The sequence below is a fragment of the Nuphar pumila genome, chromosome 7, assembly GCF_984573655.1.
Source record: "Nuphar pumila chromosome 7, dmNupPumi1.hap1.1, whole genome shotgun sequence".
Lineage (NCBI taxonomy): Eukaryota > Viridiplantae > Streptophyta > Magnoliopsida > Nymphaeales > Nymphaeaceae > Nuphar > Nuphar pumila.
In genome coordinates, this window is record NC_143255.1 from 114803488 (window position 1) to 114875576 (window position 72089).

Here is a 72089-nt window from a genome sequence, read left to right on the forward strand (position 1 = left end):
ATGTGGGAATGTATCCACATCGTTGATAACCACCACGTCAAACGTGGTGGTTAATCCAACACGGCTCTATTGGGGTTGATCTACCAAGTAGAAAGGCAAGAAGAAGCTGGAGGAGTATTAGCGTCAGGATCCGATTTGATACCATATAGATCACTTTTAGTTTTGTATTTTATTTATATAGTGTTTGCTGATAGTCTGAGGGCCCAAAAGCAGATGGAGTGCGCAGCCAGCAGCAGAGGCACACTAAATTTGTGTCTTGTGATGGCACCTGATCCTGTCTCACAAGCGCCATATATAGTACAAAAAAAACATAGTCCTGAGATTAGAGATTAGGGATGTCAATTGATTGGATATCCATCCAAATCCTACCCCAGTTGGTAATCCAAAATCATATCCAATTATAATTGGATGTGGATATGAATTTGATTTTTTGCTACCAAATCCAACAGATCCATATTTTATAGATATATGTATCGGATTACATGTAAAAAAAAAAATGAGTTTGATATGAACTTTCCACCGTCTGAGTTCAAATCTGAATCGGAATAATCTATTTGATCAATATCCTATTAGCCAGATATAGTATTGACCACATCCAATCTGAATCCGAACCGTTTTCATCCCTACTTGCGATATTAGCCCCTCAAGGTACGTGGTTAATGTAGGTAAGAAGCCCCCAAGTAAAAAACTGTAATATTTTTCTTTTCTTACTTTTTGGAACATCTGACCCTATAGATATAATTTACTTGTGGATTAGCAGTATTCAGCTGTTGGATTATGGTATTCCAACATGTATGTAAGATTTTGCAAAGGGTTAAAAAATCAATGGCCTACAATACACTAAAATTTTAAAACTCAAAAAATCATATTTTTACGTCCAAACAATACAAACCAAGAGTCGATTTTTGCTAATTTGACCATGCTGAACACTTCCATGTGGTTAGATTTGGTGCAAACGTCTCACTATGAGGACATTATGGGGGCTTGTATTTCAATCACACTACTTTCTTTGCCCAAATCTGATATACTTTCGGGTAGTCCTCCAATTACCACCTCATTAAATTGTATTCTTGTCTTCACTTTATGATCTAATTGGTCCATAGTTTGCTCAAAGATATTTTCTTGTGAGAGAAAAATTTTAATGAAAAAGATAAAAGGAAGTTTGGTGAATATAGGAGGTTACCAATCACCTCAATAACATGACAACAGAAACCACAACTTTACAAGAGGGGTTTATGATACATGACTTGAGAAATGCCTGCAATCTCCATGCATACTACTACATAAAAGAAGAAAGACAGATGATGTGGGAATCTCATTAAGCATTTCAACTTCATTCATTCAGGTTCTACTATGCTTCTTGGCACTCTGATAACTTGAACCAATGGTGTCTCCTTGGACCATAGTTTGCTCAAAAGATAACTTGAACCAATTGCTCATAACTTTATTGTACTATAATATGAAAATTTATTCACCATCAAAGATGGAAATCCATACTGCAGACAGATGCGAATTCTCATAAGTTGGCATAAGAGTTTTGGCCATTATTAAAGGAAAATAGTAAAGAAAGTTTAGCCCTAGTTATGAATGCTAGTGTCCAGTAAACTTGGGTATGAGCACCAGTGGGTGATCCCTCTGGAGTGTAAGGCTAAAACTCTCCTCCAAGGGAAGCTGGCGAGGGTCCATTCCATTTGGTAGTGACCACTCGAAGTTGTGCACCAAGGCTGCCACAATTGATTCAACAAGCCGAGTCGCAAGCGGCAACCCGGGACACATTCGTCTTCCCGAGCCGAATGGAATGTATTCATAAAAAGCACCCATGTAATCCAAATTAGGGGAGTCAATGAAGCGTTCTGGCATGAAGGTGAAGGGCTCAACCCAGAATGCTGGGTCCCTTCCTATTGTCCATAGATTCACCAACACCTGGCAGCCTTTTGGGATCGTGTGGCCGAGAACTTCGCACGTTTCCACTGCACGATGAACTAGAAATGGCACAGGTGGGTGCAATCTAAATGTCTCCTTTAAGCAAGCTTGGAGGTAAGGAAGTTCTTTTAGTTTCAAATCCGTGATGGAATCCAGTGTATCAGTGTTGCTGAATGCATTAGAGAGTTCCTCGCGAAGCTTAGCCAATGCCTCTGGTTTTTTTATGAGCTCTCCTATTACCCATTCTATTGCACTGGTTGTAGTGTCCGAACCAGCAACAAACATGTCCTGCATTGTGCACAAAAGTTAAAGATCAAATTACCATATTTAGATAATAGAGTATGGCATTTTGCCATTCAAAATCTTATTTGAGTTCATGAACTCCAAACAGCGGGTAACTTTTTGTCTCTATAAATTTTCTTTTGTCTCTGTTATAGATCGTACTGCAAGTTTACCAGCCTAGGCTTTGCTCATGCTAAAATCGTAAGACTGTGTGCTTCATAAGAGCTGTTTTTTTTTTTTTTTGGGTAAGCAGGCTGGGGAATAACCACGCCAGATTTGAACCTAAGACCCCTTGATGATCTTACCATCCAACTATCCCATTCAACAACCAATACATTAACGAGTCCAACAAAATTTTAAGTCTGTTTTTTATAAAACCAAGCACCTTGTTCCGGACGGCCATTGAAAGTAGTAAGAAAAAAAATCTTATTAAAATCTTGATTCATATTAGTAAACATATTTTGTTGGTGAACACATTTCAGTTACCCTATTAAAATGTTTTGTGAGACTTACAGACTTGGATTGGAATTGGGTGCAATGTGAATGCACACTTGCACCAATCACCGGTACCATCATCATCTGCTGTTGTGTCTCACAGCTGAGGGATGGCACTGGATCAGGGCAGGGGACAAGGTCTCCACTTTCGCTCAGTCTCAAAATTCTACTCTTGATTTTAAGCCTCATCCCTGCCTTCATGTCCTTTATCCCCAGTCCAAACAGGGCGAGGTGGGGTGGGGCCCTATTTCCTTTCGGTCCACTTTCATCTTTAAAGAAGGATCAAGGACGGGGTGAGGTGGGGATTGAGGGAGGAAGTGTAAGTCCATCCCTATTTTTTTCATGTCCTCCATTCTCAGTCCAAAGGGGGTGGGGGAAGCTTAAGTCTATCCCCAATTTATGTCTTTCATTCTGGGTCCAAACTGGGTGAGGCGAGGCAGGGCTGGGCGGAGCCCGTTTCCCCCGGTCCACTGCCATTCCTACTTTTTTTTTTTCACGTAAAAGAATCTATTTTTCACGTTAGAATGGATCCATCATTTAAAATAGGATGGGTTTCATAGTACATTCAATTCTAACAATTCAACAGAACCGTTTAGTCATTGTTTGGATGTATGATGGAACCCTCTTTACCATATTTCTGGAATCCGTGTCCACCTTTTCCACTCATTTTTCCATTAGCGAGGCCCACGTCCTTTTGTTTTTTATGTCACTTGTTTCTATTTTAACTCTTTTATATGTTTGGTGAAACAAACAAACAACAACAAAAAAAAAAAAAAAAAACGGTGAAAATACTTTCTAAAACGCATTTTTTTTCAAAGGAAAAAAAAAAATCTCATGAGAAAACAGTGACGCCAGAAACAAACGTCCACCAAACTGAGAAAAGGATTGGGCACTTACCAGAAGCACCGCTTTGATTTGGAGATCACTGAATCCACCAGAAAGCAGGACCTCTAGAAAATCATCACGGTGCTTCACCGCTCCACCCTTCCTCTGCAGAATGATGCCTTCCCATACATCGTATACTTGCCTGATGCAAGCTTCAGACTCTCTGTACAATCCCTGAATATCAAGGCCAGAGATCGCCGGAAAGAAGTCGGACACGTTCGGCGCAGTTGCTATTTCAATCATCCTCCGAATCAATCGCTTCATCTTGCTGGTACTTCCAATTGCACCCTCTGCATCGTCTGAAAAGGTGGAAGCAGCCATCAAACTGAAGATGGTACCAAACACTGCTTCAGGGATGTTGGTTGCCTTTCCCTCGTTGGAGCGAAGGTGTCTCACCAACTCCTCCACCTTTAGGTGCCTGAGATGTGCACCGGCTCGAAGCATCTTGCCTGAGAACAGCTGATTGCGGCAGACGGTTCTCAGTCTCTTCCATGAATCGGTGCAATCAGACCAAACCAAGCTGTAGTTGATGTAGCCGGGGATTCGACCAGCTTGGGGTAAGGCACGACCGGAGAGAGAGGGGTCATGAGTCTTGAGGATGAGGGAAGCGACGGAGGGTGAGGAGGCGACGACGACGCGCTGAGTGCCGAGCCGGAGGGAGATGAGGGGGCCATAGGTGCGAGCTAGGTTCGCAAGGGTGACATGAGGCTTGGGACCTAGTTGGAAGAGGTTGCCCACAAGAGGCCAACCTCTTGGTCCGGGTGGGAGGTTCTGTTTTTGTTTTCCTATGGGCCTTGAAAAGAGAAGGAAAAGTAGAGCTAGGAAAAGTGAGAGAAGCAACCACAGCTCCATGGTTGAAGACAGGTGAGTAGAGCAGAGTTCCTCAGCCTCATTGGAATACGGCTCCCATCATTTTAAATAGGATAGGTTCCATCATACATTCAATCCTAACCATCCAGCAGAACAGCTAGCTGTTCATTGGATGGCTAGGATTGAATGTCCATGTTCGCCTAATTGAGTTGTTATCTCTTGAAAGTGGGAGCAGATCAGGTCATGTGGCATAAAACTGATTCCTCGGTCAAGGTTCACTTGATGGATATATATGTTTATGGGCCCCACTCTCATGCTTCTGAGATTCATGGTTCCCATAGAATGAATTGAGGTCATCGGTGTTTAGTCCTAGTTGCCAAATTGGTTGAAAGCTATGGGAGAAGGGAGAGGTGATTAGGAACCTAACATCAAAAACTACATAAAACTAGTGATGGCAGTGGACAGGAGAAAAATGGAACCCCAACGAGGATGAAGGTGAAGATGGTGGTTAAAATCAAAACCCGTGCAGGCAGGGGCGTAGTAGCTAGGATTCATGTGAGGGGGGGGGGGGGGGGCAAACAGGGGTGTAGAAAAAAAGGTGGTGTGATAGTCGGTGGTTCGTGGGCAGCGCCCCCCAATTTTTTTTTTGAGATAAAATAAAAAATGGCTATAATTATTAATAAAAATCTATTTCATATGGACAAATCAGTCATTTTCAATCTCAACATAAAGTTCTTAAACATTATCTAATGGCAATATATAACACTGGTGCGATAATTTGAAGTTCATAACAATGCATAAATTTTATTTATGACAAAATAAATCAAAATAAGAATGTACCAACATGTCCAGCTATTGATTACAGATTGGTAATGCACGTCTGAAGATATATGTGGAGTATAAGAACCTATTAGACATTGCCACCAAAAACAAATATTCAACAAAATTTCTAAGTGCTTCAATTGCAAAAGTGATATAATAATCAATGTAGTTCTAAAGATAGAAGAAAAAAGAGGCAATTATAAGCATAACAATGACATCCTGATTGACTCACTAAAGCATCCAGAAGCTTGAAACAAGTTAAGAAGAGCAATCTCCTAAAATTGGGGCTACATGTTTTAACTTTTCCAAGTGAATAACCAGAAGAACGAATTAATTTTGGATCAACACTGCCATGAAAAACATCAAATTATGTGGTGGTAGCAAAAACCATCATGTACTGATTCTTCAGTCAAGATTCACCAAGACACTGTACCTTGAATATAACCACCCAAAAAAAAGATAAAAATGTTAAAGAAACTAAACTTGTTAAGAGTGAACATTTTAGTGCTCTTTGTTCAAGGCTAGATCCGGATCACAGAATTCACTGGTCCAGCCATCAAAATGCAAAAGTAGTTCAAATGAACTAGATCACAGGTCCCTAGCGACCCAGTTCACCATAATCAGTCAATCCATTTTCTTATTGTTGATGCAAAAAAATGAATCTACATTCAACGTCTGAGATCACTAGGTACTTAGTGAGTGGCAACCAAATCCAAATAAGATACTGGGCAAATCGAAACAAAGACCCAACTGTTCTTTTCAATTTGTTCCTGTATTTCATATGACCCACATTAAAAGAACCTATTTTCCAAGATTACTTTTTGTTAAATGAATTGATGAAGACAGATTTTCGTTTTCAACTAATGAAGAAAGACGATGAGAATCAACCTAAAGAAGAGAGAGTTCGATTCGAAGATCACTGGCCGAGTTTTGCTGAGGAACTCTGCAACTCACCGAAAGACGACACTGAAGCCAACACCGAAAGGGAACAAAAGAAGCACTAGCGGCGGCGACCGTATCTGGATTCCGCCGGCGTCATCGGCTGTTGCAAGCAGGGAGAGAGAGATGAGTGAGAAAGAGAATACAATACGTAACAGGGGCCCTGTTTTAAAACCCTATCGGGTTTCGGATCTGGGTCAGGTCCGGCCCGGGTCCGACCCGGCTTCTGAGGCAGGACTGGGCTACAACCCAATCCTGCCCCCCCCGCCCCCCCCCCCTCCTAGCTCAGCCCCTGCGTGCAGGGATGGAGATGGTGATAGATTTATGCTTTTCTCTGCCCCACCCTGTCCTGGTCTTCAATCTGCCTACCTTGTCCCCGGTCCTTCTTTAGGAATGGTAGTGGACTGAGGGGAAACAAGGTCATGCCCCGCCTTGCTCCCGTTTGGACCAGGGATGGAGGTCATGATTTTGAGATGGGGTGGGGGTGGGGGTGGAAATCTCGTCCCCTACCCCGGTCCACTGCCATCTCTACATAAAACTTATGGTTTTACTTTGATACATGGCCTTCTGGCAGAAAAAACAAATTGAATCACATGAGAAAGTTTTATAATAAGAACATGATTGTTAAACGAAAATACGAAAAAAAGTGTACTTTCAACATCAAGAAGTTAGCCCAAAAATGGTTCCACGCGTAGTGGGATGGGGCTTAGGCCATTAGGCAGGTTCAAATCCTATGAGCATCACCCTTTCAAAAGCCAAAGTGTAGCGAGTTCTTGTGGGTAAGGGGTAAGCTCACAAAAGTTTTTGTTGTTAAGATAGTGATTGTAAATATGGCAGGTAGAGCTAGCACGACTAGGTCTCTGATCTTGAGAGTGGTTTCTCGGTGTAAATATAAAAAAAACTTCAAATAAGTTATATTTTATATTAAAAAAAGCAAAATCATTATAAAGTTTTAAAAGCATGAAAAAACTGACTGTAACCTCATAAATGAATTCAACATGATTGATTTAATAAGAATTGACCCTTGAATTATACTTTTTTGGTGGATAAATAAGAACTTTTTAAATCACAATGAATAATGAATGAATTGACGAAAAATACTATAAACAAGTCGAATACGACAACTCAAGCGTTGATCATGAACAATGTACATCACATCCATAAAGTCAATTTGATAAAAAAACAACTTTCGTCTAAAGAGGGGTACGAAATCGTGTCGGGTTGGCGGGTCAGCATACCTCAACCCGAACCCGACCCGTTTATTAAACTGGTCGGTTGTGGCAAACACGAACCCGACCCGTTTAATAAACGGGTAACCCGACACGACCCGCCAACCCATTTACTAAATGGGTTGGGTCGGGTAAACGGGTGCTCAAGTTTGTGGGTCGGGTTGGCGGGTTGACGGGTCGGGTTGGCGGGTCGGCGGGTTGGCAGACGGTTGGCGGGTTGACCCACCCGCCTAACCCGTTTATTAAACGGGTCAGCTGGGTTGGCATACCCCCAACCCGAACCCGGGATGAGAGGCAGTTCAAGAGGAAGGAAGAAGGAGGATGTTGTGGTGAAAACGGATGGTCTGAGGGTTTCCCTTTAGTCGATTTTGAAAGAGGAGGATGGAAGAATCGAGAAGAGGGAGAGCTTGTTAAGGATTTATGGCTAGCCATGAGCGGAAGAGGGGGATGGAGCGAGAGGGGAAGTCGGCAAAGGGGAGGAAGAGGTTTCCAGAGGGTCAAGGGTATGCGAGAGAGAGAGAGAGTGTTTTTATAACCCTAAAAAAAATTTTTTGTTAAAAGCTTTTTATCAAAGGGCGAGACTCTGTTTTTAAAGAATTTTTCAAAAGGGTGGTCCAAAAAGTTTTTCTAAAAAATGGTTTTAGTTAAAAGATGTTTTTTAAAAGGAGGTTTTCAAAAATATTTATTTTTATTTTATTTTTTTCTATTTTTTCTATTTTTTTGTTCTTTTTCTTCATTTTCTATATATTTTTTTGACATTTTTGCAAACAAAACTCTAAAATCATGGAGTTTCTAAACTATCTATAAGATTTTACAAATATTTACAAAAGAGGGCTTTTACTGAGAATTCAAGGTTATTCTTTTGAAAAATTTCTTCACAAAGTGAGTTTATATCCAGAATTTAAGGAAATATTCGAGGTTTAAAACCTCAAATCGAGAAATACAGAGTTGTGGATCCAACAGGATACCAGATGGGCTATCTGAGCCTTTCAAAATTTATTTTTGGTATTTTGAAATTTTAATTTGAAAATTTAGATAACGAGGCTCAGATTACTGGATTTAGATCCGAAATTGAGTCAGATATATAAAATGGATTCATTTGTTGCTCGTATGACTCCTACAAAGTAATAATTAGAATATGAATTAATAATTAAGAATTACAATGTTTATGATAACATAATTCAAAGTAATTTGTATATTACAATATTTATTAATATAATAAATATATATCGTTGTCGCTCTCATCTTCTCTGATACAAAATATCCGGTGCTCTTACGTTTATGTGTTTCAACAAACGCATCCTTGTAAGGCACAATGTTTCTTTTTTTTGCTTCCTGTAATGTGACATGATATAAAAAATTGATTAATAAGTATGCAGAAATACTCACAAATTTGACTATATATATATATATATTGATGACTTACCATTTTCTTCTGGTGGCACCTAAAAGTCCTAGATCTACCTGTGTGTAGATGCGCATCGGGCATCACTGCTCGGTTTTGTGCAGCTTTTGCTGAGCGATTTTGAAAATCATTGCCTGCCCATCTATCGCACATGCCCTCCCAGTAATCTCTCCTCATGGCCCTTCCACTGCAGTAGATCATCTATCCCACCAGCTGCTTTTTTTCTTATAGTTTTCATATTGTGCAGCATGTCAGCAAATCGATTGGCAGCCGCCTTCTGCCACACTATCCTCGTGTCTTTCTCCTCGTTTGCACTCACTAAGCGATGTGAGACCTACAAATACTTTCAGAATGTTAGCACACATTTCACTAAAATATTGCTTGTTATGATAAATAATTGCATACCATGAATGAGAAAATTAAGTTGTCTAACACCTCCTTCGAGTACTCTTTCCATTGCGCTACCGGTCCCGGAAGATGATGTAGTAATGACTTCGTAATTCCTCGTATTACTTCTTGTTGCTCAAACCTCGCACTGTATATGAAAAGATACACATTAACAATCGACCGTCAATATACATTTTTTATAAGTTAAATATTGAACAAGTGACAATGAAATACTTACGATCAACCATCGATATATACTATTTGAATTACTTGTCGTGGGTCGCACGAAGAAGACCTTGCATCCGGCGTATGTAGGTCATGTGTAGGCAAAATAGCACCTACAGAACAATGAGTTAGAAATTCATATAATGTAGATTTCAACTAATCAAATATACAATTATTTAAATGATATACCTATCGAAGGAGCCCGTAAAGATGAAGTCTCAGATTGGCTACCACTGGATGCTCGACGACTGTGTCTTCCACGAACCATATTGTGACAAATTAAAATATACTAACAATACATTCAAACATTACAACACATTTCAATATATTCAAATCATTCTAATGATTCAAATCAAATTGAAAAAGCCTTCATGCAAGACATTCAAACATTGCTACACATTTCAATATATTCAAATCAATACAATACATTCAAATCATTCTAATCATTCAGATCAAATTGAAAAAAACTTTATGCAAGACATTCAAACATTACAACACATTTCAAGACATTCAAATCATTTAGATCATTCATATCTAATTAAAAAAAACTTCATGCAAGACATTCAAACATTGTAACACATTTCAATATATTCAAATCAATACAATACATTTCAATACATTCAAATCATTCAGATCAAATTGAAAAAACCTTCATACAAGACATTCAAACATTGCAATATATTTCAATATATTCAAATCATTCAGATTATTCATATCAAATTGGAAAAAAATTCATGCAAGTCATTCAAACATTGCAACACATTTCAATATATTCAAATCAATACAATACATTTCAATACATTCAAATCATTCTAATCATTTAGATTATTCAGATCAAATTGAAAAAAACTTCATGCAAGACATTCAAACATTGTAACACATTTCAATATATTCAAATCATTCTAATCATTCAGATCATTCATATCAAATTGAAAAAAAACTTCATGCAAGACATTCAAACATTACAACACATTTGAATATATTCAAATCAATACAATACATTTCAATACATTCAAATCATTCTAATCATTTAGATCATTCAGATCAAATTGTATTACAAGTTGTATTTCACTAGCTCGTGAATGACTCATCATCAAATTGTATTACAAGTTGTATTGCATTGTTAGTCACATGTGATGCTTAGCACTAAGCATCACGCAATTAGCTCAGCTACGTACTTGCAACGAACAAATATACAAAACAATCTACTCCCTCACATCTTGTAAGACAAGGGGACAGGGAAGAGGCTCGACCCCTCCCTGACAAAAAAAAAAAACAAGGATGGGGATGAGCCTGCTAAGCTGCCTGTCTGACAGTAATCGTGGAGGCAAGGGGCGGAGCCCCCTTGCCTGTCGGAAAGACATGGTGGCAGGGGATTTGCCCCCTGTCCACCAGAAAAAATAAGGAGAGGCAGGGGGCTCCTTCCTGCCTGACGACAAGAAGAAGGGGCGACAGGGGCTTGGCCTCTTTCCTCTTGTCGGCCTCCCAGCAACCATAGAGAGAGAGCGGAGGGCACGACAGAGGTTGCCGACAACCCGAAAGAAAGTCAAAGGGGCGGGGGGGGGGGGCATCGACCTCTTATCGGCCTCTTGGCAACAACATAGAGAGAGAGAGAGAGAGAGAAAGGAGGGAACAATAGGTTGCCGGCCCTCCGGGAACCCGAAAGAGAGAGAGGGGGGCAAGAGACGCGGCAGTGGCTACCGGCCTCCCGACAACAACAGAGAGAGAGAGAGAGAGGAGGGCATGACAAGGGTTGTCGGTCCTCCGGCAACTCGAAAGAGAGAGAGAGGGGGAGGGCACAACAGGCGTTGTTGGCCCTCCGGCAACCCGAAAGAGAGAGAGGGGGAGGGCACGACAGGGGTTGTCGGCCCTCCGGCAACCTGAAAGAGAGTGAGGAGGGTGAGAGACGCGGTAGGGAGCCACCGGACTTCCGACAACAACAAAGAGAGAGGGGAGGGCATGACAGTGGTTGCCGACCCTCTGCTAACCCGAAAGAGAGAGAGAGAGAGAGGAGGGCACGGTAGGGGTTGTCGGCCCTCCGGCAACCCGAAAAAGAGTGAGGGGGGCGGGCCCAAGAAGAATAATAAGAAGAAGGGTGGGGGGTCACCTTCAGTTGTCGGACGAGAGGTCGGCGGCCAGCGGGCGGGCGACGAGAGCTCGATGACCGACAATAGAAAAAAGAAGGGGAAAAGGGGCTCGAATTAGGGATTTACGAGAAATTTAGTGACTGATTAGCGACAGCCAAATTCTGTTGCCTACGTCGTTGCAAATGTGCGACAGAGTAGCGACAAACATTTTTTGTTGTTATTCCATCGCTAATTTGTGATGGGGATTGAGACAGAATTTGTACGTCGCTAAGCCGTCGCTAGTTAGCGACGGATGCACGATGAAATAATTTTTGTCATTAATTCCATAAATAATTTGAATGTTTGCGACAAATATTTTTCTCTTGTTATTCCGTCGCTAATGGGTGACAGAAAAAATTCGTCGCAAATATTCATTGCTAGTTGAAGTTTTTCTTGTAGTGTGCACCAACCTAAAGCATCTTGCTAGTCAATGTATTCCATGTACTTGAGATGGGCACCAACTTGAGATGTTGTTGCATCTATGTATTGGATTATCATTGGGTTTCATAAAGGATCTAATAACCATGTAGACTTTTATTGTGCAGTTATAGTGGGGATGATTATTGAAGAGTGGGGTAAGTTATCCGCAATTTGTGCTAAATCTTCTATATGTTGATGTAATGAATTACTTTATGAAATTAGAGCATGACTTTAAATTTATGTGTCTAAAAAACATATAGTTTTAGGTTTCTCATTATATACATAAAAAATGAAAATAGAATTATGATTAAAATGCTTCGTGAAAGAATGCTTTGAACGCTTAATGCATGACTTTTGTTCATGCTTTTAAATAACAAAACATAATAATTAGATTTGGATACATTGATCTAAAGCTGATATGATCACATAGTGATTAGATTGTAATTGGCTTTGAGAAAGTAAGAGTAAATAACTCAAATTGCATGTTTAATAAAAATATATATGTATATATGCTTTTCACACAACACATGAAAAGTGAGAGCATTTGCCATATTTTAAAAATTCATTAAATAAGTTTGGTTTGAGATATTTGAAGCTTATGATGTAAATTGCATGCAATGTGACTAGATTTTAATTTGAGTCAAGATTAAGGTTTACTAATATTGATTTTAAACATGAAAATTCTATTAATATAAATGTCGACATAATTAACTTGCATCAATGGGTTGATGAACAATTTAACAATGAATTAAATCTTGAAGTTTAATTTATTAGAAGTATGGCAAACAACGTATTGTTGGTGAGTAATATGAGCAAGTTGGAAATGAACCAACTATTGGATAGTCATCCCATGAATAGTCATAAAAAAGATCATGCATTCTTCCTAAAAAAGAGATGTTGGGAGGGTTGGTGGTCATGATGGCCTTACCTAATGCTCATGTGGTTAGTGGAAGTTGGCCATCTCTACTAACCATGTGAGAAGATAATCGTGGTTAGTGAAGATTGGTCACCTCTACTAACATGTGACGAAATCTTTTTTTATTGTACAAGATTCAAAAAAAATGCAATAATGATGTTTTAACTTACATATGTATGTTGAAATTTATCATGATTGCTTGTTTGAATTCATGAATGTATGTTTTGTTTTACATGCTTTAGATGTTTTATGAATAATATACAACATAGTCATGTTAATTTTTGTAATAATGTTTATGATTATTTGGATCTGAATATATTAATAGAGTGTATAATCTATGGTGAATTCTTGTTAAAAAAAATTTCAATCTCATGTTAAAAAAAAAACAAAGAAAGAGCAAATCTTCTCTTTCGACACAGTTTGGGAAATGTAAAAGAAAAAAGTGCCTAAAGCAACTTTCAAGTTTCAAGGGTTTCTACTTTCAAAATTAAGCTTCCCATGTCTATGGATTAGATAAATTTGACTTGTATTACTCATGGTAGTTGTGACAGGTGACAAAAGCAAGTTGTGAAAAACAACTACTTGATGTGGCTCTACTCCGACCATATACTTCATGGAGATGTCCATGATGATATGACACGCAAGGGATATAGTGTGAACCCAACTCTAGTGGCAATGATAAGCCTCATATATGTCAAAAACAATACACCACGATTCCGAAAAACTTAGAACCACGTTTATAAATTAATAAGTTTTCTTTTTATGTCTTAATAGCAATGAAACCAAAGATGGTGGATGCTATGAAAACATCGAGTGGTGTTGCATGCCCATGCTTTGATGTGGGAAGAGTGCACCTCAGGGAAAGGTGCCCCTTTCTTTCAACAGGATACTGACAGGGAAGATGTACATTAATAGTGAGAGTATAATCTATGGTAAATTCTTGAAAAGTAAAAGCATTGGTCACGTTTGACAAATCAAATTTTTATGAATTTATACGATATTAATTTTTTATGAATTCGTGAGATGATACAAATTGATAGTTCTCTACTGGGGTACATGTGAATTTTATATAAAGTTATTAAGATATAATGATGTTTTATGACATGGTCATGAAAGAATAATATGAACCACATAACTATCTAAGAAAGTGAGATCTTCACTATGATATATGTGCAAAAAAATTCACCATGGTGATACATATTTATTTTCTCAAGAACATAAACTACATAGTTAAGGATGCAATGAAAGTAAAAATAAATAAATTTTGCACATTAAAAGTTATGATTGAAATTTTTGACATGATGTGAAATCCATATAGATATGTGAAATGAGTCTATGAAAGAATCATGATGGAAAGATAACCTAGTTTGTGAATATCTCCATAAAAAGGATATATCATGAAGAAAAAACTCAGCTAGTATATGTAAAACCTCGTGCTGTCATGATTAAACTCATATTATATATGAAAAAAATCATAATTCATATAATGATAAAAAAAATCAGATATATGAAAAAATAACTTGTAACATGTGAAAAAGATATCACAGTTAAATATCTATGTATTGAATCCAAAGTTGGCCATTGAATCTCACAAAGAATCCAATAATAACCTAGGTAACGGACTCTTAGTATGCAGTGATACTAAATCCTCTATATTTTTTGGGCTGAAGGTGTAATCTATAAGGGCTCAACAATAGTAGTAGAGAACCCTCCTCGAGGAAGTCATCAACGTCTCTTACTCTCTCCCTCTCTCGTTCAATCTCCATTTATATGTGTGTGCACTACGAATCCGCTGCAACTATATTGTATTGGGGCTAACCGATTATTCGGGTTCAGAGCCGAACCTGTAAAGAGGCCAATGAGGCTTGGGCCTCAGGGCCCCTGGGCCCAAAAAAAATTTAGGGGCCCATTTTTAAGGCCCGAGCTCCCCATAAAAATTTTAAGGGCCCATTTTATTGTTATTTTGATTGTTTAAAAAAAATTCAGAGGCGCTGCCCCGAACTCCTGCTATTAATAAGGGGTTCATTTTTTCGCTCTGCCTCAGGCCCCATAAAACACAGGTACAGTTTGTTGGGATATCGATTGTCCGGTGTCACCGACTCTTGAAAAGCGGTGACCCTACGTAAAGATAGAAAACACAGAGCAAAAATACAGGGGACGCATACCTGATCCGGCCAATTGGATGTTGTGGTTACCGAAAATGGAGGTCGTCGGATGTTCTCTGCTCAGCCGGGCTGCAGCCACCACAAGAGCAGGCTTCCTTAGGCAGCCGGTGAGTAGACCTGTATTCCTCTACATAGGGTCGCTCACGATACCCTGTATTTATAAAGCATAGGGTGGGAACGGTTTGCGTAACTGTTTCTCCTTATCGTATGGTGATTTATCGGATGAATCATCCCTGATGTGGGAATGTATCCACATCGTTGATAACCACCACGTCAAACGTGGTGGTTAATCCAACACGGCTCTATTGGGGTTGATCTACCAAGTAGAAAGGCAAGAAGAAGCTGGAGGAGTATTAGCGTCAGGATCCGATTTGATACCATATAGATCACTTTTAGTTTTGTATTTTATTTATATAGTGTTTGCTGATAGTCTGAGGGCCCAAAAGCAGATGGAGTGCGCAGCCAGCAGCAGAGGCACACTAAATTTGTGTCTTGTGATGGCACCTGATCCTGTCTCACAAGCGCCATAGTACAAAAAAAACATAGTCCTGAGATTAGAGATTAGGGATGTCAATTGATTGGATATCCATCCAAATCCTACCCCAGTTGGTAATCCAAAATCATATCCAATTATAATTGGATGTGGATATGAATTTGATTTTTTGCTACCAAATCCAACAGATCCATATTTTATAGATATATGTATCGGATTACATGTAAAAAAAAAAATGAGTTTGATATGAACTTTCCACCGTCTGAGTTCAAATCTGAATCGGAATAATCTATTTGATCAATATCCTATTAGCCAGATATAGTATTGACCACATCCAATCTGAATCCGAACCGTTTTCATCCCTACTTGCGATATTAGCCCCTCAAGGTACGTGGTTAATGTAGGTAAGAAGCCCCCAAGTAAAAAACTGTAATATTTTTCTTTTCTTACTTTTTGGAACATCTGACCCTATAGATATAATTTACTTGTGGATTAGCAGTATTCAGCTGTTGGATTATGGTATTCCAACATGTATGTAAGATTTTGCAAAGGGTTAAAAAATCAATGGCCTACAATACACTAAAATTTTAAAACTCAAAAAATCATATTTTTACGTCCAAACAATACAAACCAAGAGTCGATTTTTGCTAATTTGACCATGCTGAACACTTCCATGTGGTTAGATTTGGTGCAAACGTCTCACTATGAGGACATTATGGGGGCTTGTATTTCAATCACACTACTTTCTTTGCCCAAATCTGATATACTTTCGGGTAGTCCTCCAATTACCACCTCATTAAATTGTATTCTTGTCTTCACTTTATGATCTAATTGGTCCATAGTTTGCTCAAAGATATTTTCTTGTGAGAGAAAAATTTTAATGAAAAAGATAAAAGGAAGTTTGGTGAATATAGGAGGTTACCAATCACCTCAATAACATGACAACAGAAACCACAACTTTACAAGAGGGGTTTATGATACATGACTTGAGAAATGCCTGCAATCTCCATGCATACTACTACATAAAAGAAGAAAGACAGATGATGTGGGAATCTCATTAAGCATTTCAACTTCATTCATTCAGGTTCTACTATGCTTCTTGGCACTCTGATAACTTGAACCAATGGTGTCTCCTTGGACCATAGTTTGCTCAAAAGATAACTTGAACCAATTGCTCATAACTTTATTGTACTATAATATGAAAATTTATTCACCATCAAAGATGGAAATCCATACTGCAGACAGATGCGAATTCTCATAAGTTGGCATAAGAGTTTTGGCCATTATTAAAGGAAAATAGTAAAGAAAGTTTAGCCCTAGTTATGAATGCTAGTGTCCAGTAAACTTGGGTATGAGCACCAGTGGGTGATCCCTCTGGAGTGTAAGGCTAAAACTCTCCTCCAAGGGAAGCTGGCGAGGGTCCATTCCATTTGGTAGTGACCACTCGAAGTTGTGCACCAAGGCTGCCACAATTGATTCAACAAGCCGAGTCGCAAGCGGCAACCCGGGACACATTCGTCTTCCCGAGCCGAATGGAATGTATTCATAAAAAGCACCCATGTAATCCAAATTAGGGGAGTCAATGAAGCGTTCTGGCATGAAGGTGAAGGGCTCAACCCAGAATGCTGGGTCCCTTCCTATTGTCCATAGATTCACCAACACCTGGCAGCCTTTTGGGATCGTGTGGCCGAGAACTTCGCACGTTTCCACTGCACGATGAACTAGAAATGGCACAGGTGGGTGCAATCTAAATGTCTCCTTTAAGCAAGCTTGGAGGTAAGGAAGTTCTTTTAGTTTCAAATCCGTGATGGAATCCAGTGTATCAGTGTTGCTGAATGCATTAGAGAGTTCCTCGCGAAGCTTAGCCAATGCCTCTGGTTTTTTTATGAGCTCTCCTATTACCCATTCTATTGCACTGGTTGTAGTGTCCGAACCAGCAACAAACATGTCCTGCATTGTGCACAAAAGTTAAAGATCAAATTACCATATTTAGATAATAGAGTATGGCATTTTGCCATTCAAAATCTTATTTGAGTTCATGAACTCCAAACAGCGGGTAACTTTTTGTCTCTATAAATTTTCTTTTGTCTCTGTTATAGATCGTACTGCAAGTTTACCAGCCTAGGCTTTGCTCATGCTAAAATCGTAAGACTGTGTGCTTCATAAGAGCTGTTTTTTTTTTTTTTTGGGTAAGCAGGCTGGGGAATAACCACGCCAGATTTGAACCTAAGACCCCTTGATGATCTTACCATCCAACTATCCCATTCAACAACCAATACATTAACGAGTCCAACAAAATTTTAAGTCTGTTTTTTATAAAACCAAGCACCTTGTTCCGGACGGCCATTGAAAGTAGTAAGAAAAAAAATCTTATTAAAATCTTGATTCATATTAGTAAACATATTTTGTTGGTGAACACATTTCAGTTACCCTATTAAAATGTTTTGTGAGACTTACAGACTTGGATTGGAATTGGGTGCAATGTGAATGCACACTTGCACCAATCACCGGTACCATCATCATCTGCTGTTGTGTCTCACAGCTGAGGGATGGCACTGGATCAGGGCAGGGGACAAGGTCTCCACTTTCGCTCAGTCTCAAAATTCTACTCTTGATTTTAAGCCTCATCCCTGCCTTCATGTCCTTTATCCCCAGTCCAAACAGGGCGAGGTGGGGTGGGGCCCTATTTCCTTTCGGTCCACTTTCATCTTTAAAGAAGGATCAAGGACGGGGTGAGGTGGGGATTGAGGGAGGAAGTGTAAGTCCATCCCTATTTTTTTCATGTCCTCCATTCTCAGTCCAAAGGGGGTGGGGGAAGCTTAAGTCTATCCCCAATTTATGTCTTTCATTCTGGGTCCAAACTGGGTGAGGCGAGGCAGGGCTGGGCGGAGCCCGTTTCCCCCGGTCCACTGCCATTCCTACTTTTTTTTTTTCACGTAAAAGAATCTATTTTTCACGTTAGAATGGATCCATCATTTAAAATAGGATGGGTTTCATAGTACATTCAATTCTAACAATTCAACAGAACCGTTTAGTCATTGTTTGGATGTATGATGGAACCCTCTTTACCATATTTCTGGAATCCGTGTCCACCTTTTCCACTCATTTTTCCATTAGCGAGGCCCACGTCCTTTTGTTTTTTATGTCACTTGTTTCTATTTTAACTCTTTTATATGTTTGGTGAAACAAACAAACAACAACAAAAAAAAAAAAAAAAAACGGTGAAAATACTTTCTAAAACGCATTTTTTTTCAAAGGAAAAAAAAAAATCTCATGAGAAAACAGTGACGCCAGAAACAAACGTCCACCAAACTGAGAAAAGGATTGGGCACTTACCAGAAGCACCGCTTTGATTTGGAGATCACTGAATCCACCAGAAAGCAGGACCTCTAGAAAATCATCACGGTGCTTCACCGCTCCACCCTTCCTCTGCAGAATGATGCCTTCCCATACATCGTATACTTGCCTGATGCAAGCTTCAGACTCTCTGTACAATCCCTGAATATCAAGGCCAGAGATCGCCGGAAAGAAGTCGGACACGTTCGGCGCAGTTGCTATTTCAATCATCCTCCGAATCAATCGCTTCATCTTGCTGGTACTTCCAATTGCACCCTCTGCATCGTCTGAAAAGGTGGAAGCAGCCATCAAACTGAAGATGGTACCAAACACTGCTTCAGGGATGTTGGTTGCCTTTCCCTCGTTGGAGCGAAGGTGTCTCACCAACTCCTCCACCTTTAGGTGCCTGAGATGTGCACCGGCTCGAAGCATCTTGCCTGAGAACAGCTGATTGCGGCAGACGGTTCTCAGTCTCTTCCATGAATCGGTGCAATCAGACCAAACCAAGCTGTAGTTGATGTAGCCGGGGATTCGACCAGCTTGGGGTAAGGCACGACCGGAGAGAGAGGGGTCATGAGTCTTGAGGATGAGGGAAGCGACGGAGGGTGAGGAGGCGACGACGACGCGCTGAGTGCCGAGCCGGAGGGAGATGAGGGGGCCATAGGTGCGAGCTAGGTTCGCAAGGGTGACATGAGGCTTGGGACCTAGTTGGAAGAGGTTGCCCACAAGAGGCCAACCTCTTGGTCCGGGTGGGAGGTTCTGTTTTTGTTTTCCTATGGGCCTTGAAAAGAGAAGGAAAAGTAGAGCTAGGAAAAGTGAGAGAAGCAACCACAGCTCCATGGTTGAAGACAGGTGAGTAGAGCAGAGTTCCTCAGCCTCATTGGAATACGGCTCCCATCATTTTAAATAGGATAGGTTCCATCATACATTCAATCCTAACCATCCAGCAGAACAGCTAGCTGTTCATTGGATGGCTAGGATTGAATGTCCATGTTCGCCTAATTGAGTTGTTATCTCTTGAAAGTGGGAGCAGATCAGGTCATGTGGCATAAAACTGATTCCTCGGTCAAGGTTCACTTGATGGATATATATGTTTATGGGCCCCACTCTCATGCTTCTGAGATTCATGGTTCCCATAGAATGAATTGAGGTCATCGGTGTTTAGTCCTAGTTGCCAAATTGGTTGAAAGCTATGGGAGAAGGGAGAGGTGATTAGGAACCTAACATCAAAAACTACATAAAACTAGTGATGGCAGTGGACAGGAGAAAAATGGAACCCCAACGAGGATGAAGGTGAAGATGGTGGTTAAAATCAAAACCCGTGCAGGCAGGGGCGTAGTAGCTAGGATTCATGTGAGGGGGGGGGGGGGGGGGGGGCAAACAGGGGTGTAGAAAAAAAGGTGGTGTGATAGTCGGTGGTTCGTGGGCAGCGCCCCCAAAATTTTTTTTTTGAGATAAAATAAAAAATGGCTATAATTATTAATAAAAATCTATTTCATATGGACAAATCAGTCTTTTTCAATCTCAACATAAAGTTCTTAAATATTATCTAATGGCAATATATAACACTGGTGCGATAATTTGAAGTTCATAACAATGCATAAATTTTATTTATGACAAAATAAATCAAAATAAGAATGTACCAACATGTCCAGCTATTGATTACAGATTGGTAATGCACGTCTGAAGATATATGTGGAGTATAAGAACCTATTAGACATTGCCACCAAAAACAAATATTCAACAAAATTTCTAAGTGCTTCAATTGTAAAAAGTGATATAATAATCAATGTAGTTCTAAAGATAGAAGAAAAAAGAGGCAATTATAAGCATAACAATGACATCCTGATTGACTCACTAAAGCATCCAGAAGCTTGAAACAAGTTAAGAAGAGCAATCTCCTAAAATTGGGGCTACATGTTTTAACTTTTCCAAGTGAATAACCAGAAGAACGAATTAATTTTGGATCAACACTGCCATGAAAAACATCAAATTATGTGGTGGTAGCAAAAACCATCATGTACTGATTCTTCAGTCAAGATTCACCAAGACACTGTACCTTGAATATAACCACCCAAAAAAAAGATAAAAATGTTAAAGAAACTAAACTTGTTAAGAGTGAACATTTTAGTGCTCTTTGTTCAAGGCTAGATCCGGATCACAGAATTCACTGGTCCAGCCATCAAAATGCAAAAGTAGTTCAAATGAACTAGATCACAGGTCCCTAGCGACCCAGTTCACCATAATCAGTCAATCCATTTTCTTATTGTTGATGCAAAAAAATGAATCTACATTCAACGTCTGAGATCACTAGGTACTTAGTGAGTGGCAACCAAATCCAAATAAGATACTGGGCAAATCGAAACAAAGACCCAACTGTTCTTTTCAATTTGTTCCTCTATTTCATATGACCCACATTAAAAGAACCTATTTTCCAAGATTACTTTTTGTTAAATGAATTGATGAAGACAGATTTTCGTTTTCAACTAATGAAGAAAGACGATGAGAATCAACCTAAAGAAGAGAGAGTTCGATTCGAAGATCACTGGCCGAATTTTGCTGAGGAACTCTGCAACTCACCGAAAGCCGACACTGAAGCCAACACCGAAAGGGAACAAAAGAAGCACTAGCGGCGGCGACCGTATCTGGATTCTGCCGGCGTCATCGGCTGTTGCAAGCAGGGAGAGAGAGAGGAGTGAGAAAGAGAATACAATACGTAACAGGGGCCCTGTTTCAAAACCCTATCGGGTTTCAGATCTGGGTCAGGTCCGGCCCGGGTCTGACCCAGCTTCTGAGGCAGGACTGGGCTACAACCCAGTCCTGCCCCCCCCCCCCTCCTAGCTCAGCCCCTGCTTGCAGGGATGAAGATGGTGATAGATTTATGCTTTTCTCTGCCCCACTCTGTCCTGGTCTTCAATCTGCCTACCTTGTCCCCGGTCCTTCTTTAGGAATGGTAGTGGACTGAGGGGAAACAAGGTCATGCCCCGCCTTGCTCCCGTTTGGACCAGGGATGGAGGTCATGATTTTTAGATGGGGTGGGGGTGGGGGTGGAAATCTCGTCCCCTACCCCGGTCCACTGCCATCTCTACATAAAACTTATGGTTTTACTTTGATACATGGCCTTCTGGCAGAAAAAACAAATTGAATCACATGAGAAAGTTTTATAATAAGAACATGATTGTTAAACGAAAATACGAAAAAAAGTGTACTTTCAACATCAAGAAGTTAGCCCAAAAATGGTTCCACGCGTAGTGGGATGGGGCTTAGGCCATTAGGCAGGTTCAAATCCTATGAGCATCACCCTTTCAAAAGCCAAAGTGTAGCGAGTCCTTGTGGGTAAGGGGTAAGCTCACAAAAGTTTTTGTTGTTAAGATAGTGATTGTAAATATGGCAGGTAGAGCTAGCACGACTAGGTCTCTGATCTTGAGAGTGGTTTCTCGGTGTAAAACAACTTTCGTCTAAAGAGGGGTACGAAATCGTGTCGGGTTGGCGGGTCGACCAGACGGGTTGGCGGGTCAGCATACCTCAACCCGAACCCGACCCGTTTATTAAACTGGTCGGTTGTGGCAAACACGAACCCGACCCGTTTAATAAACGGGTAACCCGACACGACCCGCCAACCCATTTACTAAATGGGTTGGGTCGGGTAAACGGGTGCTCAAGTTTGTGGGTCGGGTTGGCGGGTTGACGGGTCGGGTTGGCGGGTCGGCGGGTTGGCAGACGGTTGGCGGGTTGACCCACCCGCCTAACCCGTTTATTAAACGGGTCAGCTGGGTTGGCATACCCCCAACCCGAACCCGGGATGAGAGGCAGTTCAAGAGGAAGGAAGAAGGAGGATGTTGTGGTGAAAACGGATGGTCTGAGGGTTTCCCTTTAGTCGATTTTGAAAGAGGAGGATGGAAGAATCGAGATAGGGGAGAGCTTGTTAAGGATTTATGGCTAGCCATGAGCGGAAGAGGGGGATGGAGCGAGAGGGGAAGTCGGCAAAGGGGAGGAAGAGGTTTCCAGAGGGTCGAGGGTATGCGAGAGAGAGAGAGATTGTTTTTGTAACCCTAAAAAAATTTTTTTGTTAAAAGCTTTTTATCAAAGGGCGAGACTCTGTTTTTAAAGAATTTTTCAAAAGGGTGGTCCAAAAAGTTTTTCTAAAAAATGGTTTTAGTTAAAAGATGTTTTTTAAAAGGAGGTTTTCAAAAATATTTATTTTTATTTTATTTTTTTCTATTTTTTCTATTTTTTTGTTCTTTTTCTTCATTTTCTATATATTTTTTTGACATTTTTGCAAACAAAACTCTAAAATCATGGAGTTTCTAAACTATCTATAAGATTTTACAAATATTTACAAAAGAGGGCTTTTACTGAGAATTCAAGGTTATTCTTTTGAGAAATTTCTTCACAAAGTGAGTTTATATCCAGAATTTAAGGAAATATTCGAGGTTTAAAACCTCAAATCGAGAAATACAGAGTTGTGGATCCAACAGGATACCAGATGGGCTATCTGAGCCTTTCAAAATTTATTTTTGGTATTTTGAAATTTTAATTTGAAAATTTAGATAACGAGGCTCAGATTACTGGATCCAGATCCGAAATTGAGTCAGATATATAAAATGGATTCATTTGTTGCTCGTATGACTCCTACAAAGTAATAATTAGAATATGAATTAATAATTAAGAATTACAATGTTTATGATAACATAATTCAAAGTAATTTGTATATTACAATATTTATTAATATAATAAATACATATCGTTGTCGCTCTCATCTTCTCTGATACAAAATATCCCGTGCTCTTACGTTTATGTGTTTCAACAAACGCATCCTTGTAAGGCACAATGTTTCTTTTTTTTGCTTCCTGTAATGTGACATGATATAAAAAATTGATTAATAAGTATGCAGAAATACTCACAAATTTGACTATATATATATATATATATTGATGACTTACCATTTTCTTCTGGTGGCACCTAAAAGTCCTAGATCTACCTGTGTGTAGATGCGCATCGGGCATCACTGCTCGGTTTTGTGCAGCTTTTGCTGAGCGATTTTGAAAATCATTGCCTGCCCATCTATCGCACATGCCCTCCCAGTAATCTCTCCTCATGGCCCTTCCACTGCAGTAGATCATCTATCCCACCAGCTACTTTTTTTCTTGTAGTTTTCATATTGTGCAGCATGTCGGCAAATCGATTGGCAGCCGCCTTCTGCCACACTATCCTCGTGTCTTTCTCCTCGTTTGCACTCACTAAGCGATGTGAGACCTACAAATACTTTCAGAATTGTTATCATCGCAAAATTTTTCCCCTCCCTTGCGAGAGAGAAAAGAATTTCGCGAGTCAAACTCGACCAAAGTTTTGAAAATTGTTTTGAAAATTTACTCGCCTCCGTTTTGAAAATTTGCGGGAAAATTCCATGGAATGGGATCCGCCTGTCGGTACGAGGTTCAACCGTTCCTGGCGCCTTTACCAGGGGTAATTGAACCAAGGACCAATTATGTGCTTTAACTTGACTCAAATATCTAAATTAAGCTCTATTTTTCCTAAAATGCACAAAGAATCAGGCTTGTGCTATGGAATTTTGAAAAATGCAAGTTTGAGAAAATATGATGTTTGCTTTGGAAAATTGAAATGTGCTTGAAAATTGATTGAAAAAGTACTTGAAATTGGGATTCCTGGGAAAATCATTGAAGTTCATTGAAAATCAGAAATTTGCATTGGAAAGTGATTTCTCAGGAAAACTTGAACTTTGGAAAATCGATTTTGAAATTTGGAATTGCTTTGCTGAGAAAATGGATTTGAGAATTCTAAGAAAATCTAAGAAATTCATTGGAAAATGACTTTTGAAATGGAAAATAAATTCTCAGGAAAACTGGAAAATATGAGAAAATCGATTTCTGAAAACTTAGGATTTTGAAATTTGAGAATTTGAAAACATAGGAAAATCTTGATTTGAACTTGGGAAATGCTTTGAAATGTCATTTGAAAACTTAGGATTTTGAGAAAATCAAATACTGAGAAAGACTTGGTAAATCCTTGAGAAAATTGATTTTTTCTGGAATTTAAATTGGAAAATGAATTTGAGAATAATGCAATTTGAATGATATGAATGAATGAATATGAATTTGAAAAGGGAATTTCAATTGAGAAATTGGGAAATCCTTTTAAGACTTTGAAAAATGCAGTGCATTTTGAAGTTAGCCTAAGTGTGTAGGCTGAATGTGGCTAATATGAAGATCATAAATCTTGGTTTTCTTCGTATTCTGACTATGGCCATAAATACAAATCCCACCGAGTTTATAAACTCCATAAGAGCTTGTGCACGTGCCATTCGTGTAAACCATAGTGAATTTGAAATAATGTGCATGAATCATACATCACATATTAAAATTTTGCAGAAATTAAACTATATGCAATGCAACCCTATTCTACGCAGAAATGTAACTCTTATTCCAAATTATTACATTTGATGTTACATTGAATTGAAATAAAAAGAAAAATAAAATCTAAGTCTTCTTTTTGAATGTTCCTGCAAAACTAGAAAACAAGGTTAGCACAAAAATGTAGGTTTTTCTGAATTTATCCGAAAATATGGGAAATTATCGGATATTATTCAGATATAAACCCCAAATCATACCCCATTTGATATAAACATGATAAATAATGAATAAATTTTGAAAATAAACTTGAAAATTCGAAATTGGGGTCAAAATGACCAAAATACCCCTGATGACCTTGAAATCAGGGTTTTCTGAAAGATTTTTTGTAAATTTTGGAAATTTGAAAATCAAATAAAATAAATCAAACATAATATGATGAAATATGATGATATGCATGAAATTTTGGGAGAATTAGAAATTGAAATTTCGAAATTTAGGTCAAAATGACCAAAATACCCCCAATAACAAGACTATGGCCTTGAAACCTGGGTTTTCTGAAATAAATTTTGCAAAATTGAAAAATATGAAATGCAAAGGAGATTAAAATTAACCCTAATATGATTCTACATGCTTATGTACATGATAAAAACCCTAAAATGGCGAAAATATCATAAAATATCGAATTTAACCTGATTTTCGCTTGATTTTCGCTTCTGAATTTAAAGATAAACTAACACATAGAGCAAATGAACTTGGAATTAAACCAAATTTGGCATGGACACCTAAAATAACCCTAAAAACAGAATGAAGCTCGAAAATCTAATTTTTTTGTATTTTTAAATATGGAAATTCAAATAAAAACCCTAAATTTCATGATTTTTGCCTAAAATATTGATTCTAAAGGGGATTTAGGATATCAAACTTCCATAAAAATTTCCCAAATTTTATGGGATGACAGATGACAGTAAGGCAAGGATTTTTGCCTTTTACACTTTCTAGTTTTGACCTATGGTCGGAGCTGTACCACTCCGGCAAGTCGGATCGGAATCCGGCGACTCTAGCAAATGAAGGAAACCGACGGGTTTCGGTAGAAAATATGGTAACAATGGCAGACAGATGGGAAAATGGCTGAAATTGTGAGAAAATGTCCCTGACAAACAGAGGAAGATTTGATATTTTGACACTATTAGGATTCGGGTTACGGTTTGGAAAAGGTCATACTGTTATCAGAGACCTAAATCTCTGAGATTTCTGGACATTGGAATCTGTTAGACAGAAATAGAAAATCCGGGAAAAATACTGGAACAGATTTAAAAATTCCCAAATTTTGGAAATTACAGGAAATTATGTTATGAACAACTTTCGTGTTGAAAGTTTTTGCAGAAGGGTTATAGATTGGATGGACTTGGTGCATTAAGGTCTGTCTATACCCTGACGAAAGAAAATCGATATTTTCCCAGGGGTCTGAGAAATCCGATTTTTTACAGAGGTCAAAACTGACTGGAAAAACCTCAAAATTTCCAGATCATTAGTAGATTCAATCATGAATCTACTGTGATTTTTGGAGGACGATTTGGATTTCCCATGAGGGTGGTGCCGGAGGTTCTTGTCTGCTAAAGAAGAAACTGGAAGTTCAAAAAGACAGAAAACCCGATGTAGGGTTTGATCAGTTTAGATAGGTTCCGAAACCCGAATTGAATCAAATTTTCGGCAGTAGACCAAAGACATATGACTAAGACTAATATGCATTTTTTTGATTTTTTTAATAGGAAATTACACATAAGATCATAATTGGACTCAATGCATAAATCAAACCTAAATTAAATATCAATAAAACTACATTAAATGCTTATGAAAGTGATTTTTTTTTTTTTAAATACAACATAAAAACTCTATGATAACGGAAATAAAATGATAAATGACAGGGGTATGATCAGTTTTGATGTTGGATATTGGTGAGTGGGATCCCGATCCATTCATTGAATGGGTCCCTTGACTCACATATCATGAACATGAATAATCTGTCTTACGTCTTCATAGATCCACAAATGAAATATTCAATCACCTAAGTCCAATTTTTTGAAATGTTTTCAGATTATATTCATGAAAATATCATACGAAAGACCTTATCATATCATGATCATCTTTTGAGTTTAACAAAACCAAGATTGAAGACAAGGGTTTTACCTTGGATGGTGTTGATTGCTAATGGAGAAGAAGGTTGAAGAGGTGGCAGCAGCTTCAAGATGGTGGCTGTTGGCTGGAGCAAGGACCTTGGAACCGATGGAGGAAATGGCAGCGCCTTCAAGGAGGGCTGTAGTTGATCTCTTGTGTGGCGGCTGCAGCTGCTACAAGGGGTTGAAGGTTGTTGTGGCTGTAGCAGCCAAGGGAGGTGCTGAGTGAGAGGAGTGGCTACTGGTTGGTTCTCCACTCCGGTGGCTGCTGCCTTGGCTGGAAGAAGTTGCTGTGATGGAGGTCCAGCTGATGCAAGTAGGTGAGGGAGAGCTATGTAATGGAAAACCAAGGGAAAGAGAGAGAGAGAGAGAGAGAGAGAGAGGTTAGGAGAGAGGCGTGAGATGGGAATAGGGCAGCCGTAACTCTCTTTTTCTTTTCTTTTTTTTTGGTTTTCTTAACTTAGGGAAGATTATGTCTTTCCCTAAGTTCTTAGCTTTAATTAGGGAAGGAAAGGGAAACAGCCTTTACGTGAATGGCTGGGCAAGAGGGAGGAAGGAAGGGAGAAAGGGAAGAAGGAAAGAAAGGGAAGAAAGAAGAAAAAGAAAAGGAAGAAAAAGAAAAAGAAAAGGAAAGAAAGAAAAGGAGGGAAAAAGGAAAAGGGAAAGAAAAACATGGGGAAAAAAATGGAAAGTGGGGCTGGAGGTTTGGGTGACCACCTTGTGGGTCCCACCTTAGGAAGAATAACATAATAAAATAAATAAATAAATAAAATAAAATAAAACAAACAACAAAAAAATAAAAAAAAAAGATAATTTTTTTTTTCTTTTCTTATAAATTAAAACAAGAGAATGCAAATGGATGGGCCATCTCAGAGCGGGTCCAAATTTTGATTTTGAAATTCATTTTGATGATTAGAGGGGTAAAATAGTCTTTTCAAAAAGTTTCCAAACGAAACGAGCTATTTTTGGCAGTTTTTGAAACGAGCTCGGATTTTGAAGTTCAATACCTCATTGCGAAGCAAATCCAGTGTAGAATTTGAAAATTTGATTTTGAAAGAAATCCAGATTGAAATATTTCCAAACAAAACGAGCTATTTTTGGCAGTTTTTGAAACGATCGCGAATTTTGAAGTTTAATAGCTCGTTGCGAAGCAAATTCAGTGTAGAACTTGAAAATTTGATTTTGAAAGAAATCCAGATTGTTTTTCTTGAGAAAATATTTCCAAACGAAACGAGCTATTTTTGGTAGTTTTTGAAACGATCGCGAATTTTGAAGTTTAATAGCTCGTTGCGAAGCAAATTCAGTGTAGAACTTGAAAATTTGATTTTGAAAGAAATCCAGATTATTTTTCTTGAGAAAATATTTCCAAATTTAGACTCTCGGGGTGAAAATGTCAATTTTGGAAACCTGAGGTTTGAAATTGATTTCTGAAAACTTTTAAAACTCAAACTGGATTGAAATTTATAAAGCTGGAGTTCTGGACTTCGAAAATGAAATGAAATGTGATGAAATGTTATGAAATGCTGAGAAATGATATGAAATGATGAGAAATGACATGAAATGTTATGCAAAATGCTAACCTTGAATAAAGAATTTTGGATGTCACACCCCGATTGACACTTGTACCAGTTTAAAAAGCATTAAAATTGATAAAATTTGCAAAATAGCTCAAGAAATGGTTTTCGGGACTCTACTGGGTCAGAGTGACACTAAAAATTGGGGTTCGAGCTGGATTGAACTGAGATGAGCTAGATTGAGCTGGGTTTTAGAGTTTCAGAACTCAAATGAACTGACCAGGCACTGACTCAACTGACCTTTCCGACTGAATTTTCAAGAAAAGTCGCCATTTTTAGAGAAATGGTACGGAATGATCACTAGAGTGAAGTGAATTACGAACCTGAACTGGGTTTGAGCTAGAACAAAGGTCAGTAATACTGATATGAACTAAAATCAAAGCTTGAACACTAGCTCAATTGACTGAACTCAGCTCAATTTCAGCTGAAAGAGCTAAAATGGACTAAAATGGGCTCCTAGACACTTGGAAATGGTTTTGAACTGAAACTGGAGCACTTGAACTCCTGGTGAGCTCAAGTTAGACTCTGGGGAACATGACTGACTGGGAATGACTGACTCAAAGACAATTTGTTTGGATTTGAGTGAGAAATGAGCTCATTTCTGAAGAAATGATCCCATTTTGGCAGGAATGGTCAGAAATGAAAATGGTCTGTTCATTGTGAGCTCAGATGAGCTTGAGATGACTGATATTCTAACTATCTTGAACTGACCAATGAGCTTGGTTGACTTCGACTGACTGGGGTCCGGGATGACCTAGGGGTAAAATGGTAATTTTCCTAGTGAAAATGGGTAAAATGGTGATTTTTTGAAACTGACTCGAGGTTTGACTCCTACATTGACCTAACAAGGTTGGCACTGCACGAGGGGGGTTGTTTGAGAATGGATGTGGAAAATTTGGGGTGTTTACAAGAATGTTAGCACACATTTCACTAAAATATTGCTTGTTATGATAAATAATTGCATACCATGAATGAGAAAATTAAGTTGTCTAACACCTCCTTCGAGTACTCTTTCCATTGCGCTACCGGTCCCGGAAGATGATGTAGTAATGACTTCGTAATTCCTCGTATTACTTCTTGTTGCTCAAACCTCGCACTGTATATGAAAAGATACACATTAACAATCGACCGTCAATATACATTTTTTATAAGTTAAATATTGAACAAGTGACAATGAAATACTTACGATCAACCATCGATATATACTATTTGAATTACTTGTCGTGGGTCGCACGAAGAAGACCTTGCATCCGGCGTATGTAGGTCATGTGTAGGCAAAATAGCACCTACAGAACAATGAGTTAGAAATTCATATAATGTAGATTTCAACTAATCAAATATACAATTATTTAAATGATATACCTATCGAAGGAGCCCGTAAAGATGAAGTCTCAGATTGGCTACCACTGGATGCTCGACGACTCTGTCTTCCACGAACCATATTGTGACAAATTAAAATATACTAACAATACATTCAAACATTACAACACATTTCAATATATTCAAATCATTCTAATCATTCAAATCAAATTGAAAAAGCCTTCATGCAAGACATTCAAACATTGCTACACATTTCAATATATTCAAATCAATACAATACATTCAAATCATTCTAATCATTCAGATCAAATTGAAAAAAACTTTATGCAAGACATTCAAACATTACAACACATTTCAAGACATTCAAATCATTTAGATCATTCATATCTAATTAAAAAAAACTTCATGCAAGACATTCAAACATTGTAACACATTTCAATATATTCAAATCAATACAATACATTTCAATACATTCAAATCATTCAAATCATTCAGATCAAATTGAAAAAACCTTCATACAAGACATTCAAACATTGCAATATATTTCAATATATTCAAATCATAAAGATTATTCATATCAAATTGGAAAAAAATTCATGCAAGTCATTCAAACATTGCAACACATTTCAATATATTCAAATCAATACAATACATTTCAATACATTCAAATCATTCTAATCATTTAGATTATTCAGATCAAATTGAAAAAAACTTCATGCAAGACATTCAAACATTGTAACACATTTCAATATATTCAAATCATTCTAATCATTCAGATCATTCATATCAAATTGAAAAAAAACTTCATGCAAGACATTCAAACATTACAACACATTTGAATATATTCAAATCAATACAATACATTTCAATACATTCAAATCATTCTAATCATTTAGATCATTCAGATCAAATTGTATTACAAGTTGTATTTCACTAGCTCGTGAATGACTCATCATCAAATTGTATTACAAGTTGTATTGCATTGTTAGTCACATGTGATGCTTAGCACTAAGCATCACGCAATTAGCTCAGCTACGTACTTGCAACGAACAAATATACAAAACAATCTACTCCCTCACATCTTGTAAGACAAGGGGACAGGGAAGAGGCTCGACCCCTCCCTGACAAAAAAAAAAAAACAAGGATGGGGATGAGCCTGCTAAGCTGCCTGTCTGACAGTAATCGTGGAGGCAAGGGGCGGAGCCCCCTTGCCTGTCGGAAAGACATGGTGGCAGGGGATTTGCCCCCTGTCCACCAGAAAAAATAAGGAGAGGCAGGGGGCTCCTTCCTGCCTGACGACAAGAAGAAGGGGCGACAGGGGCTTGGCCTCTTTCCTCTTGTCGGCCTCCCAGCAACCATAGAGAGAGAGCGGAGGGCACGACAGAGGTTGCCGACAACCCGAAAGAAAGTCAAAGGGGCGGGGGGGGGGGCATCGACCTCTTATCGGCCTCTTGGCAACAACATAGAGAGAGAGAGAGAGAGAGAAAGGAGGGAACAATAGGTTGCCGGCCCTCCGGGAACCCGAAAGAGAGAGAGGGGGGCAAGAGACGCGGCAGTGGCTACCGGCCTCCCGACAACAACAGAGAGAGAGAGAGGAGGGCACGACAAGGGTTGTCGGTCCTCTGGCAACTCGAAAGAGAGAGAGAGGGGGAGGGCACGACAGGCGTTGTTGGCCCTCCAGCAACCCGAAAGAGAGAGAGGGGGAGGGCACGACAGGGGTTGTCGGCCCTCCGGCAACCTGAAAGAGAGTGAGGAGGGTGAGAGACGCGGTAGGGAGCCACCGGACTTCCGACAACAACAAAGAGAGAGGGGAGGGCACGACAGTGGTTGCCGACCCTCTGCTAACCCGAAAGAGAGAGAGAGAGAGAGGAGGGCACGGTAGGGGTTGTCGGCCCTCCGGCAACCCGAAAAAGAGTGAGGGGGGCGGGCCCAAGAAGAATAAGAAGAAGAAGGGTGGGGGGTCACCTTCAGTTGTCGGACGAGAGGTCGACGGCCAGCGGGCGGGCGACGAGAGCTCGATGACCGACAATAGAAAAAAGAAGGGGAAAAGGGGCTCGAATTAGGGATTTACGAGAAATTTAGTGACTGATTAGCGACGGCCAAATTCTGTTGCCTACGTCGTTGCAAATGTGCGACAGAGTAGCGACAAACATTTTTTGTTGTTATTCCATCGCTAATTTGTGATGGGGATTGAGACAGAATTTGTACGTCGCTAAGCCGTCGCTAGTTAGCGACGGATGCACGATGAAATAATTTTTGTCATTAATTCCATAAATAATTTGAATGTTTGCGACAAATATTTTTCTCTTGTTATTCCGTCGCTAATGGGTGACAGAAAAAATTCGTCGCAAATATTCATTGCTAGTTGAAGTTTTTCTTGTAGTGTGCACCAACCTAAAGCATCTTGCTAGTCAATGTATTCCATGTACTTGAGATGGGCACCAACTTGAGATGTTGTTGCATCTATGTATTGGATTATCATTGGGTTTCATAAAGGATCTAATAACCATGTAGACTCTTATTGTGCAGTTATAGTGGGGATGATTATTGAAGAGTGGGGTAAGTTATCCGCAATTTGTGCTAAATCTTCTATATGTTGATGTAATGAATTACTTTATGAAATTAGAGCATGACTTTAAATTTATGTGTCTAAAAAACATGTAGTTTTAGGTTTCTCATTATATACATAAAAAATGAAAATAGAATTATGATTAAAATGCTTCGTGAAAGAATGCTTTGAACGCTTAATGCATGACTTTTGTTCATGCTTTTAAATAACAAAACATAATAATTAGATTTGGATACATTGATCTAAAGCTGATATGATCACATAGTGATTAGATTGTAATTGGCTTTGAGAAAGTAAGAGTAAATAACTCAAATTGCATGTTTAATAAAAATATATATGTATATATGCTTTTCACACAACACATGAAAAGTGAGAGCATTTGCCATATTTTAAAAATTCATTAAATAAGTTTGGTTTGAGATATTTGAAGCTTATGATGTAAATTGCATGCAATGTGACTAGATTTTAATTTGAGTCAAGATTAAGGTTTACTAATATTGATTTTAAACATGAAAATTCTATTAATATAAATGTCGACATAATTAACTTGCATCAATGGGTTGATGAACAATTTAACAATGAATTAAATCTTGAAGTTTAATTTATTAGAAGTATGGCAAACAACGTATTGTTGGTGAGTAATATGAGCAAGTTGGAAATGAACCAACTATTGGATAGTCATCCCATGAATAGTCATAAAAAAGATCATGCATTCTTCCTAAAAAAGAGATGTTGGGAGGGTTGGTGGTCATGATGGCCTTACCTAATGCTCATGTGGTTAGTGGAAGTTGGCCATCTCTACTAACCATGTGAGAAGATAATCGTGGTTAGTGAAGATTGGTCACCTCTACTAACATGTGACGAAATCTTTTTTTATTGTACAAGATTAAAAAAAAATGCGATAATGATGTTTTAACTTACATATGTATGTTGAAATTTATCATGATTGCTTGTTTGAATTCATGAATGTATGTTTTGTTTTACATGCTTTAGATGTTTTATGAATAATATACAACATAGTCATGTTAATTTTTGTAATAATGTTTATGATTATTTGGATCTGAATATATTAATAGAGTGTATAATCTATGGTGAATTCTTGTTAAAAAAAATTTCAATCTCATGTTAAAAAAAAAACAAAGAAAGAGCAAATCTTCTCTTTCGACACAGTTTGGGAAATGTAAAAGAAAAAAGTGCCTAAAGCAACTTTCAAGTTTCAAGGGTTTCTACTTTCAAAATTAAGCTTCCCATGTCTATGGATTGGATAAATTTGACTTGTATTACTCATGGTAGTTGTGACAGGTGACAAAAGCAAGTTGTGAAAAACAACTACTTGATGTGGCTCTACTCCGACCATATACTTCATGGAGATGTCCATGATGATATGACAGGCAAGGGATATAGTGTGAACCCAACTCTAGTGGCAATGATAAGCCTCATATATGTCAAAAACAATACACCACGATTCCGAAAAACTTAGAACCACGTTTATAAATTAATAAGTTTTCTTTTTATGTCTTAATAGCAATGAAACCAAAGATGGTGGATGCTATGAAAACATCGAGTGGTGTTGCATGCCCATGCTTTGACGTGGGAAGAGTGCACCTCAGGGAAAGGTGCCCCTTTCTTTCAACAGGATACTGACAGGGAAGATGTACATTAATAGTGAGAGTATAATCTATGGTAAATTCTTGAAAAGTAAAAGCATTGGTCACGTTTGACAAATCAAATTTTTATGAATTTATACGATATTAATTTTTTATGAATTCGTGAGATGATACAAATTGATAGTTCTCTACTGGGGTACATGTGAATTTTATATAAAGTTATTAAGATATAATGATGTTTTATGACATGGTCATGAAAGAATAATATGAACCACATAACTATCTAAGAAAGTGAGATCTTCACTATGATATATGTGCAAAAAAATTCACCATGGTGATACATATTTATTTTCTCAAGAACATAAACTACATAGTTAAGGATGCAATGAAAGTAAAAATAAATAAATTTTGCACATTAAAAGTTATGATTGAAATTTTTGACATGATGTGAAATCCATATAGATATGTGAAATGAGTATATGAAAGAATCATGATGGAAAGATAACCTAGTTTGTGAATATCTCCATAAAAAGGATATATCATGAAGAAAAAACTCAGCTAGTATATGTAAAACCTCGTGCTGTCATGATTAAACTCATATTATATATGAAAAAAATCATAATTCATATAATGATAAAAAAAATCAGATATATGAAAAAATAACTTGTAACATGTGAAAAAGATATCACAGTTAAATATCTATGTATTGAATCCAAAGTTGGCCATTGAATCTCACAAAGAATCCAATAATAACCTAGGTAACGGACTCTTAGTATGCAGTGATACTAAATCCTCTATATTTTTTGGGTTGAAGGTGTAATCTATAAGGGCTCAACAATAGTAGTAGAGAACCCTCCTCGAGGAAGTCATCAACGTCTCTTACTCTCTCCCTCTCTCGTTCAATCTCCATTTATATGTGTGTGCACTACGAATCCGCTGCAACTATATTGTATTGGGGCTAACCGATTATTCGGGTTCAGAGCCGAACCTGTAAAGAGGCCAATGAGGCTTGGGCCTCAGGGCCCCTGGGCCCCAAAAAAATTTAGGGGGCCATTTTTAAGGCCCGAGCTCCCCATAAAAATTTTAAGGGCCCATTTTATTGTTATTTTGATTGTTTAAAAAAAATTCAGAGGCGCTGCCCCGAACTCCTGCTATTAATAAGGGGTTCATTTTTTCGCTCTGCCTCAGGCCCCATAAAACACAGGTACAGTTTGTTGGGATATCGATTGTCCGGTGTCACCGACTCTTGAAAAGCGGTGACCCTACGTAAAGATAGAAAACACAGAGCAAAAATACAGGGGACGCATACCTGATCCGGCCAATTGGATGTTGTGGTTACCGAAAATGGAGGTCGTCGGATGTTCTCTGCTCAGCCGGGCTGCAGCCACCACAAGAGCAGGCTTCCTTAGGCAGCCGGTGAGTAGACCTGTATTCCTCTACATAGGGTCGCTCACGATACCCTGTATTTATAAAGCATAGGGTGGGAACGGTTTGCGTAACTGTTTCTCCTTATCGTATGGTGATTTATCGGATGAATCATCCCTGATGTGGGAATGTATCCACATCGTTGATAACCACCACGTCAAACGTGGTGGTTAATCCAACACGGCTCTATTGGGGTTGATCTACCAAGTAGAAAGGCAAGAAGAAGCTGGAGGAGTATTAGCGTCAGGATCCGATTTGATACCATATAGATCACTTTTAGTTTTGTATTTTATTTATATAGTGTTTGCTGATAGTCTGAGGGCCCAAAAGCAGATGGAGTGCGCAGCCAGCAGCAGAGGCACACTAAATTTGTGTCTTGTGATGGCACCTGATCCTGTCTCACAAGCGCCATATATAGTACAAAAAAAACATAGTCCTGAGATTAGAGATTAGGGATGTCAATTGATTGGATATCCATCCAAATCCTACCCCAGTTGGTAATCCAAAATCATATCCAATTATAATTGGATGTGGATATGAATTTGATTTTTTGCTACCAAATCCAACAGATCCATATTTTATAGATATATGTATCGGATTACATGTAAAAAAAAAAAATGAGTTTGATATGAACTTTCCACCGTCTGAGTTCAAATCTGAATCGGAATAATCTATTTGATCAATATCCTATTAGCCAGATATAGTATTGACCACATCCAATCTGAATCCGAACCGTTTTCATCCCTACTTGCGATATTAGCCCCTCAAGGTACGTGGTTAATGTAGGTAAGAAGCCCCCAAGTAAAAAACTGTAATATTTTTCTTTTCTTACTTTTTGGAACATCTGACCCTATAGATATAATTTACTTGTGGATTAGCAGTATTCAGCTGTTGGATTATGGTATTCCAACATGTATGTAAGATTTTGCAAAGGGTTAAAAAATCAATGGCCTACAATACACTAAAATTTTAAAACTCAAAAAATCATATTTTTACGTCCAAACAATACAAACCAAGAGTCGATTTTTGCTAATTTGACCATGCTGAACACTTCCATGTGGTTAGATTTGGTGCAAACGTCTCACTATGAGGACATTATGGGGGCTTGTATTTCAATCACACTACTTTCTTTGCCCAAATCTGATATACTTTCGGGTAGTCCTCCAATTACCACCTCATTAAATTGTATTCTTGTCTTCACTTTATGATCTAATTGGTCCATAGTTTGCTCAAAGATATTTTCTTGTGAGAGAAAAATTTTAATGAAAAAGATAAAAGGAAGTTTGGTGAATATAGGAGGTTACCAATCACCTCAATAACATGACAACAGAAACCACAACTTTACAAGAGGGGTTTATGATACATGACTTGAGAAATGCCTGCAATCTCCATGCATACTACTACATAAAAGAAGAAAGACAGATGATGTGGGAATCTCATTAAGCATTTCAACTTCATTCATTCAGGTTCTACTATGCTTCTTGGCACTCTGATAACTTGAACCAATGGTGTCTCCTTGGACCATAGTTTGCTCAAAAGATAACTTGAACCAATTGCTCATAACTTTATTGTACTATAATATGAAAATTTATTCACCATCAAAGATGGAAATCCATACTGCAGACAGATGCGAATTCTCATAAGTTGGCATAAGAGTTTTGGCCATTATTAAAGGAAAATAGTAAAGAAAGTTTAGCCCTAGTTATGAATGCTAGTGTCCAGTAAACTTGGGTATGAGCACCAGTGGGTGATCCCTCTGGAGTGTAAGGCTAAAACTCTCCTCCAAGGGAAGCTGGCGAGGGTCCATTCCATTTGGTAGTGACCACTCGAAGTTGTGCACCAAGGCTGCCACAATTGATTCAACAAGCCGAGTCGCAAGCGGCAACCCGGGACACATTCGTCTTCCCGAGCCGAATGGAATGTATTCATAAAAAGCACCCATGTAATCCAAATTAGGGGAGTCAATGAAGCGTTCTGGCATGAAGGTGAAGGGCTCAACCCAGAATGCTGGGTCCCTTCCTATTGTCCATAGATTCACCAACACCTGGCAGCCTTTTGGGATCGTGTGGCCGAGAACTTCGCACGTTTCCACTGCACGATGAACTAGAAATGGCACAGGTGGGTGCAATCTAAATGTCTCCTTTAAGCAAGCTTGGAGGTAAGGAAGTTCTTTTAGTTTCAAATCCGTGATGGAATCCAGTGTATCAGTGTTGCTGAATGCATTAGAGAGTTCCTCGCGAAGCTTAGCCAATGCCTCTGGTTTTTTTATGAGCTCTCCTATTACCCATTCTATTGCACTGGTTGTAGTGTCCGAACCAGCAACAAACATGTCCTGCATTGTGCACAAAAGTTAAAGATCAAATTACCATATTTAGATAATAGAGTATGGCATTTTGCCATTCAAAATCTTATTTGAGTTCATGAACTCCAAACAGCGGGTAACTTTTTGTCTCTATAAATTTTCTTTTGTCTCTGTTATAGATCGTACTGCAAGTTTACCAGCCTAGGCTTTGCTCATGCTAAAATCGTAAGACTGTGTGCTTCATAAGAGCTGTTTTTTTTTTTTTTTGGGTAAGCAGGCTGGGGAATAACCACGCCAGATTTGAACCTAAGACCCCTTGATGATCTTACCATCCAACTATCCCATTCAACAACCAATACATTAACGAGTCCAACAAAATTTTAAGTCTGTTTTTTATAAAACCAAGCACCTTGTTCCGGACGGCCATTGAAAGTAGTAAGAAAAAAAATCTTATTAAAATCTTGATTCATATTAGTAAACATATTTTGTTGGTGAACACATTTCAGTTACCCTATTAAAATGTTTTGTGAGACTTACAGACTTGGATTGGAATTGGGTGCAATGTGAATGCACACTTGCACCAATCACCGGTACCATCATCATCTGCTGTTGTGTCTCACAGCTGAGGGATGGCACTGGATCAGGGCAGGGGACAAGGTCTCCACTTTCGCTCAGTCTCAAAATTCTACTCTTGATTTTAAGCCTCATCCCTGCCTTCATGTCCTTTATCCCCAGTCCAAACAGGGCGAGGTGGGGTGGGGCCCTATTTCCTTTCGGTCCACTTTCATCTTTAAAGAAGGATCAAGGACGGGGTGAGGTGGGGATTGAGGGAGGAAGTGTAAGTCCATCCCTATTTTTTTCATGTCCTCCATTCTCAGTCCAAAGGGGGTGGGGGAAGCTTAAGTCTATCCCCAATTTATGTCTTTCATTCTGGGTCCAAACTGGGTGAGGCGAGGCAGGGCTGGGCGGAGCCCGTTTCCCCCGGTCCACTGCCATTCCTACTTTTTTTTTTTCACGTAAAAGAATCTATTTTTCACGTTAGAATGGATCCATCATTTAAAATAGGATGGGTTTCATAGTACATTCAATTCTAACAATTCAACAGAACCGTTTAGTCATTGTTTGGATGTATGATGGAACCCTCTTTACCATATTTCTGGAATCCGTGTCCACCTTTTCCACTCATTTTTCCATTAGCGAGGCCCACGTCCTTTTGTTTTTTATGTCACTTGTTTCTATTTTAACTCTTTTATATGTTTGGTGAAACAAACAAACAACAACAAAAAAAAAAAAAAAAAACGGTGAAAATACTTTCTAAAACGCATTTTTTTTCAAAGGAAAAAAAAAAATCTCATGAGAAAACAGTGACGCCAGAAACAAACGTCCACCAAACTGAGAAAAGGATTGGGCACTTACCAGAAGCACCGCTTTGATTTGGAGATCACTGAATCCACCAGAAAGCAGGACCTCTAGAAAATCATCACGGTGCTTCACCGCTCCACCCTTCCTCTGCAGAATGATGCCTTCCCATACATCGTATACTTGCCTGATGCAAGCTTCAGACTCTCTGTACAATCCCTGAATATCAAGGCCAGAGATCGCCGGAAAGAAGTCGGACACGTTCGGCGCAGTTGCTATTTCAATCATCCTCCGAATCAATCGCTTCATCTTGCTGGTACTTCCAATTGCACCCTCTGCATCGTCTGAAAAGGTGGAAGCAGCCATCAAACTGAAGATGGTACCAAACACTGCTTCAGGGATGTTGGTTGCCTTTCCCTCGTTGGAGCGAAGGTGTCTCACCAACTCCTCCACCTTTAGGTGCCTGAGATGTGCACCGGCTCGAAGCATCTTGCCTGAGAACAGCTGATTGCGGCAGACGGTTCTCAGTCTCTTCCATGAATCGGTGCAATCAGACCAAACCAAGCTGTAGTTGATGTAGCCGGGGATTCGACCAGCTTGGGGTAAGGCACGACCGGAGAGAGAGGGGTCATGAGTCTTGAGGATGAGGGAAGCGACGGAGGGTGAGGAGGCGACGACGACGCGCTGAGTGCCGAGCCGGAGGGAGATGAGGGGGCCATAGGTGCGAGCTAGGTTCGCAAGGGTGACATGAGGCTTGGGACCTAGTTGGAAGAGGTTGCCCACAAGAGGCCAACCTCTTGGTCCGGGTGGGAGGTTCTGTTTTTGTTTTCCTATGGGCCTTGAAAAGAGAAGGAAAAGTAGAGCTAGGAAAAGTGAGAGAAGCAACCACAGCTCCATGGTTGAAGACAGGTGAGTAGAGCAGAGTTCCTCAGCCTCATTGGAATACGGCTCCCATCATTTTAAATAGGATAGGTTCCATCATACATTCAATCCTAACCATCCAGCAGAACAGCTAGCTGTTCATTGGATGGCTAGGATTGAATGTCCATGTTCGCCTAATTGAGTTGTTATCTCTTGAAAGTGGGAGCAGATCAGGTCATGTGGCATAAAACTGATTCCTCGGTCAAGGTTCACTTGATGGATATATATGTTTATGGGCCCCACTCTCATGCTTCTGAGATTCATGGTTCCCATAGAATGAATTGAGGTCATCGGTGTTTAGTCCTAGTTGCCAAATTGGTTGAAAGCTATGGGAGAAGGGAGAGGTGATTAGGAACCTAACATCAAAAACTACATAAAACTAGTGATGGCAGTGGACAGGAGAAAAATGGAACCCCAACGAGGATGAAGGTGAAGATGGTGGTTAAAATCAAAACCCGTGCAGGCAGGGGCGTAGTAGCTAGGATTCATGTGAGGGGGGGGGGGGGGGGCAAACAGGGGTGTAGAAAAAAAGGTGGTGTGATAGTCGGTGGTTCGTGGGCAGCGCCCCCCAATTTTTTTTTTGAGATAAAATAAAAAATGGCTATAATTATTAATAAAAATCTATTTCATATGGACAAATCAGTCATTTTCAATCTCAACATAAAGTTCTTAAACATTATCTAATGGCAATATATAACACTGGTGCGATAATTTGAAGTTCATAACAATGCATAAATTTTATTTATGACAAAATAAATCAAAATAAGAATGTACCAACATGTCCAGCTATTGATTACAGATTGGTAATGCACGTCTGAAGATATATGTGGAGTATAAGAACCTATTAGACATTGCCACCAAAAACAAATATTCAACAAAATTTCTAAGTGCTTCAATTGCAAAAGTGATATAATAATCAATGTAGTTCTAAAGATAGAAGAAAAAAGAGGCAATTATAAGCATAACAATGACATCCTGATTGACTCACTAAAGCATCCAGAAGCTTGAAACAAGTTAAGAAGAGCAATCTCCTAAAATTGGGGCTACATGTTTTAACTTTTCCAAGTGAATAACCAGAAGAACGAATTAATTTTGGATCAACACTGCCATGAAAAACATCAAATTATGTGGTGGTAGCAAAAACCATCATGTACTGATTCTTCAGTCAAGATTCACCAAGACACTGTACCTTGAATATAACCACCCAAAAAAAAGATAAAAATGTTAAAGAAACTAAACTTGTTAAGAGTGAACATTTTAGTGCTCTTTGTTCAAGGCTAGATCCGGATCACAGAATTCACTGGTCCAGCCATCAAAATGCAAAAGTAGTTCAAATGAACTAGATCACAGGTCCCTAGCGACCCACTTCACCATAATCAGTCAATCCATTTTCTTATTGTTGATGCAAAAAAATGAATCTACATTCAACGTCTGAGATCACTAGGTACTTAGTGAGTGGCAACCAAATCCAAATAAGATACTGGGCAAATCGAAACAAAGACCCAACTGTTCTTTTCAATTTGTTCCTCTATTTCATATGACCCACATTAAAAGAACCTATTTTCCAAGATTACTTTTTGTTAAATGAATTGATGAAGACAGATTTTCGTTTTCAACTAATGAAGAAAGACGATGAGAATCAACCTAAAGAAGAGAGAGTTCGATTCGAAGATCACTGGCCGAGTTTTGCTGAGGAACTCTGCAACTCACCGAAAGCCGACACTGAAGCCAACACCGAAAGGGAACAAAAGAAGCACTAGCGGCGGCGACCGTATCTGGATTCCGCCGGCGTCATCGGCTGTTGCAAGCAGGGAGAGAGAGATGAGTGAGAAAGAGAATACAATACGTAACAGGGGCCCTGTTTTAAAACCCTATCGGGTTTCGGATCTGGGTCAGGTCCGGCCCGGGTCCGACCCGGCTTCTGAGGCAGGACTGGGCTACAACCCAATCCTGCCCCCCCCGCCCCCCCCCCCCCCTCCTAGCTCAGCCCCTGCGTGCAGGGATGGAGATGGTGATAGATTTATGCTTTTCTCTGCCCCACCCTGTCCTGGTCTTCAATCTGCCTACCTTGTCCCCGGTCCTTCTTTAGGAATGGTAGTGGACTGAGGGGAAACAAGGTCATGCCCCGCCTTGCTCCCGTTTGGACCAGGGATGGAGGTCATGATTTTGAGATGGGGTGGGGGTGGGGGTGGAAATCTCGTCCCCTACCCCGGTCCACTGCCATCTCTACATAAAACTTATGGTTTTACTTTGATACATGGCCTTCTGGCAGAAAAAACAAATTGAATCACATGAGAAAGTTTTATAATAAGAACATGATTGTTAAACGAAAATACGAAAAAAAGTGTACTTTCAACATCAAGAAGTTAGCCCAAAAATGGTTCCACGCGTAGTGGGATGGGGCTTAGGACATTAGGCAGGTTCAAATCCTATGAGCATCACCCTTGCAAAAGCCAAAGTGTAGCGAGTCCTTGTGGGTAAGGGGTAAGCTCACAAAAGTTTTTGTTGTTAAGATAGTGATTGTAAATATGGCAGGTAGAGCTAGCACGACTAGGTCTCTGATCTTGAGAGTGGTTTCTCGGTGTAAATATAAAAAAAACTTCAAATAAGTTATATTTTATATTAAAAAAAGCAAAATCATTATAAAGTTTTAAAAGCATGAAAAAACTGACTGTAACCTCATAAATGAATTCAACATGATTGATTTAATAAGAATTGACCCTTGAATTATACTTTTTTGGTGGATAAATAAGAACTTTTTAAATCACAATGAATAATGAATGAATTGACAAAAAATACTATAAACAAGTCGAATACGACAACTCAAGCGTTGATCATGAACAATGTACATCACATCCGTAAAGTCAATTTGATAAAAAAACAACTTTCGTCTAAAGAGGGGTACGAAATCGTGTCGGGTTGGCGGGTCGACCAGACGGGTTGGCGGGTCAGCATACCTCAACCCGAACCCGACCCGTTTATTAAACTGGTCGGTTGTGGCAAACACGAACCCGACCCGTTTAATAAACGGGTAACCCGACACGACCCGCCAACCCATTTACTAAATGGGTTGGGTCGGGTAAACGGGTGCTCAAGTTTGTGGGTCGGGTTGGCGGGTTGATGGGTCGGGTTGGCGGGTTGGCAGACGGTTGGCGGGTTGACCCACCCGCCTAACCCGTTTATTAAACGGGTCAGCTGGGTTGGCATACCCCCAACCCGAACCCGGGATGAGAGGCAGTTCAAGAGGAAGGAAGAAGGAGGATGTTGTGGTGAAAACGGATGGTCTGAGGGTTTCTCTTTAGTCGATTTTGAAAGAGGAGGATGGAAGAATCGAGATAGGGGAGAGCTTGTTAAGGATTTATGGCTAGCCATGAGCGGAAGAGGGGGATGGAGCGAGAGGGGAAGTCGGCAAAGGGGAGGAAGAGGTTTCCAGAGGGTCGAGGGTATGCGAGAGAGAGAGAGATTGTTTTTGTAACCCTAAAAAAATTTTTTTGTTAAAAGCTTTTTATCAAAGGGCGAGACTCTGTTTTTAAAGAATTTTTCAAAAGGGTGGTCCAAAAAGTTTTTCTAAAAAATGGTTTTAGTTAAAAGATGTTTTTTAAAAGGAGGTTTTCAAAAATATTTATTTTTATTTTATTTTTTTCTATTTTTTCTATTTTTTTGTTCTTTTTCTTCATTTTCTATATATTTTTTTGACATTTTTGCAAACAAAACTCTAAAATCATGGAGTTTCTAAACTATCTATAAGATTTTACAAATATTTACAAAAGAGGGCTTTTACTGAGAATTCAAGGTTATTCTTTTGAGAAATTTCTTCACAAAGTGAGTTTATATCCAGAATTTAAGGAAATATTCGAGGTTTAAAACCTCAAATCGAGAAATACAGAGTTGTGGATCCAACAGAATACCAGATGGGCTATCTGAGCCTTTCAAAATTTATTTTTGGTATTTTGAAATTTTAATTTGAAAATTTAGATAACGAGGCTCAGATTACTGGATCCAGATCCGAAATTGAGTCAGATATATAAAATGGATTCATTTGTTGCTCGTATGACTCCTACAAAGTAATAATTAGAATATGAATTAATAATTAAGAATTACAATGTTTATGATAACATAATTCAAAGTAATTTGTATATTACAATATTTATTAATATAATAAATACATATCGTTGTCGCTCTCATCTTTTCTGATACAAAATATCCCGTGCTCTTACGTTTATGTGTTTCAACAAACGCATCCTTGTAAGGCACAATGTTTCTTTTTTTTGCTTCCTGTAATGTGACATGATATAAAAAATTGATTAATAAGTATGCAGAAATACTCACAAATTTGACTATATATATATATATATATATATATATATATATATATTGATGACTTACCATTTTCTTTTGGTGGCACCTAAAAGTCCTAGATCTACCTGTGTGTAGATGCGCATCGGGCATCACTGCTCGGTTTTGTGCAGCTTTTGCTGAGCGATTTTGAAAATCATTGCCTGCCCATCTATCGCACATGCCCTCCCAGTAATCTCTCCTCATGGCCCTTCCACTGCAGTAGATCATCTATCCCACCAGCTGCTTTTTTTCTTGTAGTTTTCATATTGTGCAGCATGTCGGCAAATCGATTGGCAGCCGCCTTCTGCCACACTATCCTCGTGTCTTTCTCCTCGTTTGCACTCACTAAGCGATGTGAGACCTACAAATACTTTCAGAATGTTAGCACATATTTCACTAAAATATTGCTTGTTATGATAAATAATTGCATACGATGAATGAGAAAATTAAGTTGTCTAACACCTCCTTCGAGTACTCTTTCCATTGCGCTACCGGTCCCGGAAGATGATGTAGTAATGACTTCGTAATTCCTCGTATTACTTCTTGTTGCTCAAACCTCGCACTGTATATGAAAAGATACACATTAACAATCGACCGTCAATATACATTTTTTATAAGTTAAATATTGAACAAGTGACAATGAAATACTTACGATCAACCATCGATATATACTATTTGAATTACTTGTCGTGGGTCGCACGAAGAAGACCTTGCATCCGGCGTATGTAGGTCATGTGTAGGCAAAATAGCACCTACAGAACAATGAGTTAGAAATTCATATAATGTAGATTTCAACTAATCAAATATACAATTATTTAAATGATATACCTATCGAAGGAGCCCGTAAAGATGAAGTCTCAGATTGGCTACCACTGGATGCTCGACGACTGTGTCTTCCACGAACCATATTGTGACAAATTAAAATATACTAACAATACATTCAAACATTACAACACATTTCAATATATTCAAATCATTCTAATCATTCAAATCAAATTGAAAAAGCCTTCATGCAAGACATTCAAACATTGCTACACATTTCAATATATTCAAATCAATACAATACATTCAAATCATTCTAATCATTCAGATCAAATTGAAAAAAACTTTATGCAAGACATTCAAACATTACAACACATTTCAAGACATTCAAATCATTTAGATCATTCATATCTAATTAAAAAAAACTTCATGCAAGACATTCAAACATTGTAACACATTTCAATATATTCAAATCAATACAATACATTTCAATACATTCAAATCATTCAAATCATTCAAATCAAATTGAAAAAACCTTCATACAAGACATTCAAACATTGCAATATATTTCAATATATTCAAATCATTCAGATTATTCATATCAAATTGGAAAAAAATTCATGCAAGTCATTCAAACATTGCAACACATTTCAATATATTCAAATCAATACAATACATTTCAATACATTCAAATCATTCTAATCATTTAGATTATTCAGATCAAATTGAAAAAAACTTCATGCAAGACATTCAAACATTGTAACACATTTCAATATATTCAAATCATTCTAATCATTCAGATCATTCATATCAAATTGAAAAAAAACTTTATGCAAGACATTCAAACATTACAACACATTTGAATATATTCAAATCAATACAATACATTTCAATACATTCAAATCATTCTAATCATTTAGATCATTCAGATCAAATTGTATTACAAGTTGTATTTCACTAGCTCGTGAATGACTCATCATCAAATTGTATTACAAGTTGTATTGCATTGTTAGTCACATGTGATGCTTAGCACTAAGCATCACGCAATTAGCTCAGCTACGTACTTGCAACGAACAAATATACAAAACAATCTACTCCCTCACATCTTGTAAGACAAGGGGATAGGGAAGAGGCTCGACCCCTCCCTGACAAAAAAAAAAAAAGGATGGGGATGAGCCTGCTAAGCTGCCTGTCTGACAGTAATCGTGGAGGCAAGGGGCGGAGCCCCCTTGCCTGTCGGAAAGACATGGTGGCAAGGGATTTGCCCCCTGTCCACCAGAAAAAATAAGGAGAGGCAGGGGGCTCCCTCCTGCCTGACGACAAGAAGAAGGGGCGACAGGGGCTTGGCCTCTTTCCTCTTGTCGGCCTCCCAGCAACCATAGAGAGAGAGCGGAGGGCACGACAGAGGTTGCCGACAACCCGAAAGAGAGTCAGAGGGGTGGGGGGGGGGGGCATCGACCTCTTATCGGCCTCTTGGCAACAACATAGAGAGAGAGAGAGAGAGAAAGGAGGGAACAATAGGTTGCCGGCCCTTCGGGAACCCGAAAGAGAGAGAGGGGGGCAAGAGACGCGGCAGTGGCTACCGGCCTCCCGACAACGACAAAGAGAGAGAGAGAGGAGGGCACGACAAGGGTTGTCGGTCCTCCGGCAACTCGAAAGAGAGAGAGAGGGGGAGGGCACGACAGGCGTTGTTGGCCCTCCAGCAACCCGAAAGAGAGAGAGGGGGAGGGCACGACAGGGGTTGTCGGCCCTCCGGCAACCTGAAAGAGAGTGAGGAGGGTGAGTGACGCGGTAGGGAGCCACCGGACTTCCGACAACAACAAAGAGAGAGGGGAGGGCACGACAGTGGTTGCCGACCCTCTGCTAACCCGAAAGAGAGAGAGAGAGAGAGGAGGGCACGGTAGGGGTTGTCGGCCCTCCGGCAACCCGAAAAAGAGTGAGGGGGGCGGGCCCAAGAAGAATAAGAAGAAGAAGGGTGGGGGGTCACCTTCAGTTGTCGGACGAGAGGTCGACGGCCAGCGGGCGGGCGACGAGAGCTCGATGACCGACAATAGAAAAAAGAAGGGGAAAAGGGGCTCGAATTAGGGATTTACGAGAAATTTAGTGACTGATTAGCGACGGCCAAATTCTGTTGCCTACGTCGTTGCAAATGTGCGACAGAGTAGCGACAAACATTTTTTGTTGTTATTCCATCGCTAATTTGTGATGGGGATTGAGACAGAATTTGTACGTCGCTAAGCCGTCGCTAGTTAGCGACGGATGCACGATGAAATAATTTTTGTCATTAATTCCATAAATAATTTGAATGTTTGCGACAAATATTTTTCTCTTGTTATTCCGTCGCTAATGGGTGACAGAAAAAATTCGTCGCAAATATTCATTGCTAGTTGAAGTTTTTCTTGTAGTGTGCACCAACCTAAAGCATCTTGCTAGTCAATGTATTCCATGTACTTGAGATGGGCACCAACTTGAGATGTTGTTGCATCTATGTATTGGATTATCATTGGGTTTCATAAAGGATCTAATAACCATGTAGACTCTTATTGTGCAGTTATAGTGGGGATGATTATTGAAGAGTGGGGTAAGTTATCCGCAATTTGTGCTAAATCTTCTATATGTTGATGTAATGAATTACTTTATGAAATTAGAGCATGACTTTAAATTTATGTGTCTAAAAAACATGTAGTTTTAGGTTTCTCATTATATACATAAAAAATGAAAATAGAATTATGATTAAAATGCTTCGTGAAAGAATGCTTTGAACGCTTAATGCATGACTTTTGTTCATGCTTTTAAATAACAAAACATAATAATTAGATTTGGATACATTGATCTAAAGCTGATATGATCACATAGTGATTAGATTGTAATTGGCTTTGAGAAAGTAAGAGTAAATAACTCAAATTGCATGTTTAATAAAAATATATATGTATATATGCTTTTCACACAACACATGAAAAGTGAGAGCATTTGCCATATTTTAAAAATTGATTAAATAAGTTTGGTTTGAGATATTTGAAGCTTATGATGTAAATTGCATGCAATGTGACTAGATTTTAATTTGAGTCAAGATTAAGGTTTACTAATATTGATTTTAAACATGAAAATTCTATTAATATAAATGTCGACATAATTAACTTGCATCAATGGGTTGATGAACAATTTAACAATGAATTAAATCTTGAAGTTTAATTTATTAGAAGTATGGCAAACAACGTATTGTTGGTGAGTAATATGAGCAAGTTGGAAATGAACCAACTATTGGATAGTCATCCCATGAATAGTCATAAAAAAGATCATGCATTCTTCCTAAAAAAGAGATGTTGGGAGGGTTGGTGGTCATGATGGCCTTACCTAATGCTCATGTGGTTAGTGGAAGTTGGCCATCTCTACTAACCATGTGAGAAGATAATCGTTGTTAGTGAAGATTGGTCACCTCTACTAACATGTGACGAAATCTTTTTTTATTGTACAAGATTAAAAAAAAATGCGATAATGATGTTTTAACTTACATATGTATGTTGAAATTTATCATGATTGCTTGTTTGAATTCATGAATGTATGTTTTGTTTTACATGCTTTAGATGTTTTATGAATAATATACAACATAGTCATGTTAATTTTTGTAATAATGTTTATGATTATTTGGATCTGAATATATTAATAGAGTGTATAATCTATGGTGAATTCTTGTTAAAATAAATTTCAATCTCATGTTAAAAAAAAAACAAAGAAAGAGCAAATCTTCTCTTTCGACACAGTTTGGGAAATGTAAAAGAAAAAAGTGCCTAAAGCAACTTTCAAGTTTCAAGGGTTTCTACTTTCAAAATTAAGCTTCCCATGTCTATGGATTGGATAAATTTGACTTGTATTACTCATGGTAGTTGTGAGAGGTGACAAAAGCAAGTTGTGAAAAACAACTACTTGATGTGGCTCTACTCCGACCATATACTTCATGGAGATGTCCATGATGATATGACAGGCAAGGGATATAGTGTGAACCCAACTCTAGTGGCAATGATAAGCCTCATATATGTCAAAAACAATACACCACGATTCCGAAAAACTTAGAACCACGTTTATAAATTAATAAGTTTTCTTTTTATGTCTTAATAGCAATGAAACCAAAGATGGTGGATGCTATGAAAACATCGAGTGGTGTTGCATGCCCATGCTTTGACGTGGGAAGAGTGCACCTCAGGGAAAGGTGCCCCTTTCTTTCAACAGGATACTGACAGGGAAGATGTACATTAATAGTGAGAGTATAATCTATGGTAAATTCTTGAAAAGTAAAAGCATTGGTCACGTTTGACAAATCAAATTTTTATGAATTTATACGATATTAATTTTTTATGAATTTGTGAGATGATACAAATTGATAGTTCTCTACTGGGGTACATGTGAATTTTATATAAAGTTATTAAGATATAATGATGTTTTATGACATGGTCATGAAAGAATAATATGAACCACATAACTATCTAAGAAAGTGAGATCTTCACTATGATATATGTGCAAAAAAATTCACCATGGTGATACATATTTATTTTCTCAAGAACATAAACTACATAGTTAAGGATGCAATGAAAGTAAAAATAAATAAATTTTGCACATTAAAAGTTATGATTGAAATTTTTGACATGATGTGAAATCCATATAGATATGTGAAATGAGTATATGAAAGAATCATGATGGAAAGATAACCTAGTTTGTGAATATCTCCATAAAAAGGATATATCATGAAGAAAAAACTCAGCTAGTATATGTAAAACCTCGTGCTGTCATGATTAAACTCATATTATATATGAAAAAAATCATAATTCATATAATGATAAAAAAAATCAGATATATGAAAAAATAACTTGTAACATGTGAAAAAGATATCACAGTTAAATATCTATGTATTGAATCCAAAGTTGGCCATTGAATCTCACAAAGAATCCAATAATAACCTAGGTAACGGACTCTTAGTATGCAGTGATACTAAATCCTCTATATTTTTTGGGCTGAAGGTGTAATCTATAAGGGCTCAACAATAGTAGTAGAGAACCCTCCTCGAGGAAGTCATCAACGTCTCTTACTCTCTCCCTCTCTCGTTCAATCTCCATTTATATGTGTGTGCACTACGAATCCGCTGCAACTATATTGTATTGGGGCTAACCGATTATTCGGGTTCAGAGCCGAACCTGTAAAGAGGCCAATGAGGCTTGGGCCTCAGGGCCCCTGGGCCCAAAAAAAATTTAGGGGCCCATTTTTAAGGCCCGAGCTCCCCATAAAAATTTTAAGGGCCCATTTTATTGTTATTTTGATTGTTTAAAAAAAATTCAGAGGCGCTGCCCCGAACTCCTGCTATTAATAAGGGGTTCATTTTTTCGCTCTGCCTCAGGCCCCATAAAACACAGGTACAGTTTGTTGGGATATCGATTGTCCGGTGTCACCGACTCTTGAAAAGCGGTGACCCTACGTAAAGATAGAAAACACAGAGCAAAAATACAGGGGACGCATACCTGATCCGGCCAATTGGATGTTGTGGTTACCGAAAATGGAGGTCGTCGGATGTTCTCTGCTCAGCCGGGCTGCAGCCACCACAAGAGCAGGCTTCCTTAGGCAGCCGGTGAGTAGACCTGTATTCCTCTACATAGGGTCGCTCACGATACCCTGTATTTATAAAGCATAGGGTGGGAACGGTTTGCGTAACTGTTTCTCCTTATCGTATGGTGATTTATCGGATGAATCATCCCTGATGTGGGAATGTATCCACATCGTTGATAACCACCACGTCAAACGTGGTGGTTAATCCAACACGGCTCTATTGGGGTTGATCTACCAAGTAGAAAGGCAAGAAGAAGCTGGAGGAGTATTAGCGTCAGGATCCGATTTGATACCATATAGATCACTTTTAGTTTTGTATTTTATTTATATAGTGTTTGCTGATAGTCTGAGGGCCCAAAAGCAGATGGAGTGCGCAGCCAGCAGCAGAGGCACACTAAATTTGTGTCTTGTGATGGCACCTGATCCTGTCTCACAAGCGCCATATATAGTACAAAAAAAACATAGTCCTGAGATTAGAGATTAGGGATGTCAATTGATTGGATATCCATCCAAATCCTACCCCAGTTGGTAATCCAAAATCATATCCAATTATAATTGGATGTGGATATGAATTTGATTTTTTGCTACCAAATCCAACAGATCCATATTTTATAGATATATGTATCGGATTACATGTAAAAAAAAAAAATGAGTTTGATATGAACTTTCCACCGTCTGAGTTCAAATCTGAATCGGAATAATCTATTTGATCAATATCCTATTAGCCAGATATAGTATTGACCACATCCAATCTGAATCCGAACCGTTTTCATCCCTACTTGCGATATTAGCCCCTCAAGGTACGTGGTTAATGTAGGTAAGAAGCCCCCAAGTAAAAAACTGTAATATTTTTCTTTTCTTACTTTTTGGAACATCTGACCCTATAGATATAATTTACTTGTGGATTAGCAGTATTCAGCTGTTGGATTATGGTATTCCAACATGTATGTAAGATTTTGCAAAGGGTTAAAAAATCAATGGCCTACAATACACTAAAATTTTAAAACTCAAAAAATCATATTTTTACGTCCAAACAATACAAACCAAGAGTCGATTTTTGCTAATTTGACCATGCTGAACACTTCCATGTGGTTAGATTTGGTGCAAACGTCTCACTATGAGGACATTATGGGGGCTTGTATTTCAATCACACTACTTTCTTTGCCCAAATCTGATATACTTTCGGGTAGTCCTCCAATTACCACCTCATTAAATTGTATTCTTGTCTTCACTTTATGATCTAATTGGTCCATAGTTTGCTCAAAGATATTTTCTTGTGAGAGAAAAATTTTAATGAAAAAGATAAAAGGAAGTTTGGTGAATATAGGAGGTTACCAATCACCTCAATAACATGACAACAGAAACCACAACTTTACAAGAGGGGTTTATGATACATGACTTGAGAAATGCCTGCAATCTCCATGCATACTACTACATAAAAGAAGAAAGACAGATGATGTGGGAATCTCATTAAGCATTTCAACTTCATTCATTCAGGTTCTACTATGCTTCTTGGCACTCTGATAACTTGAACCAATGGTGTCTCCTTGGACCATAGTTTGCTCAAAAGATAACTTGAACCAATTGCTCATAACTTTATTGTACTATAATATGAAAATTTATTCACCATCAAAGATGGAAATCCATACTGCAGACAGATGCGAATTCTCATAAGTTGGCATAAGAGTTTTGGCCATTATTAAAGGAAAATAGTAAAGAAAGTTTAGCCCTAGTTATGAATGCTAGTGTCCAGTAAACTTGGGTATGAGCACCAGTGGGTGATCCCTCTGGAGTGTAAGGCTAAAACTCTCCTCCAAGGGAAGCTGGCGAGGGTCCATTCCATTTGGTAGTGACCACTCGAAGTTGTGCACCAAGGCTGCCACAATTGATTCAACAAGCCGAGTCGCAAGCGGCAACCCGGGACACATTCGTCTTCCCGAGCCGAATGGAATGTATTCATAAAAAGCACCCATGTAATCCAAATTAGGGGAGTCAATGAAGCGTTCTGGCATGAAGGTGAAGGGCTCAACCCAGAATGCTGGGTCCCTTCCTATTGTCCATAGATTCACCAACACCTGGCAGCCTTTTGGGATCGTGTGGCCGAGAACTTCGCACGTTTCCACTGCACGATGAACTAGAAATGGCACAGGTGGGTGCAATCTAAATGTCTCCTTTAAGCAAGCTTGGAGGTAAGGAAGTTCTTTTAGTTTCAAATCCGTGATGGAATCCAGTGTATCAGTGTTGCTGAATGCATTAGAGAGTTCCTCGCGAAGCTTAGCCAATGCCTCTGGTTTTTTTATGAGCTCTCCTATTACCCATTCTATTGCACTGGTTGTAGTGTCCGAACCAGCAACAAACATGTCCTGCATTGTGCACAAAAGTTAAAGATCAAATTACCATATTTAGATAATAGAGTATGGCATTTTGCCATTCAAAATCTTATTTGAGTTCATGAACTCCAAACAGCGGGTAACTTTTTGTCTCTATAAATTTTCTTTTGTCTCTGTTATAGATCGTACTGCAAGTTTACCAGCCTAGGCTTTGCTCATGCTAAAATCGTAAGACTGTGTGCTTCATAAGAGCTGTTTTTTTTTTTTTTTGGGTAAGCAGGCTGGGGAATAACCACGCCAGATTTGAACCTAAGACCCCTTGATGATCTTACCATCCAACTATCCCATTCAACAACCAATACATTAACGAGTCCAACAAAATTTTAAGTCTGTTTTTTATAAAACCAAGCACCTTGTTCCGGACGGCCATTGAAAGTAGTAAGAAAAAAAATCTTATTAAAATCTTGATTCATATTAGTAAACATATTTTGTTGGTGAACACATTTCAGTTACCCTATTAAAATGTTTTGTGAGACTTACAGACTTGGATTGGAATTGGGTGCAATGTGAATGCACACTTGCACCAATCACCGGTACCATCATCATCTGCTGTTGTGTCTCACAGCTGAGGGATGGCACTGGATCAGGGCAGGGGACAAGGTCTCCACTTTCGCTCAGTCTCAAAATTCTACTCTTGATTTTAAGCCTCATCCCTGCCTTCATGTCCTTTATCCCCAGTCCAAACAGGGCGAGGTGGGGTGGGGCCCTATTTCCTTTCGGTCCACTTTCATCTTTAAAGAAGGATCAAGGACGGGGTGAGGTGGGGATTGAGGGAGGAAGTGTAAGTCCATCCCTATTTTTTTCATGTCCTCCATTCTCAGTCCAAAGGGGGTGGGGGAAGCTTAAGTCTATCCCCAATTTATGTCTTTCATTCTGGGTCCAAACTGGGTGAGGCGAGGCAGGGCTGGGCGGAGCCCGTTTCCCCCGGTCCACTGCCATTCCTACTTTTTTTTTTTCACGTAAAAGAATCTATTTTTCACGTTAGAATGGATCCATCATTTAAAATAGGATGGGTTTCATAGTACATTCAATTCTAACAATTCAACAGAACCGTTTAGTCATTGTTTGGATGTATGATGGAACCCTCTTTACCATATTTCTGGAATCCGTGTCCACCTTTTCCACTCATTTTTCCATTAGCGAGGCCCACGTCCTTTTGTTTTTTATGTCACTTGTTTCTATTTTAACTCTTTTATATGTTTGGTGAAACAAACAAACAACAACAAAAAAAAAAAAAAAAAACGGTGAAAATACTTTCTAAAACGCATTTTTTTTCAAAGGAAAAAAAAAAATCTCATGAGAAAACAGTGACGCCAGAAACAAACGTCCACCAAACTGAGAAAAGGATTGGGCACTTACCAGAAGCACCGCTTTGATTTGGAGATCACTGAATCCACCAGAAAGCAGGACCTCTAGAAAATCATCACGGTGCTTCACCGCTCCACCCTTCCTCTGCAGAATGATGCCTTCCCATACATCGTATACTTGCCTGATGCAAGCTTCAGACTCTCTGTACAATCCCTGAATATCAAGGCCAGAGATCGCCGGAAAGAAGTCGGACACGTTCGGCGCAGTTGCTATTTCAATCATCCTCCGAATCAATCGCTTCATCTTGCTGGTACTTCCAATTGCACCCTCTGCATCGTCTGAAAAGGTGGAAGCAGCCATCAAACTGAAGATGGTACCAAACACTGCTTCAGGGATGTTGGTTGCCTTTCCCTCGTTGGAGCGAAGGTGTCTCACCAACTCCTCCACCTTTAGGTGCCTGAGATGTGCACCGGCTCGAAGCATCTTGCCTGAGAACAGCTGATTGCGGCAGACGGTTCTCAGTCTCTTCCATGAATCGGTGCAATCAGACCAAACCAAGCTGTAGTTGATGTAGCCGGGGATTCGACCAGCTTGGGGTAAGGCACGACCGGAGAGAGAGGGGTCATGAGTCTTGAGGATGAGGGAAGCGACGGAGGGTGAGGAGGCGACGACGACGCGCTGAGTGCCGAGCCGGAGGGAGATGAGGGGGCCATAGGTGCGAGCTAGGTTCGCAAGGGTGACATGAGGCTTGGGACCTAGTTGGAAGAGGTTGCCCACAAGAGGCCAACCTCTTGGTCCGGGTGGGAGGTTCTGTTTTTGTTTTCCTATGGGCCTTGAAAAGAGAAGGAAAAGTAGAGCTAGGAAAAGTGAGAGAAGCAACCACAGCTCCATGGTTGAAGACAGGTGAGTAGAGCAGAGTTCCTCAGCCTCATTGGAATACGGCTCCCATCATTTTAAATAGGATAGGTTCCATCATACATTCAATCCTAACCATCCAGCAGAACAGCTAGCTGTTCATTGGATGGCTAGGATTGAATGTCCATGTTCGCCTAATTGAGTTGTTATCTCTTGAAAGTGGGAGCAGATCAGGTCATGTGGCATAAAACTGATTCCTCGGTCAAGGTTCACTTGATGGATATATATGTTTATGGGCCCCACTCTCATGCTTCTGAGATTCATGGTTCCCATAGAATGAATTGAGGTCATCGGTGTTTAGTCCTAGTTGCCAAATTGGTTGAAAGCTATGGGAGAAGGGAGAGGTGATTAGGAACCTAACATCAAAAACTACATAAAACTAGTGATGGCAGTGGACAGGAGAAAAATGGAACCCCAACGAGGATGAAGGTGAAGATGGTGGTTAAAATCAAAACCCGTGCAGGCAGGGGCGTAGTAGCTAGGATTCATGTGAGGGGGGGGGGGGGGGGGGGGCAAACAGGGGTGTAGAAAAAAAGGTGGTGTGATAGTCGGTGGTTCGTGGGCAGCGCCCCCAAAATTTTTTTTTTGAGATAAAATAAAAAATGGCTATAATTATTAATAAAAATCTATTTCATATGGACAAATCAGTCTTTTTCAATCTCAACATAAAGTTCTTAAATATTATCTAATGGCAATATATAACACTGGTGCGATAATTTGAAGTTCATAACAATGCATAAATTTTATTTATGACAAAATAAATCAAAATAAGAATGTACCAACATGTCCAGCTATTGATTACAGATTGGTAATGCACGTCTGAAGATATATGTGGAGTATAAGAACCTATTAGACATTGCCACCAAAAACAAATATTCAACAAAATTTCTAAGTGCTTCAATTGTAAAAAGTGATATAATAATCAATGTAGTTCTAAAGATAGAAGAAAAAAGAGGCAATTATAAGCATAACAATGACATCCTGATTGACTCACTAAAGCATCCAGAAGCTTGAAACAAGTTAAGAAGAGCAATCTCCTAAAATTGGGGCTACATGTTTTAACTTTTCCAAGTGAATAACCAGAAGAACGAATTAATTTTGGATCAACACTGCCATGAAAAACATCAAATTATGTGGTGGTAGCAAAAACCATCATGTACTGATTCTTCAGTCAAGATTCACCAAGACACTGTACCTTGAATATAACCACCCAAAAAAAAGATAAAAATGTTAAAGAAACTAAACTTGTTAAGAGTGAACATTTTAGTGCTCTTTGTTCAAGGCTAGATCCGGATCACAGAATTCACTGGTCCAGCCATCAAAATGCAAAAGTAGTTCAAATGAACTAGATCACAGGTCCCTAGCGACCCAGTTCACCATAATCAGTCAATCCATTTTCTTATTGTTGATGCAAAAAAATGAATCTACATTCAACGTCTGAGATCACTAGGTACTTAGTGAGTGGCAACCAAATCCAAATAAGATACTGGGCAAATCGAAACAAAGACCCAACTGTTCTTTTCAATTTGTTCCTCTATTTCATATGACCCACATTAAAAGAACCTATTTTCCAAGATTACTTTTTGTTAAATGAATTGATGAAGACAGATTTTCGTTTTCAACTAATGAAGAAAGACGATGAGAATCAACCTAAAGAAGAGAGAGTTCGATTCGAAGATCACTGGCCGAATTTTGCTGAGGAACTCTGCAACTCACCGAAAGCCGACACTGAAGCCAACACCGAAAGGGAACAAAAGAAGCACTAGCGGCGGCGACCGTATCTGGATTCTGCCGGCGTCATCGGCTGTTGCAAGCAGGGAGAGAGAGAGGAGTGAGAAAGAGAATACAATACGTAACAGGGGCCCTGTTTCAAAACCCTATCGGGTTTCAGATCTGGGTCAGGTCCGGCCCGGGTCTGACCCAGCTTCTGAGGCAGGACTGGGCTACAACCCAGTCCTGCCCCCCCCCCCCTCCTAGCTCAGCCCCTGCTTGCAGGGATGAAGATGGTGATAGATTTATGCTTTTCTCTGCCCCACCCTGTCCTGGTCTTCAATCTGCCTACCTTGTCCCCGGTCCTTCTTTAGGAATGGTAGTGGACTGAGGGGAAACAAGGTCATGCCCCGCCTTGCTCCCGTTTGGACCAGGGATGGAGGTCATGATTTTGAGATGGGGTGGGGGTGGGGGTGGAAATCTCGTCCCCTACCCCGGTCCACTGCCATCTCTACATAAAACTTATGGTTTTACTTTGATACATGGCCTTCTGGCAGAAAAAACAAATTGAATCACATGAGAAAGTTTTATAATAAGAACATGATTGTTAAACGAAAATACGAAAAAAAGTGTACTTTCAACATCAAGAAGTTAGCCCAAAAATGGTTCCACGCGTAGTGGGATGGGGCTTAGGCCATTAGGCAGGTTCAAATCCTATGAGCATCACCCTTTCAAAAGCCAAAGTGTAGCGAGTCCTTGTGGGTAAGGGGTAAGCTCACAAAAGTTTTTGTTGTTAAGATAGTGATTGTAAATATGGCAGGTAGAGCTAGCACGACTAGGTCTCTGATCTTGAGAGTGGTTTCTCGGTGTAAATATAAAAAAAACTTCAAATAAGTTATATTTTATATTAAAAAAAGCAAAATCATTATAAAGTTTTAAAAGCATGAAAAAACTGACTGTAACCTCATAAATGAATTCAACATGATTGATTTAATAAGAATTGACCCTTGAATTATACTTTTTTGGTGGATAAATAAGAACTTTTTAAATCACAATGAATAATGAATGAATTGACAAAAAATACTATAAACAAGTCGAATACGACAACTCAAGCGTTGATCATGAACAATGTACATCACATCCATAAAGTCAATTTGATAAAAAAACAACTTTCGTCTAAAGAGGGGTACGAAATCGTGTCGGGTTGGCGGGTCGACCAGACGGGTTGGCGGGTCAGCATACCTCAACCCGAACCCGACCCGTTTATTAAACTGGTCGGTTGTGGCAAACACGAACCCGACCCGTTTAATAAACGGGTAACCCGACACGACCCGCCAACCCATTTACTAAATGGGTTGGGTCGGGTAAACGGGTGCTCAAGTTTGTGGGTCGGGTTGGCGGGTTGACGGGTCGGGTTGGCGGGTTGGCAGACGGTTGGCGGGTTGACCCACCCGCCTAACCCGTTTATTAAACGGGTCAGCTGGGTTGGCATACCCCCAACCCGAACCCGGGATGAGAGGCAGTTCAAGAGGAAGGAAGAAGGAGGATGTTGTGGTGAAAACGGATGGTCTGAGGGTTTCCCTTTAGTCGATTTTGAAAGAGGAGGATGGAAGAATCGAGAAGGGGGAGAGCTTGTTAAGGATTTATGGCTAGCCATGAGCGGAAGAGGGGGATGGAGCGAGAGGGGAAGTCGGCAAAGGGGCGGAAGAGGTTTCCAGAGGGTCGAGGGTATGCGAGAGAGAGAGAGAGTGTTTTTGTAACCCTAAAAAAAATTTTTTGTTAAAAGCTTTTTATCAAAGGGCGAGACTCTGTTTTTAAAGAATTTTTCAAAAGGGTGGTCCAAAAAGTTTTTCTAAAAAATGGTTTTAGTTAAAAGATGTTTTTTAAAAGGAGGTTTTCAAAAATATTTATTTTTATTTTATTTTTTTCTATTTTTGCTATTTTTTTGTTCTTTTTCTTCATTTTCTATATATTTTTTTGACATTTTTGCAAACAAAACTCTAAAATCATGGAGTTTCTAAACTATCTATAAGATTTTACAAATATTTACAAAAGAGGGCTTTTACTGAGAATTCAAGGTTATTCTTTTGAAAAAATTCTTCACAAAGTGAGTTTATATCCAGAATTTAAGGAAATATTTGAGGTTTAAAACCTCAAATCGAGAAATACAGAGTTGTGGATCCAACAGGATACCAGATGGGCTATCTGAGCCTTTCAAAATTTATTTTTGGTATTTTGAAATTTTAATTTGAAAATTTAGATAACGAGGCTCAGATTACTGGATCCAGATCCGAAATTGAGTCAGATATATAAAATGGATTCATTTGTTGCTCGTATGACTCCTACAAAGTAATAATTAGAATATGAATTAATAATTAAGAATTACAATGTTTATGATAACATAATTCAAAGTAATTTGTATATTACAATATTTATTAATATAATAAATACATATCGTTGTCGCTCTCATCTTCTCTGATACAAAATATCCCGTGCTCTTACGTTTATGTGTTTCAACAAACGCATCCTTGTAAGGCACAATGTTTCTTTTTTTTTGCTTCCTGTAATGTGACATGATATAAAAAATTGATTAATAAGTATGCAGAAATACTCACAAATTTGACTATATATATATATATTGATGACTTACCATTTTCTTCTGGTGGCACCTAAAAGTCCTAGATCTACCTGTGTGTAGATGCGCATCGGGCATCACTGCTCGGTTTTGTGCAGCTTTTGCTGAGCGATTTTGAAAATCATTGCCTGCCCATCTATCGCACATGCCCTCCCAGTAATCTCTCCTCATGGCCCTTCCACTGCAGTAGATCATCTATCCCACCAGCTGCTTTTTTTCTTGTAGTTTTCATATTGTGCAGCATGTCGGCAAATCGATTGGCAGCCGCCTTCTGCCACACTATCCTCGTGTCTTTCTCCTCGTTTGCACTCACTAAGCGATGTGAGACATACAAATACTTTCAGAATGTTAGCACACATTTCACTAAAATATTGCTTATTATGATAAATAATTGCATACCATGAATGAGAAAATTAAGTTGTCTAACACCTCCTTCGAGTACTCTTTCCATTGCGCTACCAGTCCCGGAAGATGATGTAGTAATGACTTTGTAATTCCTCGTATTACTTCTTGTTGCTCAAACCTCGCACTGTATATGAAAAGATACACATTAACAATCGACCGTCAATATACATTTTTTATAAGTTAAATATTGAACAAGTGACAATGAAATACTTACGATCAACCATCGATATATACTATTTGAATTACTTGTCGTGGGTCGCACGAAGAAGACCTTGCATCCGGCGTATGTAGGTCATGTGTAGGCAAAATAGCACCTACAGAACAATGAGTTAGAAATTCATATAATGTAGATTTCAACTAATCAAATATACAATTATTTAAATGATATACCTATCGAAGGAGCCCGTAAAGATGAAGTCTCAGATTGGCTACCACTGGATGCTCGACGACTGTGTCTTCCACGAACCATATTGTGACAAATTAAAATATACTAACAATACATTCAAACATTACAACACATTTCAATATATTCAAATCATTCTAATCATTCAAATCAAATTGAAAAAGCCTTCATGCAAGACATTCAAACATTGCTACACATTTCAATATATTCAAATCAATACAATACATTCAAATCATTCTAATCATTCAGATCAAATTGAAAAAAACTTTATGCAAGACATTCAAACATTACAACACATTTCAAGACATTCAAATCATTTAGATCATTCATATCTAATTAAAAAAAACTTCATGCAAGACATTCAAACATTGTAACACATTTCAATATATTCAAATCAATACAATACATTTCAATACATTCAAATCATTCAAATCATTCAGATCAAATTGAAAAAACCTTCATACAAGACATTCAAACATTGCAATATATTTCAATATATTCAAATCATAAAGATTATTCATATCAAATTGGAAAAAAATTCATGCAAGTCATTCAAAAATTGCAACACATTTCAATATATTCAAATCAATACAATACATTTCAATACATTCAAATCATTCTAATCATTTAGATTATTCAGATCAAATTGAAAAAAAACTTCATGCAAGACATTCAAACATTGTAACACATTTCAATATATTCAAATCATTCTAATCATTCAGATCATTCATATCAAATTGAAAAAAAACTTCATGCAAGACATTCAAACATTACAACACATTTGAATATATTCAAATCAATACAATACATTTCAATACATTCAAATCATTCTAATCATTTAGATCATTCAGATCAAATTGTATTACAAGTTGTATTTCACTAGCTCGTGAATGACTCATCATCAAATTGTATTACAAGTTGTATTGCATTGTTAGTCACATGTGATGCTTAGCACTAAGCATCACGCAATTAGCTCAGCTACGTACTTGCAACGAACAAATATACAAAACAATCTACTCCCTCACATCTTGTAAGACAAGGGGACAGGGAAGAGGCTCGACCCCTCCCTGACAAAAAAAAAACAAGGATGGGGATGAGCCTGCTAAGCTACCTGTCTGACAGTAATCGTGGAGGCAAGGGGCGGAGCCCCCTTGCCTGTCGGAAAGACATGGTGGCAGGGGATTTGCCCCCTGTCCACCAGGAAAAATAAGGAGAGGCAGGGGGCTCCCTCCTGCCTGCCGACAAGAAGAAGGGGCGACAGGGGCTTGGCCTCTTTCCTCTTGTCGGCCTCCCAGCAACCATAGAGAGAGCGGAGGGCACAACAGAGGTTGCCGACAACCCGAAAGAGAGTCAGAGGGGCGGGGGGGGGGGGGCATCGACCTCTTATCGGCCTCTTGGCAACAACATAGAGAGAGAGAGAGAGAAAGGAGGGAACAATAGGTTGCCGGCCCTTCGGGAACCCGAAAGAGAGAGAGGGGGGCAAGAGACGCGGCAGTGGCTACCGGCCTCCCGACAACAACAGAGAGAGAGAGAGAGAGGAGGGCACGACAAGGGTTGTCGGTCCTCCGGCAACTCGAAAGAGAGAGAGAGGGGGAGGGCACGACAGGCGTTGTTGGCCCTCCGGCAACCCAAAAGAGAGAGAGGGGGAGGGCACGACAGGGGTTGTCGGCCCTCCGGCAACCTGAAAGAGAGTGAGGAGGGTGAGAGACGCGGTAGGGAGCCACCGGACTTCCGACAACAACAAAGAGAGAGGGGAGGGCACGACAGGGGTTGCCGACCCTCTGCTAACCCGAAAGAGAGAGAGAGAGAGAGAGGAGGGCACGGTAGGGGTTGTCGGCCCTCCGGCAACCCGAAAAAGAGTGAGGGGGGCGGGCCCAAGAAGAATAAGAAGAAGAAGGGTGGGGGGTCACCTTCAGTTGTCGGACGAGAGGTCGGCGGCCAGCGGGCGGGCGACGAGAGCTCGATGACCGACAATAGAAAAAAGAAGGGGAAAAGGGGCTCGAATTAGGGATTTACGAGAAATTTAGTGACTGATTAGCGACAGCCAAATTCTGTTGCCTACGTCGTTGCAAATGTGCGACAGAGTATCGACAAACATTTTTTGTTGTTATTCCATCGCTAATTTGTGATGGGGATTGAGACAGAATTTGTACGTCGCTAAGCCGTCGCTAGTTAGCGACGGATGCACGATGAAATAATTTTTGTCATTAATTCCATAAATAATTTGAATGTTTGCGACAAATATTTTTCTCTTGTTATTCCGTCGCTAATGGGTGACAGAAAAAATTCGTCGCAAATATTCATTGCTAGTTGAAGTTTTTCTTGTAGTGTGCACCAACCTAAAGCATCTTGCTAGTCAATGTATTCCATGTACTTGAGATGGGCACCAACTTGAGATGTTGTTGCATCTATGTATTGGATTATCATTGGGTTTCATAAAGGATCTAATAACCATGTAGACTCTTATTGTGCAGTTATAGTGGGGATGATTATTGAAGAGTGGGGTAAGTTATCCGCAATTTGTGCTAAATCTTCTATATGTTGATGTAATGAATTACTTTATGAAATTAGAGCATGACTTTAAATTTATGTGTCTAAAAAACATGTAGTTTTAGGTTTCTCATTATATACATAAAAAATGAAAATAGAATTATGATTAAAATGCTTCGTGAAAGAATGCTTTGAACGCTTAATGCATGACTTTTGTTCATGCTTTTAAATAACAAAACATAATAATTAGATTTGGATACATTGATCTAAAGCTGATATGATCACATAGTGATTAGATTGTAATTGGCTTTGAGAAAGTAAGAGTAAATAACTCAAATTGCATGTTTAATAAAAATATATATGTATATATGCTTTTCACACAACACATGAAAAGTGAGAGCATTTGCCATATTTTAAAAATTGATTAAATAAGTTTGGTTTGAGATATTTGAAGCTTATGATGTAAATTGCATGCAATGTGACTAGATTTTAATTTGAGTCAAGATTAAGGTTTACTAATATTGATTTTAAACATGAAAATTCTATTAATATAAATGTCGACATAATTAACTTGCATCAATGGGTTGATGAACAATTTAACAATGAATTAAATCTTGAAGTTTAATTTATTAGAAGTATGGCAAACAACGTATTGTTGGTGAGTAATATGAGCAAGTTGGAAATGAACCAACTATTGGATAGTCATCCCATGAATAGTCATAAAAAAGATCATGCATTCTTCCTAAAAAAGAGATGTTGGGAGGGTTGGTGGTCATGATGGCCTTACCTAATGCTCATGTGGTTAGTGGAAGTTGGCCATCTCTACTAACCATGTGAGAAGATAATCGTGGTTAGTGAAGATTGGTCACCTCTACTAACATGTGACGAAATCTTTTTTTATTGTACAAGATTAAAAAAAAATGCGATAATGATGTTTTAACTTACATATGTATGTTGAAATTTATCATGATTGCTTGTTTGAATTCATGAATGTATGTTTTGTTTTACATGCTTTAGATGTTTTATGAATAATATACAACATAGTCATGTTAATTTTTGTAATAATGTTTATGATTATTTGGATCTGAATATATTAATAGAGTGTATAATCTATGGTGAATTCTTGTTAAAAAAAATTTCAATCTCATGTTAAAAAAAAAACAAAGAAAGAGCAAATCTTCTCTTTCGACACAGTTTGGGAAATGTAAAAGAAAAAAGTGCCTAAAGCAACTTTCAAGTTTCAAGGGTTTCTACTTTCAAAATTAAGCTTCCCATGTCTATGGATTGGATAAATTTGACTTGTATTACTCATGGTAGTTGTGACAGGTGACAAAAGCAAGTTGTGAAAAACAACTACTTGATGTGGCTCTACTCCGACCATATACTTCATGGAGATGTCCATGATGATATGACAGGCAAGGGATATAGTGTGAACCCAACTCTAGTGGCAATGATAAGCCTCATATATGTCAAAAACAATACACCACGATTCCGAAAAACTTAGAACCACGTTTATAAATTAATAAGTTTTCTTTTTATGTCTTAATAGCAATGAAACCAAAGATGGTGGATGCTATGAAAACATCGAGTGGTGTTGCATGCCCATGCTTTGATGTGGGAAGAGTGCACCTCAGGGAAAGGTGCCCCTTTCTTTCAACAGGATACTGACAGGGAAGATGTACATTAATAGTGAGAGTATAATCTATGGTAAATTCTTGAAAAGTAAAAGCATTGGTCACGTTTGACAAATCAAATTTTTATGAATTTATACGATATTAATTTTTTATGAATTTGTGAGATGATACAAATTGATAGTTCTCTACTGGGGTACATGTGAATTTTATATAAAGTTATTAAGATATAATGATGTTTTATGACATGGTCATGAAAGAATAATATGAACCACATAACTATCTAAGAAAGTGAGATCTTCACTATGATATATGTGCAAAAAAATTCACCATGGTGATACATATTTATTTTCTCAAGAACATAAACTACATAGTTAAGGATGCAATGAAAGTAAAAATAAATAAATTTTGCACATTAAAAGTTATGATTGAAATTTTTGACATGATGTGAAATCCATATAGATATGTGAAATGAGTATATGAAAGAATCATGATGGAAAGATAACCTAGTTTGTGAATATCTCCATAAAAAGGATATATCATGAAGAAAAAACTCAGCTAGTATATGTAAAACCTCGTGCTGTCATGATTAAACTCATATTATATATGAAAAAAATCATAATTCATATAATGATAAAAAAAATCAGATATATGAAAAAATAACTTGTAACATGTGAAAAAGATATCACAGTTAAATATCTATGTATTGAATCCAAAGTTGGCCATTGAATCTCACAAAGAATCCAATAATAACCTAGGTAACGGACTCTTAGTATGCAGTGATACTAAATCCTCTATATTTTTTGGGCTGAAGGTGTAATCTATAAGGGCTCAACAATAGTAGTAGAGAACCCTCCTCGAGGAAGTCATCAACGTCTCTTACTCTCTCCCTCTCTCGTTCAATCTCCATTTATATGTGTGTGCACTACGAATCCGCTGCAACTATATTGTATTGGGGCTAACCGATTATTCGGGTTCAGAGCCGAACCTGTAAAGAGGCCAATGAGGCTTGGGCCTCAGGGCCCCTGGGCCCAAAAAAAATTTAGGGGCCCATTTTTAAGGCCCGAGCTCCCCATAAAAATTTTAAGGGCCCATTTTATTGTTATTTTGATTGTTTAAAAAAAATTCAGAGGCGCTGCCCCGAACTCCTGCTATTAATAAGGGGTTCATTTTTTCGCTCTGCCTCAGGCCCCATAAAACACAGGTACAGTTTGTTGGGATATCGATTGTCCGGTGTCACCGACTCTTGAAAAGCGGTGACCCTACGTAAAGATAGAAAACACAAAGCAAAAATACAGGGGACGCATACCTGATCCGGCCAATTGGATGTTGTGGTTACCGAAAATGGAGGTCGTCGGATGTTCTCTGCTCAGCCGGGCTGCAGCCACCACAAGAGCAGGCTTCCTTAGGCAGCCGGTGAGTAGACCTGTATTCCTCTACATAGGGTCGCTCACGATACCCTGTATTTATAAAGCATAGGGTGGGAACGGTTTGCGTAACTGTTTCTCCTTATCGTATGGTGATTTATCGGATGAATCATCCCTGATGTGGGAATGTATCCACATCGTTGATAACCACCACGTCAAACGTGGTGGTTAATCCAACACGGCTCTATTGGGGTTGATCTACCAAGTAGAAAGGCAAGAAGAAGCTGGAGGAGTATTAGCGTCAGGATCCGATTTGATACCATATAGATCACTTTTAGTTTTGTATTTTATTTATATAGTGTTTGCTGATAGTCTGAGGGCCCAAAAGCAGATGGAGTGCGCAGCCAGCAGCAGAGGCACACTAAATTTGTGTCTTGTGATGGCACCTGATCCTGTCTCACAAGCGCCATATATAGTACAAAAAAAACATAGTCCTGAGATTAGAGATTAGGGATGTCAATTGATTGGATATCCATCCAAATCCTACCCCAGTTGGTAATCCAAAATCATATCCAATTATAATTGGATGTGGATATGAATTTGATTTTTTGCTACCAAATCCAACAGATCCATATTTTATAGATATATGTATCGGATTACATGTAAAAAAAAAAAATGAGTTTGATATGAACTTTCCACCGTCTGAGTTCAAATCTGAATCGGAATAATCTATTTGATCAATATCCTATTAGCCAGATATAGTATTGACCACATCCAATCTGAATCCGAACCGTTTTCATCCCTACTTGCGATATTAGCCCCTCAAGGTACGTGGTTAATGTAGGTAAGAAGCCCCCAAGTAAAAAACTGTAATATTTTTCTTTTCTTACTTTTTGGAACATCTGACCCTATAGATATAATTTACTTGTGGATTAGCAGTATTCAGCTGTTGGATTATGGTATTCCAACATGTATGTAAGATTTTGCAAAGGGTTAAAAAATCAATGGCCTACAATACACTAAAATTTTAAAACTCAAAAAATCATATTTTTACGTCCAAACAATACAAACCAAGAGTCGATTTTTGCTAATTTGACCATGCTGAACACTTCCATGTGGTTAGATTTGGTGCAAACGTCTCACTATGAGGACATTATGGGGGCTTGTATTTCAATCACACTACTTTCTTTGCCCAAATCTGATATACTTTCGGGTAGTCCTCCAATTACCACCTCATTAAATTGTATTCTTGTCTTCACTTTATGATCTAATTGGTCCATAGTTTGCTCAAAGATATTTTCTTGTGAGAGAAAAATTTTAATGAAAAAGATAAAAGGAAGTTTGGTGAATATAGGAGGTTACCAATCACCTCAATAACATGACAACAGAAACCACAACTTTACAAGAGGGGTTTATGATACATGACTTGAGAAATGCCTGCAATCTCCATGCATACTACTACATAAAAGAAGAAAGACAGATGATGTGGGAATCTCATTAAGCATTTCAACTTCATTCATTCAGGTTCTACTATGCTTCTTGGCACTCTGATAACTTGAACCAATGGTGTCTCCTTGGACCATAGTTTGCTCAAAAGATAACTTGAACCAATTGCTCATAACTTTATTGTACTATAATATGAAAATTTATTCACCATCAAAGATGGAAATCCATACTGCAGACAGATGCGAATTCTCATAAGTTGGCATAAGAGTTTTGGCCATTATTAAAGGAAAATAGTAAAGAAAGTTTAGCCCTAGTTATGAATGCTAGTGTCCAGTAAACTTGGGTATGAGCACCAGTGGGTGATCCCTCTGGAGTGTAAGGCTAAAACTCTCCTCCAAGGGAAGCTGGCGAGGGTCCATTCCATTTGGTAGTGACCACTCGAAGTTGTGCACCAAGGCTGCCACAATTGATTCAACAAGCCGAGTCGCAAGCGGCAACCCGGGACACATTCGTCTTCCCGAGCCGAATGGAATGTATTCATAAAAAGCACCCATGTAATCCAAATTAGGGGAGTCAATGAAGCGTTCTGGCATGAAGGTGAAGGGCTCAACCCAGAATGCTGGGTCCCTTCCTATTGTCCATAGATTCACCAACACCTGGCAGCCTTTTGGGATCGTGTGGCCGAGAACTTCGCACGTTTCCACTGCACGATGAACTAGAAATGGCACAGGTGGGTGCAATCTAAATGTCTCCTTTAAGCAAGCTTGGAGGTAAGGAAGTTCTTTTAGTTTCAAATCCGTGATGGAATCCAGTGTATCAGTGTTGCTGAATGCATTAGAGAGTTCCTCGCGAAGCTTAGCCAATGCCTCTGGTTTTTTTATGAGCTCTCCTATTACCCATTCTATTGCACTGGTTGTAGTGTCCGAACCAGCAACAAACATGTCCTGCATTGTGCACAAAAGTTAAAGATCAAATTACCATATTTAGATAATAGAGTATGGCATTTTGCCATTCAAAATCTTATTTGAGTTCATGAACTCCAAACAGCGGGTAACTTTTTGTCTCTATAAATTTTCTTTTGTCTCTGTTATAGATCGTACTGCAAGTTTACCAGCCTAGGCTTTGCTCATGCTAAAATCGTAAGACTGTGTGCTTCATAAGAGCTGTTTTTTTTTTTTTTTGGGTAAGCAGGCTGGGGAATAACCACGCCAGATTTGAACCTAAGACCCCTTGATGATCTTACCATCCAACTATCCCATTCAACAACCAATACATTAACGAGTCCAACAAAATTTTAAGTCTGTTTTTTATAAAACCAAGCACCTTGTTCCGGACGGCCATTGAAAGTAGTAAGAAAAAAAATCTTATTAAAATCTTGATTCATATTAGTAAACATATTTTGTTGGTGAACACATTTCAGTTACCCTATTAAAATGTTTTGTGAGACTTACAGACTTGGATTGGAATTGGGTGCAATGTGAATGCACACTTGCACCAATCACCGGTACCATCATCATCTGCTGTTGTGTCTCACAGCTGAGGGATGGCACTGGATCAGGGCAGGGGACAAGGTCTCCACTTTCGCTCAGTCTCAAAATTCTACTCTTGATTTTAAGCCTCATCCCTGCCTTCATGTCCTTTATCCCCAGTCCAAACAGGGCGAGGTGGGGTGGGGCCCTATTTCCTTTCGGTCCACTTTCATCTTTAAAGAAGGATCAAGGACGGGGTGAGGTGGGGATTGAGGGAGGAAGTGTAAGTCCATCCCTATTTTTTTCATGTCCTCCATTCTCAGTCCAAAGGGGGTGGGGGAAGCTTAAGTCTATCCCCAATTTATGTCTTTCATTCTGGGTCCAAACTGGGTGAGGCGAGGCAGGGCTGGGCGGAGCCCGTTTCCCCCGGTCCACTGCCATTCCTACTTTTTTTTTTTCACGTAAAAGAATCTATTTTTCACGTTAGAATGGATCCATCATTTAAAATAGGATGGGTTTCATAGTACATTCAATTCTAACAATTCAACAGAACCGTTTAGTCATTGTTTGGATGTATGATGGAACCCTCTTTACCATATTTCTGGAATCCGTGTCCACCTTTTCCACTCATTTTTCCATTAGCGAGGCCCACGTCCTTTTGTTTTTTATGTCACTTGTTTCTATTTTAACTCTTTTATATGTTTGGTGAAACAAACAAACAACAACAAAAAAAAAAAAAAAAACGGTGAAAATACTTTCTAAAACGCATTTTTTTTCAAAGGAAAAAAAAAAATCTCATGAGAAAACAGTGACGCCAGAAACAAACGTCCACCAAACTGAGAAAAGGATTGGGCACTTACCAGAAGCACCGCTTTGATTTGGAGATCACTGAATCCACCAGAAAGCAGGACCTCTAGAAAATCATCACGGTGCTTCACCGCTCCACCCTTCCTCTGCAGAATGATGCCTTCCCATACATCGTATACTTGCCTGATGCAAGCTTCAGACTCTCTGTACAATCCCTGAATATCAAGGCCAGAGATCGCCGGAAAGAAGTCGGACACGTTCGGCGCAGTTGCTATTTCAATCATCCTCCGAATCAATCGCTTCATCTTGCTGGTACTTCCAATTGCACCCTCTGCATCGTCTGAAAAGGTGGAAGCAGCCATCAAACTGAAGATGGTACCAAACACTGCTTCAGGGATGTTGGTTGCCTTTCCCTCGTTGGAGCGAAGGTGTCTCACCAACTCCTCCACCTTTAGGTGCCTGAGATGTGCACCGGCTCGAAGCATCTTGCCTGAGAACAGCTGATTGCGGCAGACGGTTCTCAGTCTCTTCCATGAATCGGTGCAATCAGACCAAACCAAGCTGTAGTTGATGTAGCCGGGGATTCGACCAGCTTGGGGTAAGGCACGACCGGAGAGAGAGGGGTCATGAGTCTTGAGGATGAGGGAAGCGACGGAGGGTGAGGAGGCGACGACGACGCGCTGAGTGCCGAGCCGGAGGGAGATGAGGGGGCCATAGGTGCGAGCTAGGTTCGCAAGGGTGACATGAGGCTTGGGACCTAGTTGGAAGAGGTTGCCCACAAGAGGCCAACCTCTTGGTCCGGGTGGGAGGTTCTGTTTTTGTTTTCCTATGGGCCTTGAAAAGAGAAGGAAAAGTAGAGCTAGGAAAAGTGAGAGAAGCAACCACAGCTCCATGGTTGAAGACAGGTGAGTAGAGCAGAGTTCCTCAGCCTCATTGGAATACGGCTCCCATCATTTTAAATAGGATAGGTTCCATCATACATTCAATCCTAACCATCCAGCAGAACAGCTAGCTGTTCATTGGATGGCTAGGATTGAATGTCCATGTTCGCCTAATTGAGTTGTTATCTCTTGAAAGTGGGAGCAGATCAGGTCATGTGGCATAAAACTGATTCCTCGGTCAAGGTTCACTTGATGGATATATATGTTTATGGGCCCCACTCTCATGCTTCTGAGATTCATGGTTCCCATAGAATGAATTGAGGTCATCGGTGTTTAGTCCTAGTTGCCAAATTGGTTGAAAGCTATGGGAGAAGGGAGAGGTGATTAGGAACCTAACATCAAAAACTACATAAAACTAGTGATGGCAGTGGACAGGAGAAAAATGGAACCCCAACGAGGATGAAGGTGAAGATGGTGGTTAAAATCAAAACCCGTGCAGGCAGGGGCGTAGTAGCTAGGATTCATGTGAGGGGGGGGGGGGGGGGGGGGGGGGGGGGGCAAAGAGGGGTGTAGAAAAAAAGGTGGTGTGATAGTCGGTGGTTCGTGGGCAGCGCCCCCAAAAATTTTTTTTTGAGATAAAATAAAAAATGGCTATAATTATTAATAAAAATCTATTTCATATGGACAAATCAGTCTTTTTCAATCTCAACATAAAGTTCTTAAACATTATCTAATGGCAATATATAACACTGGTGCGATAATTTGAAGTTCATAACAATGCATAAATTTTATTTATGACAAAATAAATCAAAATAAGAATGTACCAACATGTCCAGCTATTGATTACAGATTGGTAATGCACGTCTGAAGATATATGTGGAGTATAAGAACCTATTAGACATTGCCACCAAAAACAAATATTCAACAAAATTTCTAAGTGCTTCAATTGTAAAAAGTGATATAATAATCAATGTAGTTCTAAAGATAGAAGAAAAAAGAGGCAATTATAAGCATAACAATGACATCCTGATTGACTCACTAAAGCATCCAGAAGCTTGAA

General features: G+C 39.1%; 5 protein-coding genes across 5 annotated transcripts; all 5 read right to left on the minus strand.

Moving 5' to 3' along the window:
- Positions 1–1443: 1443 nt before the first annotated feature.
- On the minus strand, positions 1444–4471 carry LOC149833031 (putative (S)-N-methylcoclaurine 3'-hydroxylase isozyme 2). Its single transcript, XM_090014851.1, has 2 exons — positions 3598–4471; positions 1444–2211 (listed from the first exon to the last, which is right to left on the minus strand). Exons 1-2 carry the CDS (start codon positions 4435–4437, stop codon positions 1591–1593), a joined length of 1461 nt encoding a protein of 486 aa, XP_089870977.1. The 5' UTR covers positions 4438–4471; the 3' UTR covers positions 1444–1590.
- Positions 4472–16704: 12233 nt separating this feature from the next.
- On the minus strand, positions 16705–19732 carry LOC149833032 (putative (S)-N-methylcoclaurine 3'-hydroxylase isozyme 2). The gene is made up of 2 exons (XM_090014852.1): positions 18859–19732; positions 16705–17472 (listed from the first exon to the last, which is right to left on the minus strand). The coding sequence occupies exons 1-2, from the start codon at positions 19696–19698 to the stop codon at positions 16852–16854; spliced, it is 1461 nt and encodes a 486-aa protein (XP_089870978.1). The 5' UTR covers positions 19699–19732; the 3' UTR covers positions 16705–16851.
- A 17730-nt stretch (positions 19733–37462) lies between these two features.
- LOC149833033 (putative (S)-N-methylcoclaurine 3'-hydroxylase isozyme 2) lies at positions 37463–40490 on the minus strand. The gene is made up of 2 exons (XM_090014853.1): positions 39617–40490; positions 37463–38230 (listed from the first exon to the last, which is right to left on the minus strand). Exons 1-2 carry the CDS (start codon positions 40454–40456, stop codon positions 37610–37612), a joined length of 1461 nt encoding a protein of 486 aa, XP_089870979.1. The 5' UTR covers positions 40457–40490; the 3' UTR covers positions 37463–37609.
- Positions 40491–52767: 12277 nt separating this feature from the next.
- Positions 52768–55795, minus strand: LOC149833034 (putative (S)-N-methylcoclaurine 3'-hydroxylase isozyme 2). The gene is made up of 2 exons (XM_090014854.1): positions 54922–55795; positions 52768–53535 (listed from the first exon to the last, which is right to left on the minus strand). Exons 1-2 carry the CDS (start codon positions 55759–55761, stop codon positions 52915–52917), a joined length of 1461 nt encoding a protein of 486 aa, XP_089870980.1. The 5' UTR covers positions 55762–55795; the 3' UTR covers positions 52768–52914.
- Positions 55796–68048: 12253 nt separating this feature from the next.
- On the minus strand, positions 68049–71075 carry LOC149833035 (putative (S)-N-methylcoclaurine 3'-hydroxylase isozyme 2). The gene is made up of 2 exons (XM_090014855.1): positions 70202–71075; positions 68049–68816 (listed from the first exon to the last, which is right to left on the minus strand). Exons 1-2 carry the CDS (start codon positions 71039–71041, stop codon positions 68196–68198), a joined length of 1461 nt encoding a protein of 486 aa, XP_089870981.1. The 5' UTR covers positions 71042–71075; the 3' UTR covers positions 68049–68195.
- Positions 71076–72089: the final 1014 nt, after the last annotated feature.

Excerpts from the sequence above, each read along its gene's own strand:
- LOC149833031 (XM_090014851.1), bottom strand. The coding sequence starts at position 4,437 with ATGGAGCTGTGGTTGCTTCTCTCACTTTTCCTAGCTCTACTTTTCCTT. Across the intron at positions 2,212-3,597 it reads AAATCAAAGCGGTGCTTCTG|GACATGTTTGTTGCTGGTTC; the intron begins GTAAGTGCCCAA and ends TGCACAATGCAG.
- LOC149833032 (XM_090014852.1), bottom strand. The coding sequence starts at position 19,698 with ATGGAGCTGTGGTTGCTTCTCTCACTTTTCCTAGCTCTACTTTTCCTT. Across the intron at positions 17,473-18,858 it reads AAATCAAAGCGGTGCTTCTG|GACATGTTTGTTGCTGGTTC; the intron begins GTAAGTGCCCAA and ends TGCACAATGCAG.
- LOC149833033 (XM_090014853.1), bottom strand. The coding sequence starts at position 40,456 with ATGGAGCTGTGGTTGCTTCTCTCACTTTTCCTAGCTCTACTTTTCCTT. Across the intron at positions 38,231-39,616 it reads AAATCAAAGCGGTGCTTCTG|GACATGTTTGTTGCTGGTTC; the intron begins GTAAGTGCCCAA and ends TGCACAATGCAG.
- LOC149833034 (XM_090014854.1), bottom strand. The coding sequence starts at position 55,761 with ATGGAGCTGTGGTTGCTTCTCTCACTTTTCCTAGCTCTACTTTTCCTT. Across the intron at positions 53,536-54,921 it reads AAATCAAAGCGGTGCTTCTG|GACATGTTTGTTGCTGGTTC; the intron begins GTAAGTGCCCAA and ends TGCACAATGCAG.
- LOC149833035 (XM_090014855.1), bottom strand. The coding sequence starts at position 71,041 with ATGGAGCTGTGGTTGCTTCTCTCACTTTTCCTAGCTCTACTTTTCCTT. Across the intron at positions 68,817-70,201 it reads AAATCAAAGCGGTGCTTCTG|GACATGTTTGTTGCTGGTTC; the intron begins GTAAGTGCCCAA and ends TGCACAATGCAG.